The 72,089-nt window shown below is 38.5% G+C and overlaps 1 long non-coding RNA gene across 1 annotated transcript; it reads left to right on the forward strand.

Annotated features, from left to right (window-relative positions):
* Window positions 1–41,246: 41,246 nt before the first annotated feature.
* Window positions 41,247–47,825, forward strand: LOC120096200 (uncharacterized). Its single transcript, XR_015635471.1, has 5 exons — window positions 41,247–41,408; window positions 42,359–42,478; window positions 44,062–44,097; window positions 44,460–44,533; window positions 46,995–47,825. It is a non-coding gene; the product is annotated as an uncharacterized LOC120096200 (long non-coding RNA).
* The last annotated feature ends 24,264 nt before the right edge of the window (window positions 47,826–72,089 follow it).

Genomic DNA, 72,089 nt, shown 5'->3' on the forward strand with positions numbered 1-72,089 from the left:
ATCTCTCGGATAGCAGCAGGACAGCCAGCTGTAAGGAATCTTCAGTCTTTTACTCTCTCTTAGCCAAAATTTATGTAATTGTCTTTTTAAAGATAGGATAGTTCCTTTTGGTAATAGGCAAACATGGGGATGTGATCTGGCCACGTGTTCTATAAAATTTAAAGAATAATATAATACTCTCTTTCCATCAATATTAACCAACCTATCACCTTCATCATATGTCCCTGTGTAGGGCAATAGTTCTGCAGTAATCCTGTATCTACTTATGCTGTTTTTACCTAAAGGAAGGGCCCACCACCTTACTCTAATTAAATAATGTTTTCTTCCATGTAACTACTTGATAGGAATTCCTAAATGTTTGGATGTTTTATAATTGATGGGACTTTCCCCTCTAATAGCTAGCACCTTAATTCTTTCACTATCTAGGGGGTCTGGATTTTCCATAGACCTGTTGTAAGTTATTAATCACATCTCTTAGAGTTTCATTCTGATTCTACTTAATTTTTGTTAGTGCTTTCAAAAGAGGCATAGTCCATGAAGACCAAATCAGGTCTTGATGTTCCCATTAGTAGAAAAAGAAACAAAAGAGGCAGTATGTAACTCCCGACCTTACCTATTCGAATCAGCTAGGCAGAAAGTCTATTCAAGTCAGCTAGGCAGAAAGTCGAGAAGTAAGTGGCCAAGTGTCTCCAGGAGACCAAGTTTCGAGGAACACATATCTCTGGCCTGCTGACCATGTTTGTTTCATGTCAGACAGGCTCCACTGGAGCTGGAGCAGCAACCTACAAACTTTAGGCCCAAAATTGGTCCTACTTAACAGAAATGTAGAGTCAAAGAGGAGCAGAAATGGATGGATTTGCCAATCAGAGACTGGTCCAAATTGATACCCATCCTATGGGCAATCATCAACCATAGTTATGCTATATTTTACTTGCAGATAAGAGCCTAGCATAGATAGCCTCTGAAACACTCTAGCCAGAAGCTGACTGAGACAGATGCATATTTCTACAATTAAACATTGGGCTGAGGTCAGGGACCCCTATGGGAGAGTTAGGATAATGATTGAAGGCCATGAAGGTGATGGCAACCCCACAGGAAGACCAATAGTGTTAATTAAACTGGACTCCTGGGAGTTCCCAGAAACTGAGATAGCAATCAAATAGCATAACCTTTCTCTAAATCTGTGGTCTGCCATTGGATCCCCTTTCCTTTCCTGGACTACCTGGTTGGGCCTCAATGGGAGACAGGTGCTTAGTCCTGCTGGGACTAGATTTCCCAGTGTGAGGTATTACCTGGAGGATATATCTTTCTCTTCTCTTTCATTTCCCTCCTTCCTAGGGGGAGGGAGTAACAGGGAGGGATTTGTGGCAGTGAGGCTGAATGAATGTAGAGGAGGGAGGGAGCTGAGATTGGGGTATAATGTGAATAAAAAGTAAATTATGAAAAATAAGTATCAACACTGTAAATGTATTTATGTAATCACATGTATTCATACAAACACACCAGTTAGGAAAACTAAAAGCATTGGCTACTAAGATGGCTCAGTGGGTAAAGGAACTTGCTACTAAGAATGACCTGAGTTCAAGTCCCAGAAATCATGTAGCAGGAGGACAGACTAGCTACTATGTCATCCTGTGATCTCCACATATATGTCACAGAGCAAATACACACACACACACACACACACACACACACATACACACACACACACACACACAGAGGCACATATATACACACAGGTAAGTGTTTAAAGAGGAATATGAGAAGCAGCCTAAGAAAAGGTTGACAATTTATCTTAAGTGTGTTTAAGAAAAGAAATTTGAAATTCTGCTCCAAGGTCATCATCTCAAGATGGCTACACACAGTGAATTAACTTTGTTAGTCGGCACCTGGAATAATTATCACTTGATGTAAATAATTTCAACTTGCCCTAACTTTTTGAGTTCTTATGTTTATGAGCCAAGCCTGCCAGATTTAGAGAAAGGTATTGACTGTTTTGAATATGTATAATTTTGCTCTACAACCTCAATATTGTTAAAGCATAATTGACATATGATTGAGTGTGTACATATTAAATACAACTTTGATGAGCCTGTCAGATCAATGAACTCATATTACAACTGCTTCTCGGCAGCTTTCACAGATTCCCACAGGAGACAATCAATGACACAATTTCTATCACTGTAGATTTAATTTTCTTGTTCTCAGTTTATATACATGCAATTATAAGAGACAGGTTGTGTTATATCTGGCTACATCTGCGCATTGTAGGATGTTCTATGATAATACAGACACCATTTTTTGTCTATTTATATATTTATTTATTTATTTATTTATTTATTTATTAACTTATTATCAGTAATTTATTGTTTAGGCCATAGTTTGATAATATCTTTACCAGTGGGTAGCTCTGGGAGAGTATTATCCTTCTTTCAGTTTCTGTTCAGTTTTAGATACTGACAAGCAATATTGCCATGGATATTTGAGCACACATCTTTGTGAGGTCATAGAGTTTAATAGCTTATATAAAAAATACCTATAACTGTTTTGTTATTGTCAAATAATTTGCTAGATGTCCATCAGGCACACATGACCATCCTGTGTGTTGAGAAATTTTAACTGTCAACTTGAGACAATCTAGAATCATTCAAAAAGAGAGTCTCAATGAGGCATGGTCTATATTAGGTTGAAGTTTGGCATGGTTTTTTTCCTGTGTTTAAGGAGGTGATTCAATGAAGTTAACTGATGTGGAAAGATTTAGCCCACTCTGGGCAGCACCATTCCCTAAGTCAGGAAGTCCTTATCTGTATAAGATCAAAGAAACTGTACTGTGTACAAGCAAGCAAGCAAGAAGTTAAGCAAGCATGCAAGCAAGCATGTTTCCATTTCTTTCTGCTCTTGACTGTAAATGATGTGACTACCTGTTTGAAGTTCCTGACTTGATTCAACACATGATGGTCTGTTACCTGTGAGCTAAATTATATCCTTTCTTCCCAGAATTGCTTGGTGCCAGGGTTTTTTTTTTTTTAATAGTAACAGAATTAAAAATAAAATATCAGATTCTCTGCATATATGTTACATTGTTTGTTTCCCTTTGCTGTTGGTATTACATGTTTACATATTTTGAGACAGGACATCATATATTCTAGGCTGGCCTCCTATATGCTCAAGGATGGCCTTGGATTTTGGATCCTCCTGCTTTCGTATCCAGGGTTTGTGTTTATAGGAATGTATTACCATACTAGTTTATCTAATGGAAGGTAGTGGTTGAATGCTAGGCAAATGATTCACTAACACAGCCAAATCTCCAGCTCCTTAATTATTCATTTAAAGAAAACCACTCGTAACCACTTTAGTACAATGACACTCTTTAAATTTATAATAAGAGGTTTCCTTTCCAAATGCTTTATCACATGAAAATTCACCATTCCCAATCTTCCTAGCCTTTTTTTTTTTTTTTACAAAATGGTATTTTTGGGGCTACATTTCTACCCATCTGTCTCCTTTGTTTTATTCTCAGCTTATATGTCCACCTATTTTAACAAAAGATTAGTTAATGTATTAATAAAACTATAGTATTCACTTCTGTTATAGTTTCGTTCCATTTCGTTTGTGTGCTTACTTGTGCAAGTGTGCAATTTTGTGTATGCACAAGTACACATGTGGAAGTCAAAGTGTAACTTGTAGGAGTTGCTTTTCTTCTTCCTTAGTGTGGGTACTGGGATAGAATTTAAGTCATCATGATTGACAGCAAGTGCCTTTAGCCTTGAGCCATCTCGCTGGACCTTTCTCTCCCCATTCTGGAAAACTGAAATTAACTGTGTGATCGAATTCTTTCTTCCAAGGGTATATATTCTTTCCCTCAGATCTAGCTGATACCTGCAAAGAAAACAACTTTCGCCACTGAGATTTTTCCTCATATTTCCCTCTGTTTGGTAATTTAATAGGTGGCCCACTTCCTACCTAGATCAAAACCTTGTGATTCAATTATGCCTATTCAGATAATGCTGTACCAGAACTTCCACACCTAATGTGTGTACTCTCAGGAGAAACTTGGTTATGCTGCAGGACCCACTGGAATGAACATTCCCTTTTATCCTCCATGAGGAAGGCTATATGATAGTTCTCAGGCACTTGCATTGTTCCTTCTCTTAGAAGCAGGTACGTTGTATTGATTCTCATCTCATCATAGACAACATGTTTCCTGAGTATTCTTCTATTTTATGGTTTCCAAATCCTAAATGTATGATCACCAAATGGAACACTGTGCCTCTTAACAGTTGTTTTAGATACCAAGTAAGAAACTGGTTCCCTCAAAGCAACACAAGTGGAATTCTTTTAGCATTGCCAATATTGAAAGAATCAGCTTATAAAATAGTCAATACAAAACTATCAGGAGGCCCACACTTTATTATGTGGAACAACTACAGCCAGATAATATATAACATCTTAGCAACTTCCACATTATCTTTTAAAATAAGACAAACATGCTATGTATGACTTGGGTATATTTTAATGCCATATAATATCAACTCAGGACTGGAGAGATGGTTCATCCATTAAGACAAGTCAGTTTTCTTCCAGAGTGTCTGAGTTGTATTCCCAGTATCCACATCAAGTGTCTTACAACTGCCTGTAATGACAGTTCCAAGGGATCTAATGACACCTTTTGTCTTCTATTTGCACTTGTACACATATGGCACACACATAAACACAGCTTAATTGATTAATTTATTAGATTAGATTATTTATATACTGAGAGGGGGAGAACAAAAATCAAATTCTGTGATTTTCTGAGAAAATTCAAGTGAGGTTGTAAATAGGGCAGTTTTACATGAATAAAAATAATATAATTTGGAGCTCTTGTTTTTGCTTTTGCTTCTTTCTAAGTAGAGCATCACTGTGTAAAGGCAGTGTTAGGAGAAGTACAAGTTATTGAAGTGCAGTTGTGATGTCCTGGTTTTCTACTTGAGAGTCCTATATGTTTGAGCAAATCACACCCCAATGTGAGTTTCATGAGTCTTATTAGTGAAATCTGGATGTTCGATGAGCTCTTTCCCAGGGATATTGCTAGGACTGAAATAGACAATTTAGTTTGCCAGCTCCCTTTGCATATACACCTCAGACAGGCACTTGGCCAAGTCTTTTAGTGCCATGCTAGACTCTTCGGCTTGAATACTTGGATCCCAGCTGGTGACACTTTTTAAGAAGGTTGTGGAATCTTTACAAGTCGGAGCTATTTCTGGAGGAGGAGGATCATTGAAAGTGGAACTTGAAGTCTTGTAGACCAGCTCAAATCCCTGTTCACTCTGCCTCCTGACTCTCCATGAAAAGTGACTGGCCAGCCTCCTGCTCGTTCCATCATGCCTACAATAATGGCCTTGAACTTCTAGCCAGAATGAACCCTTTAGTCTTTCAATTTATTCTGTTTGGATATTTTGTCCTAATGATGAGAAAGGTCAGTAGAATATTCTCAAATTAAACACAGAGACTTTTTCAGTTTTCATATCTCCTTGTATACTTGTATCAGCTTTGATAAATGAAAGTCAGATCCTTTTAGTACATATATTCCTATCAACAGTCTTAATGCATATACTTCCTGCACTATAGTTAAGGAATTTAATTAGCATCACATTGGTGCCCTGACCACATTTTTTAAAATACCTTTTATGAAGCCACTTGAAGCTTTTCTTTTCCTAGTGTAATTTCATTGCTTCCGTATGTTTGAGAATCATTAAATACACGTTATCCAGAGACCATCTTTATGAAAGAGCTTTTTTCCTGAAGAGTGATAGGTAATGTCTTACAGAGAACTGGACTGTCACTATTACGGAAATTATTAGAGGTTATTACTTCTGATTAAAATTAAATTAAATAGCACTTGAGAAATAAGGAGAGCTTTAATTATACCATAAAAATGTCAGTCTTTCACCTTTTAACATCTGTTAGACATGCATGCCAGGAGCAAATGTACAGGAGTGTTTGCCAAACACCTATTCAACAAACGCCAATGAGTCATCTGAGAGCTGACATGATATGGTCTTGAACATGGGGTTTTCAAGATCTGACAGTTCAATGCATAGAAAGGCAAGGTTACTCTAATTATGCTTCATTTTGTGGGGACAAAAATGTATTTCCAGGGTCTTTTCCTCATTGTTGATAGATTTGGTCTGGTATAGCACCTCTATCTGTACTATAGGTGGGAGCCGGATATTCTAATAGAACCAGCTTGTTTCCCTGAAAGATTGAAAAAGGAAATTGTCCCCGTGTGGTATTAAGGTTTTTTTTAGACCTGACACTTAAAAGGCAAAAATGACTGGAACTCTCAGGCCTGGAAAATGCTTTTGGCCTAAACAGGCTTGGGTCGATGCTAGCTAATTAGCAGACAGGCAGGAGGGACACAGGCAGTGGCTGGTGCTGCTTTTTGGATCAATGAAATCAACTATGTATTTTTTTTTGGTTTTTGTTTTGTTTTGTTTTTTTCAGTCATCAATACATAGACTACTTGCCTGGAATGTAATTTTGTCAAGGTGATAGGTTGCCTTGATGGCTTACGTTATAACAGACCAGGGGACTAGGGAAATATTCAAGCACTAAAGGGCTTATATGAAGTTAAAACGTCAGGCATGGTGGGGCCTGCTTTTAGCCTTAGCACTGGGGAATCATAATAAGCAGATCACTTGGACTCACTGAGGCCTTATTCTTTTAGTCTAGCCTGCCTAGTCCACAACGGGGTCTCAGGTGCTAGTCTAGGTATGCAGCTCTTGAGCAGTGACAAGGGAGGCTGTTCTCAGACTTCACATACATTTCTGTATATGTGAAAGTGCTCTCTCTCTCTCTCTCTCTCTCTCTCTCTCTCTCACACACACACACACACACACACACATCTGTGTGTGTGACAGAATTTCATTCCAAAATGCATCTAGCACCTTCCCTGCAGGTACTGATGCTGAAGAAGTAATTTGGATTTGGGACTTGCTCAGATTCCAAGGAATCCTATAACCATCTTGACTGACCTAAGGGACAAACATTCAGACCCATACATCAGAATTTTTTTTGAATGTCTTCTCTCTTTTGTTCTCATGTGTTTTGGAATCCATTTTGGACAGACTCCAACCCAAGCAGATATTTTATTTACCATATATTTGGTGGGTGTCTTTGTGCTAGACATTGTTCTCAGTCCTCCCATGGACCAGTGACAAGTCCAGAATCCAGTCCCTCACAGAGCATTAAGTGATTTGGGGATTCCTCTATCCCATTCTTTCTGAACCCTGCTTTGAAAATAGCTCTGTGCAAATGTACAGAAAAATAACCAATGCTGACCACTTATGTGATACCATACACTATCTCCCAATGAGCTGCTTGAATGTCCAGGGTTAGAAGAGCAAGTGATCTAAGCCTCAAAATTATGAAGCATAGCTGTCCCTGAGCTTGAAGAGTTTAGCACTGTGTCACAGAAGAAGAGGTAAAAGCTAAGAACAATACACCAGATCCCAAACATTGTTCCTCTCATGCTCACCACTTGACTGGCTCAGGCTTTCCCTTCTTTCAGTGCCTTGCTCCTCTCGGGCTGAAATAAACAGCTGGTTGAATCCTGCAGTTGGTGAAAGCCAGCAAAGCCTGGTATAAAGTTGTTTCCATTCATCTGAATAATCTTGCAGCTGTCTGCTGGCTGTTCACAAAATGAATGGATTGAGCCATTTCTCCTCGAGAAGGAATATTGAATATAACCATTACTACTTACTAACACTCTGCTGAGGACTTGACTTGAAATGTATTGCTACATATACTAAAAGAGAATGTTGTCTTTGAGGTCAAACATCTGGCTCCTACTTCTCATTGGCATATGGGTGGATGATACAGAAACACATTTTTCTGAGAAAACAACTTCAATTTCCTGCTTGTTATATGTACATTTTAGAATGCCAAATTGTCAAGATTTTACAGGGTTGGAGACTATTTGCATATCTCTCTGTCTATCTCTGTCCCTCTCTCTGTTTCTCTCTGTCTCTGTCTCTCTGTCTCTGTCTCTGTCTCTCTCTGTCTCTGTCTCTCTCTGTCTCTGTCTCTGTCTCTCTCTGTCTCTCTGTCTCTCTCTGTCTCTCTGTCTCTCTGTGTGTGTGTGTGTGTGTGTGTGTGTGTGTGTGTGTGTGGTGTGTGTTAAAGATCAAAGGTTGACTTTTGACCACCTTTATTATATCCCACCTTAGTTTCTGAGACAAAATCTCTTACTCTATCTAGTTATTGTCCATTCAGCTAGTGTGACTGGCTAGGAAGTTCTCAAAGTTCATCTGTGTGTGTATCACCAGCCTTGGTAGACATGTGCAGATGTACATAGACTCTGAGAATTCAACCTCAGGCCCTCATGCTTGCATGGTAGGCATTTTTCAGGCTGAAGCATCTTCTCAGACCTCCCCCCTTACTTTTTCTTCTTGTAAGTGAATAAAATACACTTGGATTTACAATATTTCATAGACAGTGTTAAATACTGGCAGAAATACCCCAATTCTTATGTCAAAAAGGAATGACTTTATCACACAATGTCCGCCAAACAGCATTTATTTCAGAGTATTCGGCATGCTCTACTCGACTCCTTAGTTCCTTGTGGACACTGAAGGGAAGAGTAAAGAACTTCAGAACACACAATCAGTTGTCCTAGAAGAAACTTCGATTCAGGATGACAGTGGCCCCTAGGTTTCATGATTTTTTCATAAGGAAAAAAAAACCAGACAACAAAAAGATGGCTCAATGGTTAAGAGCATAGGCTGCTCTTGTAAAAGACCCAAGTTCTGTTTCCAGCACTCACATCACTCACAGATATCTCCAACTCCAAATCCAGGGGATTAGTCATCTTCTGGTCCTCTCTATTACTGCCTGCATGTGGTGCATAGATACACAGGCTGACAACCCCATAAAAACAACACTACCAACCAACCAGAGCCCCCAAGGACTAAACCACCACCCAAATAGTACACATGCAGACCTATGGCTTCAGCTGCATATATAGCAGAGGTTGTCCTTGTTGGGCACAATGGGAGGAGAAGCCCTTGGTCTTGCCAAGGCTCAACCCCTCAGTGTAGGGAAATGTCAGGTCAGGGATACAGGGAGGGGGATTGTTGGGGATGGGCAACACCCTTATAGAAGAGGGGTGGTGGGATTGGGGCCTTATGTCCAAGAAAGTTGAAAGGGAATAACATTTGAAATGTAAATAAAAATATCCAATAAAAATAAATTAAATTTAAAAAGAAATATAAAATATAAATGTAAATATAAAATATAAATAAATAAATCTTTACTAGTCAATAGTGGTGCACACCTTTATTCTTAGCTCTCAGGAGGCAGAGGCAGGTGGATCTCTAAATTTGAAGCCAGCCTGATCTATAAACTCCTAGGATAATGAGGCTTACAAAGATAAACTGTGTTTAAAAAACCAAAACCAAAACCAAAACAAAAAATACCCTCAAAAGAAGACAATGTCTATTCTTGGGAAACATGTGAAAATATGAGCAAACTATATGTGTGGGACAACCAAGAAATGACCCCTCTCAGACAGAGCTGGCTGGGGAAACTGCATACTCTGATGTGAACCTGCTTTCCTGGCACTAACACGTACCAGCATGTCTGACTTCCATTGTTTTTCCTTTCTGAGATTCCCTGTTAGTTTATTTGCTTTCTAAAACTTGCAACCATTTTTCTTGAGTGTTTGTAAAGATTTAAAACAGAAAAACCAATTAAGCATACTGATGAGATTTATATCTGTAATACTGGGAGACTGAGAAAGGCAGATTGCTTCAAACTTAAGGCCAGCCTGGATTACTGAGTGAATGTAAGGCTACTCAGAGCTATCCAGTAAAACCTTCATTAATTAAGCAAACATACAAGCAAATAAGCAAATATACTAAATGAAACAAAATATTCGTCTTAAATTATTGTCTTGTTATGCCCCACTCCAATATTTACTTTGTACGCAAAATAGAGAGACTGCAGAGATAACTTAGGGCACTTATGATTCTTGCAGAGGACTTATTTGTTTACTGTCACCATGTGCTCATAACCATGTGCAAATCCAGATTCGAAGGATTAAACACCCTGTTCAGGCATCTTAGAACACTGGGGTTCACATGCATTCTCCATAATGTACACACACACACACACACACACACACACACACACACACACACACACACATGTACGTGCAGTAAAATATAAAATCTTTAAAAATTAAATGAGTCTCCAACGCCTATGAGTAGGTTGGACTGATTAATTTTTCTTGCTCTTCTGTGTTAGTTATATATTATTGCTCAACCTTGGCCCACTTACACTCTCAACTTGTATAGCTACTACTGGCCTTCTTTCTCCATAATGTGACCTCTGACCCTCCAGTAAGCTTTGGATTGCTGCCTCTTTAAAAAGTGCTTTTGGGGCTGGGGATTTAGCTCAGTGGTAGAGCGCTTACCTAGGAAGCGCAAGGCCCTGGGTTCGGTCCCCAGCTCCGAAAAAAAGAACCAAAAAAAAAGTGCTTTTATTGTTTGTTGTTGTTTTGCACACTCAAAGTGACTTCTATCATTTTCTGTTGCTAGCATCAAGCCTGCAAGACAGACAAGCATCAGGGAGATGAAAAAGAACACAGTTCATCTTTGCATGGAAGGTGCTAGAAATAAATTATGGTCATAAATATTCCCTCTTGAGTGGAACTCTAATGAATAAACTTTTCTTTGCTATGACTCTGTAAATCACATTGTCTTCTTGAAATTTGGTTTCTCTGTCAATAAGATCCGGTATAAATTTAAAAGACAGACAAGGTCTCTGTCAGACCTTGGTGTCTGTGTTTCCAACAGACTTTCCAAAGTATCATTATGTTCTTGTTTTTTTTACAGTTGCCTGTCCAAAACAAAGCATGGGCTAGCATTCAAAGTCTTCTGCTGCTGTTGCTTAGGTAACACTCAGGCAGCAATGGTGTGACAGGCTTGTGACCATTTGACCTTTGTGATTTTCCCCTCTTACAATGGGATTTTATGTCCAGTCACACATTAAGCTATTGAAGAGATACTGTTAAAGAGAAACAGCAACTAATCTTAAATAAGCTTAAATTTTCATGAGACAATGAGAAATATAAGATCTTTTATAAACACTTCCAATACTTCTAAAGCAGAGCCTTGAATTATTGAGAGACCCCCAGACCCTTCACTAATTAATGTTAGTCACCCATCAAGCTTCTCAAGTCTCTCTGATTCTTCACATCAGGATCCAGTTCCTGACAGAAAGATGTTCTGGTAGCTTGTACATTATTATCCTGCAAATATTATCCTTTCAAATTAATTACGCAAGAGTATTCTGAGTATTCTCACTAGAAATAATTTACTACTGTTCGACATAGTAGCTATGATAATTGTTATTACACAAAGTATACATGTGTGGAAACACTCCTCAATAGTATATAGTGCATACTCTAAATAACCTGGATCCTATTTCTATAATCAGAGTCAAACCAACCATTGTCAACTGAGAAAGTCCCTTATCCCTTGTTCAGAAAAAGTTCCATTTTGTTTTTACTATTTTTGTTTTTGTTTTTTATTTAATTAAAATACAATGACATTATTTACCATTTCTCTCTAATCCGTACCATATCCCCTCTCTCAACTTTATGACACTCTTTTTTTTCAATTATTATTGCTATACATAGATGCAAATAAATACAAATATATAATATGCTAACTCTTTTTCTCATTACCTGTATGTCTTTGCATTAGTGTTAGATAACTATTTCTGCAGCTCTTTCCTGAGGAAAACTATCTTATTAGTCCTTAATTGACTATAGCTCTTCATTTAGGGTTGACACCCTGTGAGTTATCCTTCATCAACATTGGCATGTGAACTGGTATTGTCTTTGTTCTGGATTCATTTATAGATCTATGATACAAATCCTACATTGAAGGCTCAGAAAACATTGAAGAAGAGGGATAGAAATATTATAAGAGCCAGAGGACCAGGATGTGTGTTACGAGAGTGTATCTCCTACAAATGGCAACAAGATACAACAATGAAATGTCACTATTACAGCTGCTTCAACAAGACTTTTTTATATTTTAAATTCAGTATTTCAAAATATAGATCATATAAATTTATGAAATATACAAGTTATTACATAATTATGTATATTTATAAAATATGAACTCAATAAACGTATAATAAAATTATTATGTAAATATGTAAATTTGTATAAAATTACAGAATTTTACATAAAATTTCATGTGAAACTTTGCATAAAATTTTACATTATATTCATTATTTAATTAGATTATGTTACACAATATAATATATAAAATTATTTATATACTGTTTCCTAGAAATGAATATATGTAAATAAATATATAAATTTATATATAAATAATATATGTAAATTTATACATTACATATATATATATATATAAAATATATGTTCTTTTTAAATAAGATGTAAGAACTGTGAATGATTGTACCTGTTGTGTGTAGAGGTCAGATAGATTTTACAAGGCAGGATTGACGCCCTTACTGCCTATCCATTTTTGTTATGTTGCAAATGTGAACATGATGAAAAAATCTGGTTTTCTCTGGAGTGTCTTGATGACATCTCTGTAATAATATTCTCCTCTGATCACTTAATGGATAGGTGGCACATCCGGTAAACACACATCTTTCTGTCTCTCTATGCTGATCAACTTTGGATTGTTTAAAGAGCCAGTTTCAGGTTGGTTCTTTGTCAACCAAACACAACCCAGGGTCATTAGAAGAGGAGACCCAAACTGAGGAAACACCATCATAAGATCTGGCTGTAGGCAAATCTGTGGTACACTTTCTTGATTATTAATTGATATAGGTGTTCCCACCTCATTGTGAGTGATGTTACACCAAGGCAGGTATTCCTTTGTTCTATAAGAAAGCAGACTGAGTCAGCTGTCAGGAGCAAGCCAGTAAGTAGTGTCCCTTCATGGTTGCTGCTTCAGTTCCTGCTCCATGATTTTTCCCTGTCTTCCTTAGTGATGGGATATGACTTGAAAGTTGTAAGATAGATAGATGAATAAATAAATAAATAAATAAATAAATAAATAAATAAATAATAAAAAAGAATGGCATAAGATAGAATAAAACATTTTCTTCCCAAGTTTCTTTGTGTCTTTATCACAGCAAAATCTGTAGCTAAGACAGGACCTTTCTTGTGATGACAGACAGCAAGAAAATAACAAAGAGAGTAGAGATACATGTTGTCTTTTTTTTTTTTTTTTTTTTTTTTTTTCTTTTTTTTTTTTTTTATTAACTTGAGTATTTCTTATATACATTTCGAGTGTTATTCCCTTTCCCGGTTTCCGGGCAAACATCCCCCTCCCTCCTCCCCTTCCTTATGGGTGTTCCCCTCCCAACCCTCCCCCCATTGCCGCCCTCCCCCCATAGACTAGTTCACTGTGGGTTCAGTCTTAGCAGGACCCAGGGCTTCCCCTTCCACTGGTGCTCTTACTAGGATATTCATTGCTACCTATGGGGTCAGAGTCCAGGGTCAGTCCATGTATAGTCTTTAGGTAGTGGCTTAGTCCCTGGAAGCTCTGGTTGCTTGGCATTGTTGTACTTTTGGGGTCTCGAGCCCCTTCAAGCTCTTCCAGTTCTTTCTCAGATTCCTTCAATAGGGGACCTATTCTCAGTTCAGTGGTTTGCTGCTGGCATTCGCCTCTATATTTGCTGTATTCTGGCTGTGTCTCTCAGGAGCGATCTACATCCGGCTCCTGTCGGTCTGCACTTCTTTGCTTCATCCATCATCATGTTGTCTTTTAAAATGCTTCCTGTTCTTGCACAGGACAAGACTTCAATTCCTAGCAACTATGTTGGATGTCTCACAAGTGCCTGTCACAAGTGTCTAACAAGTGTCCTGCTCTGGGGGGCTTGATATCCTCTTTTGGCCTATGTGGACACTGCTTGCACACACACTTATGTGCGCATACGCGCGCACATACACACACAATCACACACACACACTCACACACACACACACCACACACAAACCTATGTGCAAATAATAATACATAACAATCTGCTTTCAAACGAAGAACATTGATCAGTTTAAGGAATACACATTTATTTCTTCATTCCCTGTGACTCCCATAGTGCAGCCAGTAAAAAGTTGCTCAGCTAGAGGCTTAGAATTCTGTATTATATTAAATGTGTGCTGATATTTTTTAATATATGTCTTTTTATTAGTCTTTTGAAAACTCTGTGGTTCTCTCTCTCTCTCTCTCTCTCTTTTTTAAATCTGCTCTATCCTGAAGTCTCATGACAGGCTGGGCCATGATCGTGATCTTTCAATTCTGAGTCTTGTGAGCTGGGGAGAGAGTTCAGTGCCACAAACAAATTTTCATCCCTAGTGCCTAAAAAGGCTGGGCCTGGTGACACATGTTTGCAATCATGATACCAGGTAGGTGGTTATAGAAGGATCCCTAGAGCTCTGACTAGACAGGTAAGGCTCCTTGACAAATTTCAGGTCAGTGAAAGACCCTGTCTCAGTGAACAAGGAGCAGAGATCCTAGGAACAAGAACTGAGGTTGACCTCTGGCCTCTACAGTCATACACAAAAATGTACATCAACAAATACAGGTGCCCTCTCATAGGTACCTACAAACATACGTGTGTATACACATAACTAGTGTACTTCTCAAAATTCAAACCTAACTTCTGAACAAAAACAGTCTTTTGACAGATGGTTTGGGTTTAGTTCAGTCCCCAAGATGCAAATCAGGGGACAGGATGTCTAGTGTTTGAGTAGAAAGGCTTGTGGCCCTGGTTCCCGCATTCGCTGATGTTCCTGCTTTAGCAGTTCTGTTTTGCACTGTCTACTTGACAATATTGCTGGTATCAGTCCCTTTCTTCATATTTAGGTTCTTCAAATGATCATCAAAACATGTGCTTGATCAGCAAACAGACTCAGGACATTAGAGCACTGTAATCACCATGGTAGTTTTTTCTTCTTCTCAAAAATGAAGTTTGCTCTTACTTAGATAAGAGCATGAGTATTTATTATTAAAAACTATAATCTAATTGTGATTGCTGCATGGTTTAAGGAGCCCAGAGATATTAGGTGCTTAGTTAAATGAATTTTCAAATTTTCTATATGCACAAAATCATCTCCATTCTTCACATGTATCCCATATTGCAAATGTTACTGTCATATGCTTTATTAGTCCATTCTGTGTCATCAGTAACTGTTTTTATTTCCACCATCATGAGAGAAATGTTTTTCCTGGTGAGACAGTACAAAAAAGTCTATTCATCCTAGATAGGAAACTGATGGCTGATCAAAACTAGAATACCAGCAAATTCTAGCCTGGTAGCACATAAACATACTGGAGTTCCTGACAGGAAAATAGGACAGAGATTACTTCTAGAAATAATCAATGGCCACTCAAAACAGATGCATCTGCAAAGCCCAGCCCAAAATGAATAATAATTTCTGAAAGCTAGTACTGGGGAGGGTTCTGCATGGTTTGCAGGTAGCACAGTAGGTCACAGATTCACCTACAGATATCTGGAATGGTTTTGTTCTCTCCGCAGCAGTTCTTACTGGTCACATAAACTTGGATACAGGAAGTCCTTGGTTGTCTGATCAGTTTCAAGAACTTCCTAAGACTTCTGATTTATTTACTTCGTGACACCTAAGGGGCCTTGTTTAGAATTTCCTGAGTCTTAATGAACTTTAAAAAAATTGCTATGCAACAGTTACTCATTAATCAAATCATATAATGTTCATGATTTACATGTAGCTTTTGTTTAATTGATAATTGACATTTACCCATATTGACACATGTATATGTGCATTTCTTAAATTTCTTTGTGGTATCTCATTATGCCAATCAGATATAATATCTGAGGTCTCTATATGGATACTTGTTTTTCTTTAACTGTGGGGTTGTTATTAATAAACATGTACTTATGTATATTTGAAGGGATATTCCTTTAAATATAGAGCTATTAGTTCATATGGTAATATATGTATATGTTCAACTGATAGATAATTGCCAGTTTTTGAGAATGGCTACATCAGTGTACAGCATCACCAAATGGAAAGAAAACTTCTGATGGCTTTTTATATTCATCAACTCTTGAAGTTGTCAATATGACAAACTGAAGCCAATCTGGTGAGAATAAATGCAATCTGGTTTTAGATTTAATTTGGGTTGAAATCTATAAACATTAGATGAATAATTACACATATGCCTTTTATCCAATAGAGATTTTACCTGCTTGCTTTTCCTTCCTTTCTCATATAAACTTTATGTGAGTAATTCCCAACTACCAAAAATGAGGGGTTACCATGGAATATGAAGGATTAAATGTGTGTGTGTGTGTGTGTGAGTGTGTGTGTGTGTCTGTGTGTGTGTGTGTGTGTGTGTGTGTGTGTGTACTTAATGTACACGGTACACTGTCACTGTCTTCAGATACACCAGAAGAGGGCATTGTATCCTCTTACAGATGGTTGTGAGCCACCATGTGTTTGCTGGGAACTGATCTCAGGATCTCTGGAAGAACAGCCAGTGTTCTTAACTGCTGACCCATCTCTCTAACTCGAGGACTTTATTTTTTTAATCTTTGTGCATATATTTTACATATTTCAGGATGAGTGCACATGTGTCATGGGATGTGTTATGTGACAACCTTGGGTGTTAAACCTTGCTTTGTACCTTGTTTGAAGCAGGAATCCTTATCCTTTATCTTTTCCTTTTCCAGACTAGCTGGCTCATGAGGTTTTGAACATTCTCCTTTTTCTTCCCATCGTATTATGAGATAACTTCATTACAGATACACACTACTTCACCAGGATCTATGTAGCTTCTGGGGATTCAAAGTCAGGGTCACAGGCTTTCAGGGCAAGCACTTTATTACTGAACTATTTCCTTAGTCCAGAGTATGGATACTTTAATGAATTTAAAAATATTTAGGAAGAAGATAATTATCTCTAAAATGAAGTATAGTTTTACCAGGAAGATAAAACTGGAGTAAGAAACACACAAATATGTGGGAGCAAATTATTGTGTTAATTAATGAATCAACCTGATAAGTAACCAGTGCCAAGTTTATGTAACATTCATGGTCCTCTTAATATATAAATTCATATATATACTGCTTAAATTTTAGATTATTAAGGCCTTCAAAAATATTCACTAGAAATTCCATTATATATATATATATATATATATATATATATATATATATATATGGATGAGATCTATAGCCTCATATGTTGGGATAATTTGTTCCCAGTTGATGAAAATGTTCGGGAATGACTAAGAGATGTGGCCCTACTAGAGGAAATGAGTCACTAGGAGCAGGCTTTAAGGTTCCTGGAATTTTTTATTTGGTCTCTATGCCTCTTACTTGGCGATCTAGATGTGAGCCCTCATCTATTCTACTTACCATGTCTTTGCTCCATCATCATGGAATTTAGTAGTCTGAAACCAGAATCTCAATTAAATTCTTTCCTTTATGGGTTAGTCATGGTGTTTTGTCACAGCAATAGAAAGACAAATAAGATAATATCTACAGTGGAAACAGAATACTGCAAATACCAGCTTTATAGATTATGAACTATGAACTCTTCTAAAGATTTGCATTGAATTGGCAATTGAACCCAGTATAAGATAGACAACTAGAGATAAGTTCATATCTACTTGCTTTTTATGCTGATACCCACTTTATTAGATACACATCATAGTTAATTTCAGATCTGTTTTCTATAGCCAGCTCAGATTATATACTTTATAACCATCAGTCTAGATACATATAGACTGGATCACTAGCTCCTAGATTTCTAAGAATCGGCAGCCTTATCAGGCACTTGTCATTGTATTTCTGAAGTATGTTTGCTAAAATAAAATTCTTATTTTAACAATGTAATAGAATCACATAGTTATGTTGAATAAAATAAGTCAAAACATCACAAATCATCTTGTCATATCTTGACATCATAGTAATATATCAGACTTGGAGATTTATGAAATGAACAACTCCTAAAGTTGGATAAAAAAGTAAAACTAAAAAAAACAACCCCAGAGAAGACAAGGACAGACCAAAGAAATGATGCTATGTAACTCCTAATGGGACAGTGAATTTATTGGGATTACTTACAGGAATATATATATATATATATATATATATATATATATATATATATATAACTCAATAGTAACATCATTACTAAAATGACCACCCAGAATGCATAGGAACTAATAGAAACTACATTCTTGGAGCTTTTTGTTAGACCCTCAGGCAAGACCAGCTGGCCTGGCAGGAATGTCTTCTCTTGCCAGCAATTGTTGCTGTTACCTAACCAGAGGAGGGACTTATAAATCCTGTAGTTTCAGGAGCTTCCTGAGACTTGTAAGTTTATTAATTTCCTTAGCTTTGTGAGCTCTATTTACTTCTTTAGTTTTCATGAGCCTTCCTTCTGAAGAAAATATTTCAATTCCTAGGAGATAGCTATACAAACTATAATATTCTGGTATTGGGTTAAAAGATTCCTAGTACTTTTGTGATCTTGTCTGTGTGTTGAATACTTATTTCTACTGATAAACATTGGGGAAGTCATGGTGTTTCAAGTATCTCCTTGTGCATCATGGCCTTCAAGATGCTGATTCAGCATATCTGAAAATATTGCTTTGGGAAGGCATTATTTCTGGAATTATAGTCAGCATAGCCCAGCTTGCTGAGTCAGCAAACTAGTGATGAACAGTGGAGGGGGATGTCAGGATTTATTGCTGCTTTTAAGATGAGGGCAAATCTTTGGGATGAGGTAAGGTTGAAAATTTGTTTTCTATTAGTGCATTTGTGTAGGGTCCTAGGGATGTTGAGCATGATGGCTAAGATAGATGTGAGTGCATGCCTTAAAAGAAACTACCTGGAAGATGAGATTCTAATTCATAAGTATCAAATATATTTCATGGATTTGCTTTTTGTTATTTTCATTTCAGTTTGCAAATAAATTGGGAGTCGTTTTCTGCTTCTTAGAAATGGTCACATTTCATAGTCAACAGTGTAGGGTGCTAAGTAGCTACCATGCATTTTATGATTATAAGATTTTAATTTTACCAATACCAGTTTTCCAGCTTATCTGTAGCTATAATTGTGAATTACTGTACACTAAAGAACATCCTAAAGAATACAGTTTGGTGTGGATCAACTGTGAGAGCTGAGGTAAGGGGCTGTGTAACGGTTTAGTCTGTTTCTATAGCTGTGAACAAATATTTTAACCAAGAAGCATATGGCAAAGAAAGGGTTTGCTCCACATTACACTTCCAGGCAAGGTTTATCCTTGAAAGAAGCTAAGTTGGAAACTCAAGGTAGAACCTGGAGTGGAAATCACAGGAGAGTGTTAATTACTTTGTTCAGTTACTTCTTATTCAGCCCGGGTCCAATTAACAAGAGAAGATATTGCCAACAGTGCAATGGATCCTCCTATATGAATTAAGAATCAAGAAAATGCTCCACAGACATGTCTGCAGGCCAATCTGTGGAGGCAATTTTTCATGAAACTTCCTCTTTTGGTGAGTCAATTTGACAGCCGTAATTAGCCAGCACAGTGTGACTGAGAGATCTGAAACATTTGATTTGGGCTTTGTGTGCTGTTTCTTCTATATATTATATGATGAATAAGAAATTTAAAGTTGAGTTTACAAACTAAAAACAAGGTTAACAAATACACTATACATTATTAATCATGAGTTAAAGACCAAGTATGGTAATGTTTGTCTGTGATCCCAGGACTGGGAATGCTGAGGCAGGAGACTTCCTGCAGGTTCGAGGTCAGCCTATCTCATTTGACTCCCAGTCATAGCTCAAAGAAAATTAAATTAAGCAGAAATGAACACAGTACTTAACTATGAACAATCTAAAGACAGGTAATATAGCCCAGAGCTTGGAACTTGGGTGTTGAACATTTATATTTAAGCATCAAATTTGAGCACTGGTTCTTTTTAATCCAAATTCAAAACAACAAAGGTTATTTTAAACGTCAGGTATAAGGACTGGAGAGATGGTTCAGTGGTTAAGAATAGTTATTGTACTCCTGGCAATGAACAAAGAGACACCTTTTTAGTAATGTTGTTCTTACATCAGTAAGGGGAAGCAAATGGTAGTCCTTTGTTCAGTCTAGCTTGATGCTAGGCTTGGTGGCCTAAGCTGTATTATACTTAGAACACAGAAAGACAGGGACAAGATGAAGCAAAGCCTGAATGAAGAACTTGTCTAGTAGCTGGCCCAATTTGGGATCTATCCCATGGGCAGGCAACAAATCCTGACACTACTACTGATGCTTTGTTGTGCTTGCAGACATGAGGCTAGCCTGGCTTTCCTCTTAGTGGCTGTACTAGCAGCTGATTGAGACAGATGCAGATACCCATAGCCAGCCATTGGACTGAGGTCTGGAACCCCTATGAAAAAGTTAGAGGATGATTTGAGGGAGCTAAATGGGATGACAACCCCATAGCATGACCAACAGGGTTAACCAACCAAGACCTGTGGGAGCTCCCAAATACTAAGCTACAAACCAAAGAGCATAAACAGGCTGGTTTGAGCCTCTCAGCTGAGGACTGCCTTGTAACAGAGGACTGTCTTATCTGGCCTCAGTAGGAGAGGATGCACCAAATTCTGTAGAGACTTGGTGTCCCAGGGCAGGGGGATGCTGGGGGTGGGAGTCAGCAGCAAGAAGAACATCCTTTCAGAGGCAAAGGGGAGAAAGGATGGGGTGAAGAACTCTTGGAGGGAAACAGGGAGGGGGCAACATTTGTGATATAAATAAATAAAATAATTAAATTTAAAAAATAATAAAAATATCAAAGAAAAATATAATACAATCTAATCCAAGCAACACAGACTAGCAAGAGGAACACAGACAACTGTGCATGCCATGCTACCCACTGACCTGCCACCCCTGACATTCCTCCAGAGCAACTCATAGACAGGCCATACGCACCTGTTGTCATTAGAATGTCATGCAGGAGCCACCAGCCTCCGGCATACCACCTGGGGCCATGGTGACATCCCAGCCCAAGCTGTCACTGAGGGTCATATCTGGTTTCAAGTTTCAGTGCTGATGGATCATAATACCACTAGAGAACATGGGGACATTCTTTGTTGGGGGAACTACTTGAGACTACATGAATTTTCAGGGACTGCACAGAACTGGCCCCAAACCTAATTGGTTATGGTACTCTGGAAAGCTGGCCCCACCTCTCACACCACTCGAGACAGTGGACACTATATCTCTCCAGGCAGCACAGCACAGTGTAACTAACCTTTGTGAGGCATATGAGTAACTCAACCCCAAGGGCATGAGTGAGAAAGAGTTGACCTTGCCATTAATTTGCTGTGATGTAGTGTGGGTTCAGGGGTGATGTCTTCTTTCCCTTGCCCCTCACCACCAGAGTCACTTGGGAGAACTATCTCTGCATCCCACCCAGATAGCACAGTAGAGATGGCCCTGGTAGCTGGGCATAGGTGAGGTGGCCCTAGGGCATGAGCAAAGGATAGCTGGCCCAGCCGATCCTTGCCATAAAGTAACCTAGGCTAGGAGGCATGGGTGGAGATGCCCTTTGTCCCCTCACCCCTGGCCATCTGAAGGAGGGTCATGAAAGTAGGAGAGTGGGCCTTGCACCTCACTTGGGCAGCACAGTAATGCTGACCCTTGTGGAAGGGAAACAGGGGTCAAACAGCCTTGAAGACAAGTGAACTGGAGAGCTGTCCCTACCTCTAGCTTCCCATGAGGTGATGGTGGCGATGTTCTTTTCTCCCTCATTCTTCAGCACCTTCAACAGTCAGGAGAACTAGTCCTGGGATCATGAGAGATGACTGGGCAGGTCCCTTGAAGACTGCATCACACAGAAGAAGAGGATCTGCCCAGACCCTGGGAAGCACAGTAGAGCTGGCCCTGGTGGAGGGGCACAAGAGTGCAGACCCTCAGGGAGAAAATGTAGGAGAGTTTGCCAAGCCACTTTTCTGCCATTAGGTGGCAAGGATTCAATGGTTGTGATGGGTTATACCTTTCCATTCTTCATTCTTGGTACCTGTGGTAGTTGGGAGAGATAGCGCTGTGGGCATGAGAGCAGAAAAGCTAGCCCTGCCCCTTCCCTGGCTGTGGCATTTGGGGGAGCAGGCACTGCACCTCACCTGGACAACACAGTGGCAACTGGTTCTCATGGTAAAGGCAAGGGTGATTCAGTGCCAAGGGTGTAAGAGTGGGATGCTTCAAAGGGTGAAGCAGTTGGGAGAGTGGTGCTGTGCTGCTTAACTGGGCAGCACACTGAAACTGGATCTAGAAGTGTAGTTGTAGGTGAGTTGACCCTGCCTTCTAATGGTGGCAGCATCAAGTGGCCTAGCTGGAAAAGACCAGGGAACTCACTCTGGTGGGGTTGTGTGTGTGTGTGGGGGGGGGCTGCAAGAGAACTGATGGCTGAGCATCTCAGGTACCAAACAGGCCCAGTGCCTTGGGTAGATCTACACCTTTCCCATCTATGAATGAGAGCATGTAAAGGAGGCAGTCCTGCAAGGCCAAGATACATGATCTCCATGACATAGAACAATAACCTGGAGGAGACCCAATGAGGGTGAAATCTTGATGATGCCACAAAAGCCAAAGATCTCAAAGCAGACCATTGAGTCAATGTGGTGAACATTTGCAAGTTAAGATCTATGGACAGAGGAGTATCCTGTGAGACACATTGTGACATACTACAGTTTCCATAATGGAAAGTACTCAATGCTCTATTTCTGTACATGTCATTTTATTTTGGGGGTAGGTAGCAAGGACAAAGGGTGCATATGAGGGGAAAAAGGGACAGGGAGGTGAACAGGACTGGGATACAATGGCAAACTCAGAAAGAATCAATAAAATGTGTTGTTTTGTTTGTTTGCTTGTTTGTTTTTAAGGGCTTATGGTTCTTCCAGAGAACACACATTCCATTCCTAGTACTCACATGGGAGGCTTTCAACCATTTAATTCAAGCTCAAAGGAACAGGACTCCCTATTTTAGCCGTCAAAGGTAATTACACACACATGCATGTATACATGTACACACACACACACACACACAATGAATAAAAATAAAATTAATCTTTTTTTTAAAAAAAAAAGAATGATCAGAAACTAGCAAAATACACCAGATTCTGCTTCTTAGAGATATAAAAAGCTGCTAGAAGTCTTAGCTAGCTGATGAGAAGGATGATTGAGAAGAAATGATGAGAAGTTTAATACAATATGTTTTCAGGGACTTTTTCATAATGCAAGGTCAATCATCCCAAATATAAAGAGCCTCTGGATTGATTTTAATTTTTTTACGCACAAAGACTAAATAGTGAGTGGATTGTCAGCTGGTTAGAAGATGTGCTATAAAAACGAATGCTTGAAAATGATTGGAGCTTTGAGTGTTAGACAGGATGATTACTTAAAAATCCAGTCTCGCAGATGACATTCAATAGTTGTGAGGAATGGACAAAGAAATAATATAGAAATACTGACAACATGACAAATTGACGTGTGTTTTAGAGAATGGCTATTACTAGAGAAGCTATTTTTATCCAAAGCATTTGATCAATACCTGTATATTATTCTTCTGTCATATATATAAGTAATTTTAAAACACTGACACCCATGTTTTCAGGAGGGAAGTAGATATAAAGACCATCGTTTCTTCCTGCTGTTCAACTGCTTAAGGAATCATCTATAAAAATGTTGTATACGTTTGCCGTGATTATTGTCTGGTTAGTGCAACCTTTAATTAGATGCGTGTGCACACATCTGTCTGCCTTTATGAAACCATTGTGGTTTTCACATTTGTTTATTTGTGTGTGGAGGGAGGTGCTTACACCTTTCCATGAATGAGGGTCAGAGCACAGTTTGTTTCTTGGGAATTGATTCTTTCCTTCTACTATGTGTGTCCTGGGAATCTATCTTTAATGCCTTTATCCACTGCGCAATCTCACCAGTCCACATCCGTCTTTTTGAAGGTGAGCTCAGAAGTGAGATGCTGAAGACCATCTCCACTTACAAGGTTCCCACACTCTTTCCTTTGCTTCTGTTGTGTCTGCGGTTTGGTTTTCTCTTATGCTAAGTTTATTACCGCACTAAACTGTCCATGTAAACCAGGAAAGGGAATAACATTTGAAATGTAAGTAAGAAATACCCAATTTAATAAATTGGAAAAAAGTAAACATCACAAAAAACAAACAAACAAACAAACAAACAAACAAACCCAACTGGCCATGACTTCAACTGCTCCTCGATTTCACAGCATGCGACTCAGTGGGAATGATCTCAAGGTCCTGCCATTCATTTGCTCTGTTGGGTTAGGATACAGCACCCAGATTCTCTGATATTCATATAGCAGATTGGATATGACTTATTAGCATGGACTAAGATCATGACTAAGGTGGCTGGGAAGGCAACCACATTCTGTTTGAAGTATACACTTATGTGTTGTAATTAATTATTAGTTTAAGTGCTTTGAGAATGTTGAATTTGCTAACAGTCCTTACTTTCCTCTGGTAGTTGTGGTTCTTTCAGGAATATTTCTCATTTCAGTTAAGCAAATGGAGAATGTCTGCCCACCAGCCCCCATCACGTAAGTGATGGTTATAGGATCAGGAAATGAAACTGTGTCATTACATAATTTTGATTCACATGGATGTTTGGGTCCCTCCTTTCTCTCCTTGCTTCCTTCCCTTGTATCTTTCCTTTCTTCTCCTTATTTTTTTCTTCTTCTTTTCCTACTATCAATTTATGTATCTGTCTATCTACAATGTACCTACTCTGAAGAGGAGAAAATATTTTCTCTACCTTCTGAGATGGCATTAGTTGATTGGGGCTATGAAAAGAAATAGAGTAGGTACAAAAATCAAGAAAAAGCTGATGCTTTATAATAGACATCACGCTGATCAAAAGGTCCACATGGAGTATAGAATCTCATGCATGATCTTTAAAGAGGAGTGTATGAGGTAACATTTTCATAATTCCTTCCTGTTTATCACCAGATTTCTCTCATCATTGCGTTTTCAATCTAGATTTATCTGTGATCTTTATTTCCTATACATCAAGGTCCAGAGACACAAAGGGTAAGTCACAGAAGAATGCCTGAAGTTTGAAACTTAGGGTAGGATTTTTTTTCCTTTGAGGCTGTCATTTATCACCAAGCCAAAAACCTGTTTCCTAAGGCTGTGTGTAGATTCTGTTTGACCCACCAGCCAGCTGAATAAGATATATAACATTCATTATTTTTGTGATGTGGGTGTCACATTATGTGCCTGTTAGTAGAAGTTACAATTTCATGGTTGTCAAGTGAGATGTGATTTCAATTGGACATAAATAATTGCTTTTATGTGTTACTAAGGAAGAAAACAAAATTGGAAAACATCTGCAGATTTAATGTGCTTGACTAACTTACAAAGATCCTATAATATTTTCTGATGTCCTCAAAAATATTTGGAATGTGGAATACGGTCAATATGGGGATGGGACAACAAAAGGCAATGGTGAATATGATCAAAATAAATTATATGCATCTGTGAAAGTGCCATCGTTCAATCTTTTATCTTTTGTATTAGTTACTATTCTGTGACAAAGCACTCAGATCAAAGGCAACTAGGGAGGAAGGTTTATTTGGTTATGTGGTACTTGATCATTAAGGAAAGTCAGGCCAGGAACTCTAAAAGGTGGAAACTATGGAAAAGTTGGTTACTGGGTCACTTTGGGTTCATTCTTGGCTAACTTTCTTATATAGTCCAAGACTACATTTCTAGAGAATAATGCACAATTAATGATCAGATCAAGACAGTGCCTCACAGATATGATTACAGACTAACCTGATTGAATCAATCTATCTCAGATAATCATATCAAGGTGTCAATTAAGGCTAATCATGGCATTAGGCATAATTAATCCACCTTACTAAAAACGTTTTAAAGACTGTGCTTTTAAAATACAGGATTTAATTAATTCTGCTTCTGGACTTCTCTCTCTCTTCAAATTGTGAAACCTTCTTGAGATCCCTCAGGACAATTACTGACATATTCTCAAAATGTTCTTCACTTTGAGGTAATAGCTAGGGAAAACAATGGCAGAAGATACCACATGCAGAGCTTCCTGAATTTGAAAACAGAAGCATGGGGTGAGTTTGACATCTCCAATTACCTTATGAAAATGATTACTGATGAAGGAAGCCTAATAGTTCACACCTGGGGTTCACTCATCACACATTTCCAGAGAAGTAATTTCTTAGCCATTTCCAACATCAGCAGCAAGACATTAGCTGAAAACTAGGGGACAATCTCACAACAAATGGGTCTTAATGGTCACATTATGAGAAAATTTCTAAATGGATTCATTTACACTTTGGCTACAGACTGCAGGATGTTCCCTTCACTGATGTGCAAATATCTAGCTATTGTCTCACATCCAAAGCAGTGGTAATTTGTTGGTGTTGGTCATTGTGTAGTTTGATTCCAGATTAAGCAAACAATAAAGCATTATCCCAATTCTCTGTAATTTTGGGGAAAACCAAACAGATGTATTTTAGCACAAGGAAAGAGGACCAAAAATGGAGCTATCAAAACTGAAAGATAATGTGAGGGGGCACATGAGTGGTGAATGGGAGTCTATAGGAATGGAAGAACCAGGCTGGAAATATTGCTCAACTGTTAAGAGCATGTGCTGCTATTTCAGAGGCTTAACCTGGGGTTCCAGCCCTCATGTCAGGTGACTTAAAGTAGATTCTCTACAGAGAATCCAATGTCCTTTTCTGGTCTCTGGAGGCACTTCAACATACATGAACACCTTACCAGTCCACACACCTACACACATAAATATTTGTTCCTTAGAGAAAAATGAAATTGTAGGTAAACCTAACTTTTCGTTGAAAGTATGTACCCATCCAATTATCTCAGTATATTTATTAACTTGGATTATTTAAAGACATACTATACATCTGATGAAATTATATAAGCAAGTCAATAAAGTATTAAGTATTCCTTGATCTATCATATGTAATGTAAAGTTTGTTATACATTTTACACTGATTGTTTTATTGTATTTTTGTATTGGATACACACACACACACACACACACACACACACACACACACACAGTAACTGATATATAATATGTTCGCAGTAAATGTTCCTTGAATCTACAGGGGAATCTTTTCACACTCTAGATTATTATTAGAAGTGGCCTTTGGAGTAGTTTCTATTACCATTCTCTTTGCCTTTCAGAAGCGATAAAAAACCTGAATGAGATGAAGGGTTTGGCTCAAGGTTGTTTCCTGAGTAAAAGGTGAGTAGACCATGAATGCCTCTTCTTTCCATCATGCTTCATCATCTCTCTGAGAGGTAATGGATGACTTGACCTGTACCGTACTGATGTGTGTGACTACACAGTAGCTTCAGTGGTCCTCTGAAGATTCAGAATGTGACACAACTTCCAGCTATCTTTAACGCTCTTGTTTCATAGTGGTTGTTTTAAAAAATTTTTAAATTGTCTGTGTGTGTGTGTGTGATTGTCTAGGTTCTAAACTCAAGTTCTCTGGAAGAGCTGCAAGTGTTTTTAGTAACTGGACCATCTCTTCAATCTCTGATCCATGCGTGAGACAGAGTCTCAGCTATCCCAGGCTAGTCTCAGTCTGAGTCCTGGAATGTACTGACACATCAAACTTATGTGGGGTTGGGGGCTGAACCAAAGTGATGGGGTTTCATGCTTGCTGAGCAAGCACTGCCAATACTGAACCACATCTCCAGCCCCCTACTCACCAGTTAATTTGCTTTATCTTTGCCGGTCATTTGCCTTACAAAACAGGTGTGTTGAGAACAGGACAAGTAGAATTATAGTCCATGTTAGCACACTTGTCTCTACAAGCTTAGTGGTACAACATTGAGGACATAATGTCTCCTCTGTTTTGAATCCATCCCCCAAAAAGAAAATGTGAATGTTGGTATGTGCTACGTTTCTAATATTTGCTTCATTTTCTATATATGTGTATATGGGGATAAATGTGCTCTGAGTACACGTGCCTGAAGAGGCTAAAGGAGAATGCTGAATCTTGTGGTGCTGGAGGTTGTGAAACAAAAGGCCGTGAATGGTCTGGTGTGAGTGCTGGGAACTAAATGTAGGCCCTCTGAAAAAAACAACATGAACTCTTAACTTCTGAGCCACCTCTCCAACTCCCATTTTCTCTTGAGGAGCACAAGACTAAAATATTTTTAAGCTTTGCATTGCAGTATAGGAATATAGCATCTACTTTCTTTTTTTAACTAACCAACAGACTGACTGGCCAAATATATAAATAACCAGAATGTTGTGGTTTGCCCTGAAGTTATCTGTATTTTGATGCTAATTCCACTGCCCCAAGGAGAGCTGCCTAGTCAAATACTCAGGAATCAACTGACTTTACCAGAACCTTTTCCCCATTGAATTTGTAAAGTACAGGTGAGGGTTAGGTACAGGATAGAAGGAGGCCTGTCATTGGAGGAGAAGGAAGGATGGGCGGGAGAGAAGTTTGAAGGAAGAGGAGGAGACTAGGACAGAGAGAAAGAGACAGGACAGAGGAGAGGGAGAGAAGCCATGGCAGGTGATTGATGTTAATATTCTGCTTTGTGTATTTACAGGTTGTTACAGGTTGTTATTAATGTTCCTAGGGATGGATGGTACCGGGCTTTGTATGTTTAAGTGGGCAATTAAATCTTATCAATTGGATCTCAGATTATTGTGTTGTGTGTTCTTTTATGTGAGGGTTTGACTGTAGGAAAGTGTGCAGCTGGGATGTGTTTCCACCCAGATATCTAGCAGATATCTTGGGACACCAAGGTGCGGACCTAGCGGGGTAAAAGGCAACAATACCTTTTTATTTTTAGTTTTTTACAACAACACCAGAATCCTTGCTTCTACAAATTACTACAATATCCAAAAATCGTAGAGAAATTTAAAAATAAATTATAGGACTTTTTCAAAAGTGTTGGTGAAAATAGCCAACTAGCTTTTGGAGATCACTATCATAGACTACCGGGGTTTCTTAGTCACCAAAGAAAATGCCTTAGTGGAACAGCATAGAGAAAAAACTCCCCAAAAGTATCTTTCTGTGGATGGCTCCATCAGTAAAACACATATAGCCTACACTGTGGATTTGAGTTTGATCTGTGGTATGTACATGGTAGGAAAGGACTGACTCCTGCAACTTGTTCTCTGATCTCTGTCTATAAGATTTAGAAAGTACACACACACACACACACACACACACACACACACACACACACACACACACACACACAGTACATGTGAACTTCAAATGCTCATGGATTTGCAGCATTAACACAGTAAAACTGGCCATCTACAGATTCAATGCAATCCCCATCAAAATTTCAACATAATGCTTCAAAGACAAGGAAATAGCAATTCTCAAATTGATCTGGAAAAGCAAAAAGTCTAGTATAGCGAAAATAATTCTTAACAATAAAAGAGTAGCTGGGGGAATCATCCTCCTTGACTTCCAGCTCTACTACAAAGAAATAGTGATAAAAATTCCATGGTATTGGTACAGAGACAGACAGGTTGATCAGTGGAATAGAATTGAAAACCCAGAAGTAATAAAACTACACACTTACATACACTTGATCTGTGGCAAAGAAACCAAAAATATAAAATGGAAAAAAGAAAGCATCTTTAATAAATGGTGCTGGTCTAATCGGCTGTCTGTATGTAGAAAACTGAAAACAGACCCATATTTGTCACTTTGTACAAAGCTCAAGTCCAAGTAGATCAATGACCTCAACATAAAACCAGATACACTCAATCTAATAGAAGAGAAAATGGGAAAAAGCTTTGAACTCCTTGGCACAGGGACAAATTTTCTAAACAGAACTTTAATCGCTCATGCTCTAAGATCAAGATTTGATAAATGGGACTTTATGAAACTGGAAAGCTTCTGTAAGGCAAAGGACATAGTCAATAAGACAAACCGGCAATCTACAGACTGAGAAAAAAAACCTTCATTAATTACACACCTGATAGAGGGTTAATATCCAAAATATATAAAGAACTCAAGAAGCTAACCACCAAAAGAACAACCAAACAAATTAAAAAAAGGGATATAGAACTAAACCAATACTTGACAACAGAGGAATTTCCAATGGCTGAGGAGCACCTAAGAAATGTTCAAATTCTTAGTGATAAGAGAAATGCACATCAAAATGACCCTGAGATTCTACCTTACAGGAATCAGAATGGCTAAGATCAAAACCTCAGGTGACAACACATGTTGTCAAGGACGTGGAGAAAGAAGAGCATTCCTCCATTGCTGATAAGATCGCAAACTGGTACATCCACTTTAGAAATTAATTTGGAGGTTCCTCAAAAAGTTGGAAATAGATCTACCTGAAGACTCATCAATACCACTCTTGGGGATATATCAAAAGGTGCCCTACCATGCCACAGAGGTATATGATCCACTGTGTTCATAGCAACCTTATTTGCGATAGACAGAAGCTGGAAATAGCCCAGATACCTCACCACAGAAGAATGGATACAGAAAATGTGGTTCGTTTGTACAGTGGAATACTACTCAGCTATTAAGAATGAGGACATCCTGAGTTTTGCAGGGAAATGGATGGAACTAGAAAATATTATCCTGAGTGAGGTAACTCAGAACCAAAAGGACATGCACAGTATTTACTTGCTAATATATGAGTATTAGCAACCCCCCTCCAAAAAAAAAAGTACAGAATGCCCAAGATACAGTCCACAAAACTCAAAAATGTCAACAAACCGAAGGGCCCAAGTGAGGATGCCTCTGTCCCACTTGGGAGGGAGAAGAAAGCAACCACAAGGAGGGAAGGAGAAAGAGACCTGAGAGGAAAAGTGTTGGGGTGTGGGGTTAGGAGGGATTCATGATCTGGTATGGAGTGGAAGAAAGTTCTAAAGCCCTGAGAGCTAGCAGAAAGAATGGAAACAGGCAGCCTCAAGAGTTAAGAGGTTGGGAGGACCTTCCAGAATGTACCAGAGACCTGGGAGGTAAGAGACTCTCTGAGAGGTAATCCCTCTCAGTATTCAAAGGGGGAACCCTTGTAAAAATGCAGTACAGTGGGGAGAGGAAACTTGTAGAGCCCACCTCCAGCAGAAAGACAGGGCATCAAGTGAAGGATGGGTTTACTATCCCACAGTCAAAAATCCTAACCCATAATTATTCCTGTTTGAAAGAATTGCAGGGGTGGAAATGGAGAAGAGCCTAGGAAAAAAACGGTTCAGTGACAGGCCCAAAGGGAAATCTAGCTCAAGGGGAGGCCCCAAGTCCTGACACCATTGCTGAGGCTACGACCTGCTTACAAAAAGGGATGTATCATGACTGACCTCTGAAAGACCCAACAAGCAGCTAAAAGTGTCAGATGCAGATTATTAACACTCAACCAATGAACAGAATCTGCTGACCCCTCTGGTTGAATTAGGAAAAAGATGGAGATGACTGAGGAGGAAGGCAACCCTATAGGAGGACCAGCAGTCTCAATAACCTGGACCCCAAGATCTCTCCGAAACTGGATCACCAACCAGGCTGCATACACCAGCTGAGGCCCTTAACACATAAGTAATAGAAGACTACTGGGTCAGACTTCAGTCAGAGAAGATGCACTTAACCCTCAAGAGACTGGAGGCCCCAAGGAGTTTGAAGGTCTGGTAGGGTGGGTGCTAAGAGAGGAACTTGACATGAACCACCACCCTTAAACCAGAAGCCATCCCCAATTGATAACTGCTCTTAATAGAAAGGTAGATTTCTTCAATGGAGTCTTACTGGATATGCAAACTACACTTAAGGCAGACCATGACCAGTTATAGATGGCCACATAAAATGAATTGAATGGTATTTGTGAAAGGATTTGTTTTCGTTTTTAGTTTTGTGGAATTGTTTGTTTGTTTGTTTGTTTTCAGTTTGGCTTACATTGCTTTGCTTGGGCTTTTTAAAAACTTTTGCCTTACAGGTATTTTGCATATATATTATGGTTTCTAATTTTGTATTTTTATGGGATCTGTGTGTGCAAATGTGTACCTACATGTTTCTTGCATATTTTTCTTTGGCTCTTTTATTACTGTAATTTCTTTGTTTTGTCTTATTCTGGTTTGTTTTTATTTTATTTTGTTCAATAACACTTTTTTCCTAAAAAAAAAAAAGAACAAAAGGTAGAATTTTGTGTAGAGGGGAATTGGGGAGGATATAGGAGGGGTTGGGAGAGGGAAACCATGATAAGAATATATTATAATATATATATATATATATTGTAATAAGAAAACTAGATAGACATGCATTGTCTGGGTGGGTCATGGAGGGATGCATAATATAAGGTTGCAGCTATGCATTAACTTAGGCTGTAAAAGTTAATTACAAAAGAAACCAGCACCACTAATGTTAGTTGTTATAATGCTCTCTTAAAGACAGGTTAAAGAAACAATTTGAGTACACAGTAGGTTAGCAGTCTTAAGTGACCTCCAGCTGTATTATTAACTTTGGCTATGAGGTTCAACAAAGTTCCAGGCTCCTAGTATGTAAGTGATCTTTTTTTAATAGTATGTCACCACATTTCTGACCCAGCACTGAGATTTGGCTTCTGCCAGATTTATTTCTTGCAGGAGTTTGGACAGTTTGATAGATTCTGTGTCTTGTTTGAGATTCTCAGTGGGGAGAAGGTCGTTTGATGATGTAGCTGGAACCTGTGTCTGGGAGAACATGGTAGCACGTAACCTAAGTCTGAATGTCTGTCAGAGTGTCTGCAGTGCGGGCCTACAAGTGGGAAAATGACATGGATGAATTCTGGCCAGAGCTCCAGAAAGGAAGCAGGATACTTGGCCTTCGGCATGCCTGAGTGGAATTGTGTAGTGGTCAAAAAAAGTAATAAATCCTCATGAAGGAAGGCTACTCAAGCAGTAATGTTTCTCCTGCTGCCTAACACTCATCAAAACAGATCCTTCTGGCTGATAGATATGCAGTTTTCAGAAAATTCTGTATGGTGAAGGATATAAAAGATTATTTTATTTGTTCTCATATGGGGACAGAAAGAAGAAAGAGAAGGTTGTGGAGATAGCTCAGCTGGTAAGGTGGTTGCCTTACAAGTGTGAGAACCTGGCTTTATCTTCAGAATCCACATTACAAATGCTGGGAGGGATGCTAAGTGCTTGTAATCATGGGTTGGGGGCACAGAGATGCATGGACTGGAGAGCTGGACAGCTTAGCAGAAGCAGTGAGCTCCAGGCCAAGTCAGAGAACCCATCTTACAAAATGGAAAATGAAAACAGTGCTGTCACCTAAGGATGTCCTCTGGCTTCCACACATGTGCACAGACATGCATATAAATGCACATACACACAGAAAAATGCATATGCACACAGAAAAAAATTAAAAGGGAGGAACTCTCAGAGATGCAGTCTTTCTCAGTTCTTAACATACAGGGTTGACGTAATGTATTTGCCTCTTTCAAAGCTGGACTGTTCATTTTTCTTTTGGGTGGAAGTTTAGTTTAATCACAACGCATAGAAATTCTGATACATAGTAGAGACGTATAACACAGTTAATTTTCTGCTTAAGAAACATGAAGTAATAATTGAAATGATTAAGCATGGGCGAGAAAAATAAGTTAATAAATGGTGTGGAGATTAATAGCTTGCTACAGAATAAATATTACATCAGATAGCTCACACCTATGAAAATGGCTTTTTAGCAAAATTAAACATTTAAACGGAATACCAGGCCATTAAAATACAACCAGAAAGAAAGATCAAATTTCATTTATCTGTGAAGAAAGATTTCAAAGAGTTTCTGTGCACACGAATGTAATAAAAAACCAGAAGGGAAAATATAATAGACTCACGTAAAAGGAGAAACCTTAAGATTCTGAAGTAAGTAAGGGATTATGAAGCAGAAGTTATATTCAAGACAGAAACAGAATATTAGAGATTAATAGGATCTTTAATCAAAAATTAATAACAACAATTTACAGAGAACCTCTACAAATTGATAAGTAAACCAAAAATTCTAATAGTAACCAAAAACATCCATTAGTAAATTAACACATAAACCCTAAGAGGACTGTAGTTTTCAAAATACAAATGTTAAAGAGCTATGTTTTAAAAGCATAAATCATGTTTTAAAATTTTAATTATTTCAGTAATCAGAAACAAACTTTTAAATAAACTTGTATTATTGACCATTAAGTTAGAGGAAAAAAAAAGAAATGTCACCTGATCCCCAATTGTGCTAATGCTCAGTTGCATGGTTAAGCTAGCCTTCTACTGTGGGAGTGCACAGTGTGCAAGGCACAGATGTACCAGTTAGAAACTAAATTGGCCATAGCAAAAACTAATGTAATAATGACTTAATTTAGGTGATGGTTTTTCCTACATAATGAGAAATCTGAAGATACAAGAGTCCACAGGTAGCAGACAGCTCACATTAGTCATCAAACCCACCCACACAGCACACATACAAACAACACATGAATGAAACATGTACAACACTCATACAGCACCCATATCATATACATACATTCAAACCATATATATATATATATATGTGTGTATATATATACACACATATGACACATTCACACTACACATTCATAACACATCAAATATTACACATTATATATGTAACCACACCATACACTGACAATAAACACACTACACACAGAGATACACACAAACATACCTCACAGTTTTCTTAGTTAGGGTTACTCTTGCTATGATAAAACACCATAACTAAAAAAAACTCTGCTTTGGGGATGAAAGGATATATTTTCCTCACAGTTACTTGTAAAAGCTTATCATTAACAACAGTGAGGTCGGGGTTTAAATAGAATAGAAGCTAACCATGGAGGGGTGCTTCTTACTGGCTTGTTCCTCACAGCTTGCATAGCTTGTTTCCTTATGGAACCTGGGACCAGCAATCTGAGTGGCTCCACCTACAGCGGGCTAGGCCCTCCCCCATTAATCACTAATCTGATTCCCTGAAGGCCTGACTATGGCCAAATCTTATGAAGATTTTCTCATGTGAGGCTCCCTCCTTCCTGATGACTGCAGTCAGGGTCAAACTGACACAAAGCTAGCCAGTATGATTCTTCCCCCCACACAGACATACATATACACCAAGCAATCACCCTTTATCACACCACATACAACTCTCTCACACACAGAGACATAAGCACACCATACACATCTTACCACACACTCACCCATACACACACACACACACACACACACACACACACACACACATACCACACATGTCTATTGCTGGATATCTTACAGGAAGGTAAGTTGATTAGAATAGACAATTATCTGTTTACTCAAAATTTCCATGTTGTTTACTTTTAGGACTTCTGTTTTCATTTATAAGAAGTAATCCTAAAAGATGTTCAATCAAGGGACTGGATGTAGATCTCTCCTGAGAGATACATCCAGAGCATGTCCAATACAGAGGACAATGCTAGCTAGCAGCAATCCACCGAACTGAGAATAGGACCCCCTTGGGGGGAATTAGAGGAAGTATTGAAAGAGTTGAAGGAGCTTGCAACCCCATATGTACAACAATGCCAACCAACCAGAGTGTCCAGGGACTAAACCACTAGCGAAAGACTATGCATGGACTGACCCTGGGCTCCAACTGCATATGTAGCAGAGAATAGCCTTGTTGGGGCACCAGTGGAAGGGGAAGCCCTTGGTCCTGCCAAGGTTGGAGCCCCAGTGCAGGGGAATAAGCGGGGCAGTAACGGGGATGTATGGGGGGAATACCCATATGGGAGTGGGGGAGGGGAGCGAATTGGGGCTTACAGACAGGAAACCGAAACCGGGAAGGGGAATAACATTTGAAATGCAAGTAAAGCAATATATCTAATAAAAAATTTAAAAAGAAATGTTCAGTTAAGTGTGGCGATCTGACTTTAGTCTCAGCTCCTACAAAGGCCGACACAGGAAGAACTATTTATTTATTTATTTATTTATTTATTTATTTATTTATTTATTTATTTATTCATTTAACATTCCAGAATTTATTTCCCTCCTGGTCCACCCTCCAACTGTCCCACATCCCCTACCTCCTTCCCACCCTCCCTGTCTCCACGAGAATGTCTCCACCCTACCCAGTCTATCAGACCTCTAAACTCCCTGGAGCTTCTAGTCTCTTGAGGGTTAGGTGCATCTTTTCTAACTGAACCCAGACCCTCCACTGTATATGTACTGGGGGCCTCATACCACCTGATGTGTGCTGCCCGGTTGCTGATCCAGTGTCTGAGAGATCTCAGGGAGCTCTTAAGGCCAGGAGTTCAAAGCTAGCCTTGGAAATACCATTAGAAAAGGTCTCAGATTTTAAATAGAGAAGCAAAACACCTATTTACCATTACACAATCCCAGAGATAAGTGAGAGAAGTAGTTTTATAAATATATTTGTTAAAATGGTACTTATAACCATGGAAAACTAGAAAAAAGTAACCAATCAAATAATAAGATTAAAGGTTAGAGAAATGGCTTAGCAGTTAAATCACAGTGCTTTTGCACAGGACTCAAGTTCAGTTCTCCGAACCCACATCAGGCAGATCAAGCTACCTCTTATTCTAGGTCTAGGAGATCCAATGACCTCTTGTGGCCTCTGTAGGTACTGCCCTGTCTCTGTATCTCTTTCTCTTTCTTCCCACCTCTCTCTCTCTCTCTCTCTCTCTCTCTCTCTCTCTCTCTCTCTCTCTGTCTCTCCCTCTGTGTGTGTGTGCATGTGTGTTTGTGCATGTGTGTGTGTGTGTGTGTGTGTGTGTGTGTGAGAGAGAGAGAGAGAGAGAGAGAGAGAGAGAGAGAGAGAGAGAGAGAGTCAGACAATCAGAGACAGGCAGAAAAAGATCACACATATATGTGTGCACATGCACCAACATACTATTAAAGATAAATCTTTTCTAAATCTTGGCTTTCCTTTGTCAAAACCCACACTTTTAAACTTTATTATTGGTCACATAAGTGTCTGAACTTTAGACATTCAAAGTATCAGAAAATGACCCTCCATTCTCTTTTTGGTTTGGTGGTGCTATAGGACCTATTTATTTAGTAATGTTCCATAATTTGCTCCATAGAAACTCGTCTTTGTCACGTATGATGTCTGATTCTCTATTGGGTAAGAAGTGATCACCTGAATATTAGACTGACTTCCATGAAGATCTCCTGTCTGTGAGCTTTCACTGAAGACCTTGGACAGGGCAAGTTTAAATCCTTTTCAGACTGATAAACATATTATAAGACAGATTGCTTATTAATAGCCAATATTTCTATTCATTTTACTCTTTTCCCTCCAATTCACCCCTGACTTATTATGAAATATTGTTGGACCAATAAGATGGGTCAAAGGGCAATACCCTTTCTATGAAAGCCTAACAATGTGAGCTCAAAGCCCCAAAGCCACATAAGGATGAATGAGAGATCATATTCCAAAAAGCTGTCCTCTGACATCCACACATGCACTGTGCCATCAAGGCCAACACACCCGCACACACACACACACACACACACACACACACACACACACACACACACACACACACACAATCACCATCACCACCACCACTAAAATCTTTTGGAAAATAATAGCAAGCTAATCAAATTATACCCACATAGTCTATATATAAAAATAAAACTTTCAAATAATTCACCAGATTAACAGCAGTAAAATTATACATAATTTTATGAGAAAAACACTCAGACAGTTTTTTCACTTATATATACTGGTTGCTTCACATAAAATAGAAACACTAATTTGTGAGCTTGTCATAACATTTATTATAAAGTTTTCTTACTTACTATTTTTCTAATACTAAAAAATGGTTGTCTTGATGACAAAAAATATATATCTAATAATAATTAGTTTATGCCAAGTACTTGGAGTTGCATTTATTGACTTTGTATGGATAGCTGTATTTTGTCCTTTCTGCCTTAGTCACAATTTGTTATTATTTCCTTTGTCACATGATGCCTTTGCCCACCGAAAAGTGTAACAGACAATATTCTATTTAATGTCATATGGCTTACCTGTATCTTGTTTATTTGCAATAGAATAGATACAATTTTTCAAAGACCCATAAATGTAAGCACTTTCTAAAGCAAAATTGGGCTTTATTGTTTATAAAACTAAATGCTTACTAATTGGAAAGTTGTTGAAAGGAATTTTCAGAAAAAATACAGGGAAAAGTGCAATGAAATATGAAATGAGTTATTTCAAAATAACTGTTGTGGAATCCATAGTGTTAGCAGTCAGAAGAAGTTTCTCTTTATTGAAATTTTTAAAAAAGATCATATTCATGGATTAACCCTTGAATTTCATGGGTTCATCATATTTAGACCAACCAACAGTATCCTAATTTTTTTAAAAATAAATATATCTGTGTGTTGCATGGAGATGTCTTCTTGCTGGGATTCCCTCATGTTGTAGAGCAGTGTCTCAACATCAGGTTTGTTAGGTGGTATTAGTTACTAGGATGAGCTCCAGTACATGGGAGGGTGAGCACATACTGCATGTGCTTACTGTATCATTAAAGATTTTATCATATCTGTTTATCCTATTTATTTATTACACATGTACACAGAGAGCAATGAACACAAGAGGAGGTCAGGCAAGGCCTTGTAGGCCACAAGTCACTTCTCTGCTTCTCCCCTATGTGTTTTGAGTATGGAACTCAGATGGTCGACTAAGGGTCTTTCGCCAGGAAACTTCTCACCTGCCCTAGAGGTGCCATATCATTTTGTACAAGGGCTATCTATACATTTTGACATCTGATAGGTTCTGAGGTCCATAGACCCTGAAGGATAGTAGCATACATGTAGAATACTTCTACTAAATGTTCCCAGGTAACATGGAAACCTCTTTGGGTATTAATTTTTATATCAGAAAAATAACATCTCAAAGGCATATTCATTCTTAAATACAGTAAGCAAGAACCATGTAGTCTATATCGGGTAAGCTTAATATACATGTATAATTTCTTCAACTGGCTAAATGTTCCTGAAAATTTTGAGGCACTTGCTATATTACACATACATGGATATAGGACAGGTTTTTCTTTGGATCACCATAAGCATTAGAACAGAAAGCAGAAAACCTATATGATCATGAAACACTTTACCTGGGGTTCTTCTAAAGGAAGCTTTTGGTGAAACCTTTGGCTGCTTGCCCTAGTGCTATGCAGGTTCTGTGGTCTGCAGGCCAACTGCTCACTAGCACTTCTGAGCCCTCCACAAATATATTTCTTGATTGGTGGCCTGGAATTTGATCTCCACACATGCAGGAGGCTCAACAGATGTCCATGAGAAAGCCCTGCAGCCATGACCCTGTCTTATTTTGACCAAGAGTTAGGCCTAAACCAAGCAGTCAGGATTGAATCCTGACAACACTACAGGTTTCTATTTGCTGCTTGTTGACACCTCAGCTAAAGGGATCCTGGTCCCAAAAATAACCATAGAGCTATCAGCCAACATTGTTCTGATTACTAGCCCCTTGCTACTGCTGATAGCCATTCTACCTTTGCAAAAACCTTTAAATATCTAAACAAAGAGGACAATATCAACCCATCCTTGGAACTCCTGTTAGGCAGCTCTCATGACTATTGATGTCATCTAAATCATGAAGTCTTTGTCCTGTTCTCCAGTCTTTCTTTCCTCTTTCTCCTGCTGTTCAATAAACTTCACTGGACACTGATGTTCTGAATAAACATTACTTGCTCTGTGATTCAGATTTATGGTTCCTAATAAATATCTGTTAGCAAATTCTTGAAGCTGGGTGTGGCTGTGCAGACCTGTAATCCCAATTTTTATGCACTGACGTAGTAAAGTCCCAAGTCTGAATCCAGTGTGAGCTACATAGTGAGATTATTTCCCAAGAAACACAAAAGGTGAGAGAAAAGGGGTGAGGGAGAATATGTAAAAGTCACTGGCTAGGTAAAAGCATTCAAAGGAAACTAATAATTACAGCATATAGCCATGTTCTGGACTCTATTTATATGAGACTGGATGCAAAGTTTTGGAAATATGAGAAACTATCTTCAGAACCCCTCTCCAAGCTGAGGTGGGTCCTTGGCAGTTGTCCAGGGATATGCAGTAAGGTGTGAAAACATACATACAAGTAACAATATATGGATTCAGTAGGTTGGCTAAAGTTGATATTTGGAGACAAATAGATCATATATATATATATATATATATATATATATATATATATATATATATATATGGAAAGATGATAGATACATTATAGTTAGAAGAGAGTTATAGATAGATAAATAGATGGTTGACAGATATATAGATACATAGATATATAGATAGGTGAAATAACAGTTAATAAAGCACAGGTCAGGAGAGTAAGGAGGGCTATATGGGAAGGTTTGGAAGGAGAAAGAAGAAAGGAGGAAGGAAATAAAATTTCAAAAATACTTTTGATATAATTTTTCTCAGAAAAAAGTAGAAATTCACCAAACATCTCTCTTTTCACCAGCAGTGCTATCTAAGGGGGTGTTGGTGTCTATATCTTATTCGCAGGTGGTCCCCATGAGTTAGGAAATATGCAAGGTTTGAGAAGTGTACTTACTGTCTTTCAGCGGGTAAACAGATGTTCTTGTTTTCCTCATATAGTTAAGGTTTGGAGAGGTTTTAATTAAAGGAACAAATAAAACGTGTTGATTTCAATATACTCTTCCACACATGTTATTAATAGTGTTTTAAAAAAGCAGAAATATGGGTTGATGACCCGACTCAGTGAGTTAAGCACTTGCCTCCAAACCTCATTGTTTGGGCTTTATCCTCGGAACACACATGAAAAGAGAGAACCAATTCATGACTTCTGAATGTTGTCCATCACATGTGCTCTATGGCATACATATGATCACACACATATACACACACAAACACACACACACACACACACACACAGAGAGAGACATACACAGTGCAGAAATACATATAAAATAATCTTATTAAATAAAGAAGTATAATGATACAAACCGATGGACATAAAGAGAAAGATCAAAGGTCACTGGAAGTATTTTTTTAATTGATTTGGCAATCTCAAGATTCATGTATATATTTTTCTTAAAGAAAAAACTGTCTAGATGTGAGTCATAAAAGTCAATAAATCATTATAGGGGTGAGGAGGCCTCTGGAACAGTGCCTCTGAGTATCTCAAGACCTGTCACCATTCAGATGGTGTCAGGATTTACACACCAGCTGTAACTCAGTATTCAAGGTCACAACAGAAGCAGACACAGCTTAGACAGCTTGTGTCCTCAGCACAACCATCATACTGAATGTGCCCTGGAGAAAACAGACCTGGAGTCAGCTGAGAGGACATTGAGCTGTTCAGGTTTGTTTGCAACACAAGTTGTTGAGAATATAGAATATAGAATATATTATATATTATATATAGAGTTGTCTCTTCCTCAACCTGAAACTTGCTCTTTTGGCTATGCTAGTTGGACAGCGAGCTCTTAGAATATACCTGTCTTCAATGCCAAATACCAGTGGTATAGGCACAGGCTGTCATGGCTGATCTTTAAGGTGGGATATAGTGATTCGAACTCAGATCTTCATGCTTGCAGAACAAGGGTTCTTACCCACTGAATCATCTCTCCAGCCACCTAATTTTAATTTCAAAATTAGTTCTCATTATTTCGAGATTTTGTTTATCTATGTGTTTGTGTCGGGGGCAAGTGGGACTGTGTCACTAGACAAAACTGGAAAGGTTGAACAGATTGAGAAACCCAGGTAATTCTCATATTCAAGGTCGATAGGTGTTTCATCTACCAGACCCGGATTCTGTCTCAGATCATGTAACCATGACACATGACATAAGGCTCATATCTACTGGTCACATAGAATAGAGCAAAAGTTCTCCATGGTAATGTGGTATCTAGATGGGCCAGCCTAGGGTTTAGCCAATAAGCTTCCCTTCCCCGACATTCCTCCCTGCAAAAGATATTTAATCTCTGGTCTACCCTGAATAACTTGCATGTATCCGTTTTCCATGATGACTAAACAGTTTGGACAAGCAAGGACTGTTTCTCTCTTACAGAACTGTCATGGGGGCGGAGGAGGCGGGGCATTTGTCATACAGAGCCGTGCAGGCCTGCAGTCTCCTGCAGGCCTGGAAGGCTCCTCTGTGCTCCAAACAATCACCCAGGAGCTAAGCCAGATTCTTTACCTCCTTCCCCACAGGCCCCTATTATAGACTCTTTGTGATTCACAGCAGTGTCTGTTTGTTTGGGAGTTTGGGAAACCTAGCTTTGACCCTAGCCTATGTCATTTCTCGTCCAGGCTGGGCCCCCCATCTTAGACTACGTTCTGCCACTCCTAAGCAGCTGTGAGCATTCCTCAAGCCTTTCACCCTGAGGATGGAATGTAGTCTAGGACCTCTCCATTTCGTCTGCCCAAGTGGTAAGGAGGAACAAGGACCCACATATATGTGTTCATAAGAGTGTATGTGCATGTGTGTCACTCCTGGTACCAGGAGAGGGTATAGGATACCTTGGAGGTGGGTTGCACACTTGGCTTGTGAGGTAGGTGCTGAGATCCACAGTTCCGTCCTCTTGATTACTCAGCAAGTATGTCTTATCAGATGAGCTCTCTCTCCAGACTAGCCTACCTCTCATTTTCTGGTGAAATTGTACCTCGTCTATTACCAATCACTCTTCAATTATTCATGTGGTTCCAAGGACTCTCTAATAACTGGATACTTAAGAATTATACCAGGACCACGTTCAGGAGTTTAATCTGGCAATGTGTATTCATCAAAGAGTTGGTGTCTCTGCAAAGCAATCTTTTCTAGACACTCCTTGTACTTTCTTTAGGTGAGTTTATCCCAGCATCCTGAAGGATAGGGGAATAATTCAGATTCCCTATTAATCCTGCCATAGGAATATAGCAAGGAAACTAAGACATATTCCCTGTGACTGTTCCCCCAGCTTTCCCAAATCTTGTAAATAATCTATTTGCTTTCTTTCCTCTATAATCTTAGTGTATCCTGAACTTGGCATCTTTTTTTCTATCCTTTTGATATGAGTCATGTGTGTTTTTACCCTGCTATATTTAAATAGAAAACTATACCAGGAGTTTGGATACATACGTATTATAGAGATTTTATTTTATTTTTAAAATTATGTGTGTATGTATGTGTGTGTTTGTGTGTATGTGTGTGTGTCCATGTGATAGTGTCTATCCTTGTGAGTGTAGGTATCTGCAGAAGCTATAAGGATGTTGGATTCTATGGAACAGGACTGGCATTTGTGACTTTGACATGTATGCTGGAAACTAAAGAGCAAGAGTGTCAAGTGAACTGTCAATCCCTAACCCAAACCACAGGCACTTTAAGTCATTGGGGAAAAAGTCTGAAATAAATAATATTTTGTAAGCACAAGAATTGATTTTAAAAGGAAAGACTCTGAAAGCATTTATACTGTTTTCAGCTGTCTACCAAAGTGATTCTGAAGTGACTTTATGGGAATAGCTTGCTTGATGTGAAAGCTATTTCTCTAAATTGAAATCACATAGGAAATAAACACTTCATAACTAGTGCATGTGAAAATGTGGCTTTCTACAAAAGTTCTCTGATTGGTGAATAAAGTATACATGCATAAGTCAAAAAATCAGACTGCTGATATTCAAATACATATCTTGGAAAAATTGTACATAACAGAATATACAATAGGCACTTGCAAATGCTATTAGAAGATATGGAAGAGTGTCTATTTAATGAATGTTTATGGAACAACACTAATTTCTATGTTTTACAGAGCTTATACCGCTATGCAGGAAACTTTTTGTTAAATCTCATATTCTCAATTACTGTTTCTTAATTTTATGTAGGTATGTGTTTTTCCTACACGTCTGTCTGTGCATCTACAGTACCCACAGAGATTAGAAGAGGGCATTGAATACCCTAAAGCTGGAGTTACAGATGGCTGCTAGCTGGTATGTTGGTGCTGGGATTTAAACCCAGGTTCTTTTTTTTTTTTTTTCAGAGCTGGGGACCGAACCCAGGGCCTTGCGCTTCCTAGGTAAGCGCTCTACCACTGAGCTAAATCCCCAGCCCCCAAACCCAGGTTCTTTGAAAGGGCAAACTATGTCCTTAACCAATGACTCATCTTTCCAGGTCCTTAATTAATAATATGCTTTAAAGATAGTAAAGAACGTTGAAGAGAATTTCAGTACTTATTTGAATAGGATGATGAAAAGTATTCTAAGAAAAATAACATTAAAGCCTCCTGTATAGAAGGCCAATCCTCAAATGTCTGCTCACATACTCCATGGATACTCTCAATATGAAAGTGTCCCTGCCTCATATTCATTTGTCTGGGCTCCCAGTCTGACTTCCGAAGACCTTTTGGGTGTGAGACCATTGCTTGTTCTTTTTTCCTAGGTCATATGGGATGCCGTCTTGGACTTTTAACTGCAATGAATAAAGCAGATTCAGTCAGGTCTATGGTAATGAAGGTATGGACACTCCATAAGGGATAGTGGAATGGAGTGAGGAGACCTCACTTTGAAATATAGCCATTTCTCCTTCTCCCTAGGCTGCATTTGATTTAGGGAGATGTCTAAGTATATAGGAGGTGAGAGCCCCCAAGGGTCCAGGTTAGTTGACTTTGTTGTCTTTTTGTGGCGTTCATATCCCTCTCAGGGCCCTCAATTCTTCCTCCACTCTTCCCTGTGAGTCCTGACCTCTTTCCAATGTCTAATGTTTGGCTGTGGGTCTCTGCATCTGTTTCAGTCAGTTGCCGAGTGGAGTGTCTTAGACAACAGGTATGCTAGGCTCCTGTCTGCAAGCATAGCAGAGAATCCTTAATAGTGTCAGTGATTGGCCATTGGCATTATCTTTTTCCTAATTCAAAGGTATGTTTTGATATTCAACGAGCAAACAATTTCTTATGGTTAAATCATCTTAAAGAGAATGGCTGGGGGGATGCCTCAAGGGTTAAGAGTGAGTGCTGCTCTTTCAGAGCATCTGAGTTTGGTTCTTAACACCAATATCAGTGGCTCACAATCTCCTGTCACTCCACCTAGGCTACACACACACACACACACACACACACACACACACACACACACACACGCACGCACACACACACAGACACACGTGTGTGTGAATGCACAGAGAAAGAGAGTGTGTGTGAGAAAGAGAATCTTAAATAAAATAAATAAATAGATCTTTTTTAAAGAGAACATTTTAGGTCTCAAGAGACAATGTTACCTCATTAGTGGAGGTTTCCACATAAACTAGCTAGCCAAATCTGAAATGTCTATGAAGGTTATTAACTGCAAAAGAATTAGTCCAGTGCCTACCCGCTGACAGTCCACATTTTTGTAACCCTATGAATTAAATGAATTAGCAAAAAATGACCTTTAGCATTTATTTGTAGTCGGAGCACCCTGTTGATTCGCTTTCTTTTATGATTTCTACTGGTTGTTTTGTGGCCTCAAAGCCCTGCAGCTAGACTTCAATACTTTCTCTTTTGGTCTGTGAACTCCCTTGGAAAGGGATGAAAGAAAAATGCTCTGACAATTTACACCCTGTGCTTAAATACTGGTGTTGAAGAATTGCTGGCTTTACCCTTAACATGCTTGTTTCCTGATCAAACACTTAGCCTTCAAGGATGGTTTCTTAATTGCCATGAGGCAGAGCGCCTTTCCTTTGAGGGAGATGGTTAAAGTCATGCTATTATTATATAAAACAAGGAACTGGCTAAAAGTGTGGAGCCTTTCTTTGTAATCTGACTAGGTGTCATGAACTAGAGAGCTCCAAAGTTTGTTTCAAAATAGGCTTCCTTATCTAAAGTGGCATTACTTTACAGACTTAAATCATCTGGGTAATAATTTGTGAGGTCAGAATTCAGACATAGGCTGCCAAATGAGGGTGTCCTGTCATGGTCATTCAGCACTCATGGTGGAGTAGGAAAGAGATAATGGAAGGAAAGAAGTGAACAGCTTTGCAGTCCACGGCCAGCCTAAAGCTTAGAACCACCTAGAGTGGGAAGTCTGATGGCTATGAGTCCAGACCAGATTGCTGATCAGGCCAAGCCCCTCACAGCAACCTCCTGCATCTGCTGCAGAGGAAATGGCAAAACCCATTCTAGGAGCCTTTTTGAGAATCTCTAACTGGCAAATAGATTCCCAAGATATCCTGGAAATGTCAAATACTAGTCTCACTTATCAAAGGAAGCTCAGAGATCTCAGGCTTGCCAGATTGAATCTTACAGGACTTCACATGTTGGTAGCAGCTCATCTTCCTATCATTGATGCTAATGCGTCATCAGTGAAGCTGATGATTAACTAAATGTGTCCTTTTCTCACTTCCCTGAATCCTTAGCTTTCATCCTTTCCTAGAAGAGTTAGCACCAGCCACTCCTGCAACCCACCCTAAAATTAAACTACATGAAGCCTTTCCCTTTTTCTGAGACCTATAACCCTGTCAGAAAGGACTGAATATTTGTCAGAGCTCCAGGCTCGCTATGTCTGTCTGTCTGTCTGTCTGTCTGTCTGTCATCAATAATTCTTTTAAAAAAATCTCTTACCTAGAAGTATCTTCCTTGAATGCATAAACTTTTCAATGACTATAAGATTGTGGATGATTCTAAAACTCTTGCTATCAGGTAAGAAAATCTCACCCTGATGTCTTAGAGAAATGAGATCCAATGGATTATTGATTTACTCTTTGAAAAGTAGCCTTCTGGGTTAGTTGCTCAAGGGCATACTGTGTTTAGTCAGGTAACTTTGTAAGGGATTGTTTGTCTGTAGAGCCACTGTAACCTGATTAGAGAGAGACATATTTCAGTAACTCGGATTGTTAATTGACATGTCAGAAATTGTGCTAAGAACAGTCTGGCATATTTAATTAAGATGTGTCTTCTGTTTCTTAATCATTGTCTTGGTTGTGTCTTTTTATTTTTACTAATAGGCTAACAATGGGCCTTTACATCTGCTGACTCTTCAAATGAAAAACGTTCTACCTCCTGCCCAGAACAGTAGAAGGAAGGCACCATTCTTCATTTTGATTGGGTGGACCTGATCTAATTTCCTTGAACAGCAGAGACCTTATTTCAAGTGACCTAAGTCCTTATGTATCTCTTTTAGAAAATCCAGTAGTTTTATTTGTATTCCTAAGGTCAAAGCAGTTTGGAGAATATTTACAGTTGATGGATGATTTATACTTTTTTCTATGACAAAAATATTAGCCTTTAAAAATCTGAGTGAAACAGATATGTAGATGGAAATGACTCATTACTATCAATAGAAGCAAAGAGTATTAGGCCACCATGCATAACTGTAGTCATCCAAATAAGGCAAACGAACAATGCCAGAAGAAAGACCTACAAGCCTAATGAGGAACTGTCTGAAAAGGAGATGCACACAGCAAATCCAACGGTGTCTACTGCCTCCAGGCTGCAGGGGGAGCTCTTCCATCCCTAAAGTTTCCCCATTTGCAAAAACTGTGGCCCTTCATCTGTCCTGATTAAATAACAAACCTTTTTGAGAGACATCTCTCCTTTATTTCTACATTTTCTGCATAAATCCCAATCAAACAGTTCAGCTCTAATGAATACCCTCTATTGTGTTCAGACACTCCTCTTTTTCTGACAATCTTTGGCTGCTTTTGAGTCTTATGTAAAATAGAGGTCAACAGAGCACTCTTTGTTGCATGCAGATTTTGCTGGTCATTGTTTATGTTGATATTCAAAGACCAAAGTGTAAATGTTTTTTTAAGAAATTAAACTGTAAGAGTAAATAATTTTCTTGATTTTCTTGTTTGTTTTTTGCTTGCTTTCTTATGACTTCATTATTTTGGTTTTAAAATACAGGATTTATTTGTGTGGAGAGGTGTGTATGTGGTGTGTGTGTGTATGTGTGTGTGTGCGTTTTATATATGATAAGTATTTCTTACTACTTTGTGTGTAGCATGTGTTCATGTGTGTCGATGTGTGGAAGCCAGAACTTGTTGTTAGGTATCTGCCTCAGGCACTTTTCATTTTACAAATATTTTCATCTTACAAAAATCTCTCATTGAACTTGAACTCACTGATTTGACAAGGATGGCTGAGCCATCTCTGACCTTCTGCCACTGGGACTACAAGTGTACACATCCACACCCAGCTTTTGTCATGAGGATTTGAACTCAGGTACTCTGGCATGCTTGACAAGCACTTTATTTGCTAGGCCATATCCTTAAGTCACCGAACACTGTTCTTTTAAAAGACCCTTTCAAATAAAGGAATGTGAAAGATTAAGTAAAAACCAATTTAGAGCAGTCTATAATCAACCTCATAAAAGATACTTTTGTATTTCTATGGCTTAAAGCTATTTTCAACATTTCTGATTTTTATTTTTTTTATTTTTTTATTTATTTATTTTAGCTAACTGGCCTTTTATCCTTTTTATCTCAGTTAACAAAGGGATGATATTGAAGTTAGTTGACTTTGTCATAATGACTTAGTTATTCTGAAAAGGGAAGACAGTGAAGAGATCCATCCATCTTCTATTCTTACAGAGGCCATATAGCTTAACTAGAATTAGGTCTCCTGGATAGGAAGCAGCCTCATAGGAAATTATCTATCTTTATTCTAGTAACTCAAAATCAAGATGCCCCTTAGCTTCTGTTAAACTGCTTGCTTGTGCAAAACCTCCCCCTGCAGCTGTGAAGTGAGATATCTGGATATGAATTTTGCCTTAAATGACCCTTCCTCTAAATTCTCAGCACTACATTTGAGTCCCTTGATACTTGGTGTAATCTCAGCCAGTCTGAAACAAAACTTTGAATGTGTTTATAGACTGGGTCTGAGTTGTCTTTTATGGTGGAATCCCTGTAACAGCATATACATTTTGTTTACTTACATTTCAGCAGTGTGTGACATTTGACTTTTAAAACACATCCTCTGAATCAATGGTGCTCAACCTGTGGGTTGTGATCCTCTTGGGGATCTCCTATCAGATGTTGTACAAATCAAATATTTACCTTATGATTCATAACAGTACCAGAATTACAGTTATAAATAGTGCAGAAATAATTTTATGCTTTTGAGATCACCATAACATGAGAAACTGTATTAAAGGGTCACAGCACTAGGAAGATTGAGAACCAGTGCTCTAAATGCTAATATCTGGTTACTAACTATGATAAGTGTTAAGATATGATTAACTTATATTCTATTTATAATATGGAGACCTTTATGAAATACATAAGTGTATATAATATTATATCTAATACAAATTTAAATATATATAAAGGTATATCCATTTTTCATTGGATTAGTATAGGTAACTGTGAGCATTCATTATTTTGAAACTCTTCACAGGACACGCTTAACATCCAGAGTTTTGAATGCCAATATTTCTCCTTCATATATTCCATTCTGTCCTATATGTTGACCCTCAGGTCAGCTTATATATATATCCCCCTTGTTCTTCATCTAACTTTTGTGTATTCTCCAGAAATCCACTTGTTGATGTTTCTTAAAATATTAATCTGACTTCTGCATTATGAATTTCTTCTTTGTCTTTGAAATCTTCCCTTTTTTGTATCTATTTAAAGTAATTCTCTGAATGGTGTTTCCTTTTGATTTTCCTTCAGGGTACAAATCAGGCATTTTCTGAAGCCCTTGACTGAATCCTTGTTGAAACACAATTTTAAAAAGGGAATTATTCTGAATCTTCATTGGTGTTCTGGAATTGCTGTTCTGCCTGTGCTGACAAACTTTACACGGCCAATTCTAACTTACTAGAGTAGCACTCTTTGTTTATTGACTTTGAGGGCTTAGGTAGCCTTGACTTTAGCATAAGTATTTTCTGGATTTTTTCCAAAGAATCTCACAGTGGGCAACAAATCTGAATATTTATTGTTTTTGTTCTGTGGAGGAATATGGAAAAATAAATCAGAGGTGCCTAGCCATAGAACTCCTGCTACCATGTTCTTCTGTTAGTCTGATTCAATGGAATGGCAATGAGCTGAAATGCCTGCAGATTCTACTATTTGATTGATTTTTTTGTGTATACATCCATGCATGCACATATGGAGACCAGAGCAGGATGAGTTGGCTGGATCTCTTCCTCTAGCATCATTTATCCTATTGCCTTTAGACAGGGGCTCTCAGTGGATCAGATGATTGTCATTTTCCTAGGCAGTCTGACTGATCAGCCAGCTCTTAGGATCTACCTGTCTCTACTCCACAAGGCTGGGCACAGGCACAGTCAACCATGCTAGGCTTTTTACATGAGTTCTGGGGATTTGAATGCAGGCCCCCATGCTGTCAGGGGATGTGCTTGTAGCTACTGAGCAATCTCCCTCACATATTTGCTTGTGTTTTTTTTCATGTAGCTTTTGAATCCAACTCAAAATCCAAAATATCCATATATATGTATATATACATATATTTAATTAAAATTTAAAAATATAAATATAAGTCTGTGGCTAGAACAATCACTCAGTAGTTAGGAATACATACTGCGGTTATAAAGGATCTGAATTTTGATCCTGGCACAAACATTAGGTAGCTTACAACTGTTTCTATTGCCAATCCAGAGAATTGTGTGTGTGTATGTGTGTGTGTGTGTGTGTGTGTGTGTGTGTGTGTGTGTATGGTGGTACTTTAGAATATACACTGGAGTAAATATAGAACAACATTCCACCAGAAAATTCAACTTTTAACAGTATAATTAAAAGCATTATATCATTACAGTGTGATCACCAATAATTTTTAATACACCAAAGTGATAAGATACCTGTCTAAAGAAATAATGTCACCGAAAAGAGAAATCAGGAGAAAAACTGATTATATCGGCCGAATAGATGATACACATTTTGTTGAGGTATGCAGGGGATGAAATCCAGAACCCTGTAATTGCTGGGTGAGCACTCTGCTACTGAGGTACACCCCAGCTTCTGTGTAGACTGAGTAAATGAGACATTATACTCATCTCTGAAACTGTTAGACTTAACCTGATGGATAGGTGAAAACTATTAAGCTTTTTCAAAACACAACCTTGTAACTGTCTTTACAAACTAGTGTATAAATTACATACATATGTAATTTTTTAAATTTATATTGGATATGTTGAATATTGTCAAAGTAATTTAGTTGTGAGAAACATAATAAAAATAGGATCAGAACAAGTCACAGGTTAGTATAGAGTTCAGTGCTCTCACTTCCTGAGCGTTGGAGGACAAGAATAACAGGTACTTGGAAAAAGTTTCATGCTGTGAAAGGGAGAAGGGGCATTGGGAATTGGCAATACGGGTTGAATAATGGTCTAGAAGATACAGGCACAAATTCCTGAGTTCTGTCCAGCACTTCCTGAATTGAGCACAGTGGTGCACAATGCAACCCCAGCAGCCAGGAGAGAGAAACAGAAGGCTCAGAAGTTCAAGGTCACTCTTGAAAAGTTTGCTGTCAGCCTGAGAGACCTAACATTTTGTGTCAAAAACAAGAAGTGCAGTTAAATTAAAAGCAAGAAGATTTTGGAAAAGGTAGAGTCAGTTAAGGCCTGCTTCCTTGATTGTGGCGTTTAGACAGAGTATAGTGGGATGCCACAGAAAGGCCATTAAAGTCACCAAATGTCTTTTAGCTGCCCACTTCTTAAAAGCACAGAGGAAAATAGAACTAATTCTCAATAAAAATTGAAGCTTAACGTCAGTATGCTTTGGATTTAGAACTTGTCAAAGTTGCGGAAAAGGCATTCCACACAAACCATATTGAAAGACATAATGGGAAAAAAGGCAAATTGGCAATATCGTCGAGTGATTTGTCCTGGACTTTAAAAGGTTCATGTTAGCCTCGGCTGTCACTTGGACGAGGGACCCACTTGAGAGCCTGTCATTTTGTCAGTGTTCCTGAACAAATTTATACTCTCAAAACATGCTTCTCATTTCTGTTTTGTTGAAGTTAGAAATTATATCTTCCAACCCAGTGAACATGGGCGTCTACTTGGTCACATGCATTATGCAATGTATGCCTTGTATGTGACATTTCTGTGACAAGGAATATTACTACTACTAAACAGTATTTTCTAGCAATCATATTGCCATGTGTGGTGATGTCATTTTTTAACAGTTTGTTCCTAGATCATAAATATAACAATTTAGGGAAAATGTTGAAAGGACAGGAAGGACAATAACTGTATGGTTAGAGAAAGAGAGCACATCTGTATTGTTTGGTAGGTAGGAAACATTTTTAAAGCTACTGAATTCTTCCATATTTCTAAAGTGGGAGACAGAAAATCGAAGGCTAATTATTAACATTTATCAGTCCTTCAATGCATGCCGTTTTGAACACACACACACACACACACACTCGTGTGTATATACACACACCCATGTGTATAGTATCTGTGAAATATAATTAGAGCCTGCTATGTAAATGAAAGAGTAAACTTTAGTTTTCTATTTTTTACTGGATATTTTATGTATTTACATTTCAAATGTTATCCACTTTCCCACCTCTCCCTGCTTCTATGAGGGTGTTCCCCTTTCCACGCACCGCCTCCCACTTCAAAACCCTGGCATTCCCCTATACTGGGGAAATGAGTCTTCACAGGATCAAGTACTTCTATTGATGCCAGACAATGCCATTCTCTGCTACATATACATCTGGAGCCATGGGTCCTTCCATAGTACTCATTGGATAGTGTTTTAGTCCCTGGGAACTCTGGGGTAGGTGTTGCTTTGTTGATATTGTTGTTCTTCCTATGGGGTTGCAAACCCCTTCAGCTTCTTCAATCCTTTCTCTAACTCCTCTATTGGTGTTCCCGTGCTCAGTCCAATGGTTAACTGCAAGCATCCTCATCTATATCAGTAAGGCTCTAGCAGAGCCTCTCAGGAGACACCCTATCTGGCTCCTGTCAGCAAATACTTCTTGGTGTCAGCAATAGTGTCTGGGCTTAGTGGCTGCATATGGGATGGATCCCCAGGTGGGGCAGTCTCTGGATGACCTTTTCTTCAGTCCCTGCTCCACTCTTTGTCCCTGTATTACCTCCCATGAGTATTTTGTTCTCTTTCTAAGAAGAACTTGGTAGAACTGAGTCAGAGAGAAATACAGAGGAAGTAAGGTAAATGTTCATGGACAACAGATGACCATATGGTTGGGTTTTCTTGCTCAACTGCTCAACTTCTTACTGAGGATTTGAATGCGATTCTTCCCAGGGGTGCCAATGAGCATTGTTAAAGAAATGAGGACTCAGGGATGGGGTCTGGGATCTCCTACCCTTCCCTCCACTCCCCTTTTTTCCTTCCCTGAAAGATTCTCCTCTTATAACCTGAGGTAATCTGGAACTCACCATAGTCCTGTCTGAGTCCCTTGAATGCTAAAGTATGGACACTGATCACCATGCCTCGTTTTTGACTCTCACTGTTTTAAAGACATGGATCTTTTGGACCTATAGCCTTTTGGTAGTCTTCTGCTTCCTAGAGCAAATATAGTGAGTCAGCTTTTGACCATCATTTCTTGACCTCTTATAACCTATATTATCATGCATGGTTCCTTCCTTTAGCTCAAGAACAGTGCTGACACTAAGATTCCTAAGCCCGTTTCCAGCTACCAACCTTGCCTGTGATCTACTTGCTGTTAATTGCATGATACATTCATAAAAGCTGTGCGTTTTTAAATTTAATATAGAAATAAGAGAGCAATAAAAAAATTTTAAAAAAGACCTCCTTAAAAACTTTGATTGTTATTATAATTGACTCTGTTTTGTACCCATATTTGTAAATTCTTTTGTATAGCTAAATGGATTTCTTGATAATTCTGACAAAAAAATGTATGAATGCTTATTTCTTTGCCTTTACTTCACAAAGTCAGTCCAAAAAGGGATGAAATCATAAATATAACTACTTCTAGTCTGGATTGGACACTTTTTGGATTTTTTTAGAATATGCATGTTTCATATAATTCATCTATTTTCAATTCGATTAAGAAATGTAACATCTAAAGATTTTTATTTGTGTGTGGGCGTGTGTGTGTGTGTGTGTGTGTGTGTGTGTGTGTGTGTGTGTGTATGCAGGTAGTCACAGAGGCCAGAAGAGTGCATTATATACCCTGGAGCTGGCTCTAGGCAGTCCTCAACTACCTGATGCGGGTTCTACCCACAATGGCACCAAAATGGTACAATAGTAACACCCTCATTCATATCTATTATTATACCCACTGAATATTGAAAAACGTATTTAATTTGTAGATTTTGCAGATGCTGTGTGTATGTGTGTTTCTCTCTCACAGACACATCAACAGAAGGATGACCTCAAACCTCTTCTCTCTATGACCTCTATTGCCCCCTTTCTCGCTCACTACTTCCCCTTATCTGATTCTCCAGCAAAGGCGGGATGGAGAGTGTTGGACAGAACCAGCAAAGGGATTGTACCAATCTGTCCTTCCAGTCGTATGTCCACAGCAGGCTAAAGAAGCAGTAGTATATTCACAATTAGCATTCTTCTTGTGTTACTCAATTTGAGTTATTTTTATAGATCTTCTAGGTTTCATCTCAACTGCTCCTTTGCTGTCGCCCAAAATTTTATTTCCAAACAGAGGGGAATGTACACAGTGCACATAGCATGCACTTTCATTTTTTTTTTTTTACAAAAGAATCAAATTATGTCCCATTGACCTGTTGTGGCAATACACTAATTTCTATGAGAAAATATTGAGCCTTAATATTAAATTTAGTGCAGACAGCCTGTACTTAAACAGAAAGATGCAATTTACCTTTAGCTACAGCTCTTTCTGCAGTCTACCCTTTTATTCTGGCCACTCCTCACAGGGTCAAACACAGAAAATACGGAGTTAACAAATATACAAATGATTTAAAAGGAAAGAAAATGAAAATTACAGAAAACTGTGGGATTTTCCAGCAATTCCTCTCCAATATAGTTGGCTTCAAGGCAGAAAACGTTAGCAGAGGGTGGTACTGGCCAGCAAATTAAAAATTACCTGTGCCTTATGTTACTTCTCAATTAAAGTTCTTTTTTTGGGGGGTGAAAAGAAAATATTTTCCTTTACCTGTAGACAATATATATAATATATTATATTATATATAATACCTGTATTATATTACCTGTATACTATATATATATATATATATATATATATATATAGTCATATGAAGAAAGTGTACAGCTTGTAAGTTACAGTAAGATTTTAAATACGTTGGAAGATAGGCACATGGGACACTCAAGAAAAATGAATGAAACTGGTTTCATATACTTCAGTGTCATCTGTTCTGCCCCCTAAACATATATGCTTATGTCATATATATATATGCAGATATGTGCATGTATGCGCCGAGGTTAATGATGTGTGTCTTGATTAAATGCTCTCCACTTAATTTTTTGATAAAGAATCTCTACCTAAACTTAGATCTCATGATTCATCCAACCAATGAGTACCAGGAACCGACATGGTTCTGCCTTCACAGCCTTCATACTAAAGATACTCACCACAGCACACAGTTCTATTTGGGTGCAGGGGATGGGAAATCAAGTCCTCATGCTTCTGTAACTAGCACTTCAGACATTGATCCTAGGCAGGCGAAGGATGATTTTTACCTCTCTAGAGACTGAATATGTGCAATACAATTTTCTCCAGGGCCCCCAACATACAAGTTTTGGTTCTCTAGCATGCTATTTGAGTAATTAAATAATCTAACTAGATGCCTGGGAATTTTAGTTATCCTTCCACCCAAGCCCTTCAAGTTTCTCAAGTATTTTCTTCTTTATAAAAATAGATCTATGTGGTCTATAATGAATCAGTCAAGGCAATGACTTTACAAATGGAAAATATGTATTTAGATCACCAGCTATGGAGGTTCAAGTCCAAGACAGAGTGGTTCAACTGGGGAACAACATATAACAAGAAAACTTTAAGCAGAGGAGATATTCGTGTTTGAGTGTAGGAAACAGTGATATAGGATAGGCAATGTTCCCGTAATCTCTTTAAGGGCCTCTGTCCAAAGCTGTTTAGTTTTAACTGTATATTTCACACAATATACAATCTCCTCAGAAGACTTAATAACGTATTACCTCAGATGGGTTATTTTAGTACCTTTGTAATTTCTGCTGTCTGGCCTAGCAGAGTACAGTTTTTTTTTTTTTTTTTTTTTTGGTTCTTTTTTTCCGGAGCTGGGGACCGAACCCAGGGCCTTGCGCTTCCTAGGTAAGCGCTCTACCACTGAGCTAAATCCCCAGCCCAGAGTACAGTTTTTATCTTATTCTTTTTTTTTCTGTCTTGAGTGTTTGTTGATATAATGATGTTCATACCAGAGCACTTTTAACCACAAATAACCACCAGAGGTAATAATGTTGAAGCTTAGAGACCAGGTCATAGAGAAAATGCTTGAGTCTAAAAGTGTCCAGATTTCCAAAGTCACTAAGCACTTATCAAGATACAGGGGCTATGAAATAACACAGTGTAAAGGGCAGAGAGGTGACAGTTGTCATTAATATCAGCCTGATTGATTCATATCCTTGAAATGTCCCGAGCTTTAACTCAAGTTCAGCAACTCCATAATTTATATAAGTACAGTGTGTGTCAGTTCATTAGCAGGTCATTAGTGAGCTCAGGGATAAAGTTCTAAAATATTCTTGAGAAAATCAGAAGGGCTTGTACCAGGAAATATGATTACTCGGCAAGCTTACTTTTACAGTAGAGGGTGTGTCTGCTTTTGTACAGGTATGTATTTGGCTAATTATCTTCCCTATTTATGCATTTATATGTATGTGTGAATGCTTGCATGTGTTGAGTAGAGGTGCATGTATGACACAGCCCATATTGATGTCAGAGGACGGCCTCAGGGGTTGATCTTCACCTTCTGACTTGTTTGAGGCAGGGTATATCATTTTTTTGATACTGAGAACACCAGACTAGCTTGTCTGTGCACTTCTGGGATTCTCCCGACTAACTTTCATCTCAGAGTAGGAGTGTTGGAAACCACAGTTTTTGAGAAAACAGATTCTAGGTGTCTGAACTTAGGCCCTCAGGTTGGTGCAGCTCTAACCCCATGCTTACTTTCCACATTTAACTTCCCATCATTGTTTCACTCTGAGGCCAGCGTTGTATATCTCTTTGGTTAGTCATGTACTTTCTCCATTCTAATGAATGCATTTACACCCAGCATTCTCTGACGTGCCATCAATAACGTGCAGAGTAATTCTTTGTAAATAGTAGTTTTCAATAAATACTCATGGACTGACTAGAAATTTGTGCTTCATACTCAAATTTACAAAAAATGTAATGCAATATAAATAATATAACATCTTTTAAATACAATCAGTGTCAGGATGAAAGAGAACTCGAGTTTAAATAATGAATGAAAACTTTCATAACACATCAAAAAGAAAGAAAGTTCATTATATTTTCTGACAGGAAGGGACTTGGCAGAAATGAAACACTGATGGGTGAGCCCATTTCATCATACAATTTTGTAAACATAAACCTTTGAAATGGAAGGCAAAGGTGGATTCTCCTGTCACTTATATCATTATAGTTTTGTTTCCTATGCTTTCTAAGCATAAGCATGAGAATGACAGCATGAAAATCAATGGTTGTGAAACCAGGACTAACTTGCCAAAAGTGCTTGAAAGAAACTCCATTGGACACAGATCTTACACAAACATTGTCAGGTTCTCAGTTACATAAGACCAGACACAACAAGTAACAGCAGAACATAGTGACTTTTAATTTGATTTTTTCTTTAAAAAAGGGGGGGGGATGTATTTAAGTGTCTTGATGTGATTGAGTATGTCCATGTGCATGCCCTGAAGGCAGAAGAGGACATAAGATCCCATGAAGCTGGAGCTACAGGAAGTTATAAGCCACTTAATATGAGTGTTGGGGATTGTGTTTAGGTCGTCCTCTGGAAGAGTAACATTCACTCTTAACCACTGAGCTATCTCCCTAACCCTGAGTGGTGGATTTTAAAAGGCATACAATATTCTCAGATGTATAATGAGTGTTATGGATCCACTGTGTTCACATTAATCAAACTTGTCTGATCTTCTTCTGAGGCAAAGAGCTAAGATTAAATGCGAAAGGGTCTGGGGAGATTTCTTTGTGGCTTAACTGCTTGTCCTGCATAAAAGCAGCTGACTGTAGTGTCACACATCTGTGACCCTAGTTCAGGGACAGGTAAAGGCAGGAGGATACCTGGGGATTCCTGGCCAGTTTAGTCAAACAGTAAGTTCCAGGTTCAGTGAGACATCTTGCTACAAAAGTACAAGCACTGCGTAGTCACTATGTACTATAAATGGAATTTAAAAATACCTCTGTATCATAACTGGATTCATTTCTCATCCTTTGCCCTTTATCTGAAGGAGCATAAACATTATATTTCTTTGCAGTTTCAAATATATCTATTTCCTACTCTTCCAAATTGCTTTTGATATCTGTGTGTGTTTCCACTCTCCCCTCCATTTTCACATACACATTCAGAATATGCTTTATGTTTAAACATCATATAAACATCCACCAGCATGTATTTTGTACTTAAAATTCTACATCCATGTATTAACTAAACTATGTAGTTTCTATCATATTATACAATTTTATATATTTTAGAAATTCATATGAATGTTGTCATGCTCTATAAACTTTTGAAATTGCTTTGTGTTTTATCCAATAATGTATTTCTGAGTCATCTATATTGATATATGAGCTTGGCTTTGCTCATTTTACCTATGGTTAGTGTTCTAGTAAATGAAATTATTGCGATTCCATCTTTCTCCTAGTCATTGAAAATCTTATTGCTTCCAATCTGGGCTGTGATAATGGATTCTGAACATGATGTTATGTGACTTCTCCTGTCTGTGTGTAAGAATTTCTTCAGGCTGTTTTATGAAGACTGAAATGCCTGAAACATGCACAAGATATATGTCACAACCTTCAGATTCAAAACTGAAGTCATTAGTACATGAGATCAACATCTAATGCTTATTAAAATTTCACTCATTTCATCATATCTTTTTGTAGCTAATTGAGTAAAACTGCTTGTTGTATTAGAAATGGATTATTTAAGGTGCATAGAGAAAATAGAGAATGAAGAGGGTGGATAACACAGAGAAGACTGGAGTCCACCAGCTATTGTTGATCCCTCATATTGTCAATTCACCTTCCCCTGAACATACCATTACCATTACTTTCTTGTTTTGCTGAAAATATATCTGTATATCTATACATTTATCAGCCACCGTCGAGAGCTCATTTTCAAAAGCTTTTCCTTGGTAAATTCTGGCAACCAAACTCCATTATTTGACTTTGTCTAAAAATGGTGTCCAGGTTACCCTTAACTGGGCACAGCTGAGAGTCATCTGACAGGACACTCAATTGAAAGATTGACTAGATTGGGTTGTTCCTGGGCATGTCTTTAGGGGACTGTCTAAGTTACTCATGGATTTTGGTTGGTCTACTAAGGGAATATAATCCCTCGCTGGTCATGGGTGGTATAATAAACTAAGTATAAGCCATTGAGTAAATCAAAAAACAGGACTTCAAGACATTTTCCTCCATGGTCCCTGCCTTTGGATTTGGAAGCCAGTGGAATGCTTTAAGTGGGGCTTACTGGGCTATTCTAGTAAAAATATGAAAGACTTTGTTGTTGAGAGTTCTACATCTTCATCTGAAGTTCACTTGGAGAAGACTGGTTCTCATGTGTTTAGAGAGGGTCTCATTGTCTACCGTCAAAATGACACAATTCTTCCAACAAGGCCACAACTCTTAATAGTGCCACTCTCTGTGCCAAGCATATTCAAAACACCACAGATGTCTACATTGTCCTTTGATAAGAGATCTTTTACTGAGACTTGATCACTCCTTAGGCTCTTTGACTGGCCAGTAACAGAGAGATCCACCTGTCCCTACCTCCCTAGGGTTGGAATTAAAAGCATGAGCCATGATTTCCAATATTTTTACATGACCACTCTGTTCCTTATGCTTGCATGGTAAAGATTTTACAGGCTAGTCTACCTTCCAAGTGGTAGCCTTTAAAAATAAAGAAAAGTGGTGCTACAGGTTTCTCAAACTTATGCTTTATTTTCTCATTTTATTAATGGTATTTATGAATGGTTAAGAGTTCTTTTTTATGTTTTTGTGCTGTCATCTGATCTATTAATCTTCTCTTTGTGGTTGGTGTAATTATCTTGTTTAATAAATCTTTTCCTAATTTAATGGAGTGAAGACAGTTTCCTAAACTTTGAGATATTCTCTTCTTCTTTCTTCTTCTTCTTCTTCTTCTTCTTCTTCTTCTTCTTCTTCTTCTTCTTCTTCTTCTTCTTCTTCTTTTTCTTCTCTTCTTCTTCAAATTATTATTATTATTACTATTATTATTATCCATTATGGTCAATACATTTGTCTTGAGCTAATTTTTGTATAGGGTCTGGTTAATTAGTGATCTATATTTGTGTGGAAGCATTTATTTTACTTTAATTTTTAATGTGCATGTATGTGTGTCTGTATAGGGGTTTCTGCTTGTGAGTGTAGTGCCATAGTGGCCAGAGGATGTCATTGAATGTGCCATAACTAGAACTACAAGCAGTTCTGAGGTATCCATTATGAGTGCTGGAAACATACCATGGGAACCTATACTAAAGTAGTACCTGTTTTTAATCACTAAGCCAACTCTGTGGCCACTACATTTATTATTCTCTGGCTTATACTGAATGATTCCACTCTCACTTATTTAAATCAGGCATCATTGTTAACTGGCATTCCAGTAAACCTGTCTGATATATGGCCATTTTGATATATATGAGGGGTCTGTACCCAAGTTCTGCATCCTACTCTATAATTATATCATTACGGGTAGGAACTGAAGTGTTTGCAAGATGAGTCTCAGATTCATTGTTGGTTTATTAGTTTTGATTTCATCCTGTTCTTAGGAATGTGTTGTTTGAAGATGTCATTGAAACCCTAGCTGGTTCTTCTTCTTCAGCATCCATGGCAGTTCATCTGAAAGCTTTACCAAACTTCCTATCCTTGAGCACCCTCTTTGTCGCAAGAAATATGTTCAGGGATGAGTGTCTGCAAAGGCCTAGCCAGCTCATTCTCTGCAGTCCTGTGCCTGAGAATCACAAGTCACGACTTGGGACTTTGCCATGTTTCAAAAAGTTTTCCTGTTATGGGATCTGACGTTTCTGGTTTTAAAGATGGAAGGAGAACCTTCAGCAACCTAGCTCATCATTGCTGGAAGCCGAAGGAGTTTCTGATTTTTGGATCATTTAGATAGTAAAACTCTGTATGTTGGCTCCACAAGGAATTGATATCTGCATCTATTTCAATACTTATGGTAAAAAACTAATGCTGTACCAACTACATTTAGCTCCATGACAGGGAAGAAAACTACTATTAACAAGAATTATGTGAATTGTTATTTTAATTCGATTTTACTCTCTTGAGAAATGGCAGCCATCTCTCTCTTCAGTCTCCAATTGTCATGGTTAATCTTGATCATCTATTTAACTGTATCTAAATTCATTATGACAACGCACATTTTTTTATTAACTTGAGTATTTCTTATATACATTTCGAGTGTTATTCCCTTTCCCGGTTTCCAGGCAAAAATCCCCCTCCCCCTCCCCTTCCTTATAGGTATTCCCCTCCCAACCCACCCCCCACTGCCGCCCTCCCCCCAACAGTCTAGTTCACTGGGGGTTCAGTCTTAGCAGGACCCAGGGCTTCCCCTTCCACTGGTGCTCTTACTAAGATATTCATTGCTACCTATGAGGTCAGAGTCCAGGGTCAGTCCATGTATAGTCTTTAGGTAGTGGCTTAGTCCCTGGAAGCTCTGGTTGCTTGGCATTGTTGTACATATGGGGTCTCGAGCCCCTTCAAGCTCTTCCAGTTCTTTCTCTGATTCCTTCAACGGGGGTCTTATTCTCAGTTCAGTGGTTTGCTGCTGGCATTCGCCACTGTATTTGCTGTATTCTGGCTGTGTCTCTCAGGAGCGATCTACATCCGGCTCCTGTCGGTCAACACTTCTTTGCTTCATCCATCTTGTCTAATTGGGTGGCTGTATATGTATGGGCCACATGTGGGGCAGGCTCTGAATGGGTGTTACTTCAGTCTCTGTTTTAATCTTTGCCTCTCTCTTCCCTGCCAAGGGTATTCTTGTTCCCCTTTTAAAGAAGGTGTGAAACATTCACATTTTGATCATCCGTCTTGAGTTTCATTTGTTCTAGGCAATTAGGGTAATTCAAGCATTTGGGCTAACAGCCACTTATCAATGAGTGCATACCATGTATGACTTTCTGTGATTGGGTTAGCTCACTCAGAATGATATTTTCCAGTTCCAACCATTTGCCTACGAATTTCATAAAGCCGTTGTTTTTGATAGCTGAGTAATATTCCATTGTGTAGATGTACCACATTTTCTGTATCCATTCCTCTGTTGAAGGGCATCTGGGTTCTTTCCATTTTCTGGCTATTATAAATAAGGCTGCAATGAATATAGTGGAGCACGTGTCTTTTTTGTATGTTGGGGCATCTTTTGGGTATATGCCCAAAAGAGGTATAGCTGGATCCTCAGGCAGTTCAATGTCCAATTTTCTGAGGAACCTCCAGACTGATTTCCAGAATGGTTGTAGCAGTCTGCAATCCCACCAACAATGGAGGAGTGTTCCTCTTTCTCCGCATCCTCGCCAGCATCTGCTGTCACCTGAGTTTTTGATCTTAGCCATTCTCACTGGTGTGAGGTGAAATCTCAGGGTTGTTTTGATTTCCATTTCCCTCATGACTAAAGATGTTGAACCTTTCTTTAGGTGTTTCTCAGCCATTCGGAATTCCTCAGCTGTGAATTCTTTGTTTAGCTCTGAACCCCATTTTTTAATAGGGTTATTTGTCTCCCTGAGGTCTAACTTCTTGAGTTCTTTGTATATTTTGGATATAAGGCCTCTATCTGTTGTAGGATTGGTAAAGATCTTTTCCCAATCTGTTGGTTGCCGTTTTGTCCTAACCACAGTGTCCTTTGCCTTACAGAAGCTTTGCAGTTTTATGAGATCCCATTTGTTGATTCTTGATCTTAGAGCATAAGCCATTGGTGTTTTGTTCAGGAAATTTTTTCCAGTGCCCATGTGTTCCAGATGCTTCCCTAGTTTTTCTTCTATTAGTTTGAGTGTGTCTGGTTTGATGTGGAGGTCCTTGATCCACTTGGACTTAAGCTTTGTACAGGGTGATAAGCATGGATCGATCTGCATTCTTCTACATATTGACCTCCAGTTGAACCAGCACCATTTGCTGAAAATGCTATCTTTTTTCCATTGGATGGTTTTGGCTCCTTTGTCAAAAATCAAGTGACCATAGGTGTGTGGGTTCATTTCTGGGTCTTCAATTCTATTCCATTGGTCTATCTGTCTGTCTCTGTACCAATACCATGCAGTTTTTATCACTATTGCTCTGTAATACTGCTTGAGTTCAGGGATAGTGATTCCCCCTGAAGTCCTTTTATTGTTGAGGATAGTTTTAGCTATCCTGGGTTTTTTGTTATTCCAGATGAATTTGCAAATTGTTCTAACTCTTTGAAGAATTGGATTGGTATTTTGATGGGGATTGCATTGAATCTGTAGATTGCTTTTGGTAAAATGGCCATTTTTACTATATTGATCCTGCCAATCCATGAGCATGGGAGATCTTTCCATCTTCTAAGGTCTTCTTCAATTTCTTTCCTCAGTGTCTTGAAGTTCTTATTGTACAGATCTTTTACTTGCTTGGTTAAAGTCACACCGAGGTACTTTATATTATTTGGGTCTATTATGAAGGGTGTCGTTTCCCTAATTTCTTTCTCGGCTTGTTTCTCTTTTGTGTAGAGGAAGGCTACTGATTTATTTGAGTTAATTTTATACCCAGCCACTTTGCTGAAGTTGTTTATCAGCTTTAGTAGTTCTCTGGTGGAACTTTTGGGATCGCTTAAATATACTATCATATCATCTGCAAATTGTGATATTTTGACTTCTTCTTTTCGATCTGTATCCCCTTGACCTCCTTTTGTTGTCTGATTGCTCTGGCTAGAACTTCAGGAACTATATTGAATAAGTAGGGAGAGAGTGGGCAGCCTTGTCTAGTCCCTGATTTTAGTGGGATTGCTTCAAGTTTCTCTCCATTTAGTTTAATGTTAGCAACTGGTTTGCTGTATATGGCTTTTACTATGTTTAGGTATGGGCCTTGAATTCCTATTCTTTCCAGGACTTTTATCATGAAGGGGTGTTGAATTTTGTCAAATGCTTTCTCAGCATCTAATGAAATGGTCATGTGGTTTTGTTCTTTCAGTTTGTTCATATAATGGATCACGTTAATGGTTTTCCGTATATCAAACCATCCCTGCATGCCTGGGATGAAGCCTACTTGATCATGGTGCCTGATTGTTTTGATGTGCTCTTGGATTTGCTTTGCCAGAATTTTATTGAGTATTTTTGCGTCGATATTCATAAGGGAAATTGGTCTGAATTTCTCTTTCTTTGTTGGGTCTTTGTGTGGTTTAGGTATAAGAGTAATTGTGGCTTCATAGAAGGAATTCGGTAGTGCTCCATCTGTTTAAATTTTGTGGAATAGTTTGGATAATATTGGTATGAGGTCTTCTATGAAGGTCTGATAGAATTCTGCACTAAACCCATCTAGACCTGGGCTCTTTTTGGTTGGGAGACCTTTAATGACTGCTTCTATTTCCTTAGGAGTTATGGGGTTGTTTAACTGGTTTATCTGTTCCTGATTTAACTTCGGTACCTGGTATCTTTCTAGGAAATTGTCCATTTCCTGAAGATTTTCAAGTTTTGTTGAATATAGGCTTTTATAGTAAGATCTGATGATTTTTTGAATTTCCTCTGAATCTGTAGTTATGTCTCCCTTTTCATTTCTGATTTTGTTAATTTGGACACACTCTCTGTGTCCTCTCGTTAGTCTGGCTAAGGGTTTATCTATCTTGTTGACTTTCTCAAAGAACCAACTTTTGGTTCTGTTGATTCTTTCTATGTCCTTTGTGTTTCTACTTGGTTAATTTCAGCTCTGAGTTTGATTATTTCCTTCTACTCCTCCTGGGTGTATTTGCTTCTTTTTGTTCTAGAGCTTTTAGGTGTGCTGTCAAGCTGCTGACATATGCTCTTTCCTGTTTCTGCAGGCACTCTGCGCTATGAGTTTTCCTCTTAGCACAGCTTTCATTGTGTCCCATAAGTATGGGTATGTTGTATCTTCATTTTCATTAAATTCTAAAAAGTTTTTAATTTCTTTCTTTCTTTCTTCCTTGACCAGGTTATCATTGAGTAGAGCATTGTTCAATTTCCACGTATATGTGGGCATTCTTCCCTTATTGTTATTGAAGACCAGTTTTAGGCCGTGGTGGTCTGATAGCACGCATGGGATTATTTCTATCTTTCTGTACCTGTTGAGGCCCGTTTTTTGACCAATTATATGGTCAATTTTGGAGAAAGTACCATGAGGAGCTGAGAAGAAGGTATATCCTTTTGCTTTAGGATAGAATGTTCTATAAATATCCGTTACGTCCATTTGGCTCATGATTTCTCTTAGTCTGTCTACGTCTCTGTTTAATTTCTGTTTCCATGATCTGTTCATTGATGAGAGTGGGGTGTTGAAATCTCCTACTATTATTGTATGAGGTGCAATGTGTGTTTTGAGCTTTAGTAAGGTTTGTTTTACGTATGTAGGTGCCCTTGTATTTAGGGCATAGATATTTAGGATTGAGAGTTCATCTTGCTGGATTTTTCCTTTGATGAATATGAAGTGTCCTTCCTTATCTTTTTTGATGACTTTTAGTTGAAAATTGATTTTATCTGATATTAGAATGGCAACTCCAGCTTGCTTCTTCCGACCATTTGCTTGGAAAGTTGTTTTCCAGCCTTTCACTCTGAGGTAGTGTCTGTCTTTGTCCCTGAGGTGTATTTCCTGTAGGCAGCAGAATGCAGGGTCCTCGTTGCGTATCCAGTTTGTTAATCTATGTCTCTTTATTGGGGAGTTGAGGCCATTGATGTTGAGAGATATTAAGGAATAGTGATTATTGCTTTCTGTCGTATTCATATTTGGAGACAACGCACATTTTTTATATACTTATAAGGATATTAAAGGAAAGGCTTGACTAAGAAGGGAAGGCTCAACCTAAATGGTGGTAGCATCATCTTCTGGACTTCTACCATGCTGAACAAACACAGAAGCAAGCTGAGCACTAGCATCCATATCTGCCTGATTTCTTACTGTAGAGAGAATGTGACCAGATGCTTCATGTTTTATCATGTTTTACCTACCATTATAGACAGGGGCCTCAAACTGTGACCCTGCACAAAGCCATCTTTTTTTTAACTTGCTTTTGTCAGACAAGTAATTTTAACATGCCAACATTCATACTTCAGGGCTCTAACAATCATCACTTACTGTTAGCACTTTATTATTCCTGACCACACTTTATAACTCCAATTCCAGGCCTCATCCCTCTGCCATTTCTGTTCCTGCCACAAACCTCTACCTTTTAAAAAATTCTATTTATTTTTAACAGAAGGGGCTCCATTTGTTTCCTATAACAAATGATTTAATCATAAGATTTAACTGCAAAGATTGCCAAGACCCTGTTTGTTGTCACCAAGATGCTATTAAGGGAGCAGATGAAGCTGTTGGAAGCCAGAAACATTAACTCAAAAAAAAGCAGCAGAATTCCCAGCCCATTAGTCTTGTCATTAGTCTAAGTCCCAACAGTGTCTACTATGCAGCATAATTCTATTTGTCAGTCTTAACAGGAAACAGAGGACAGAATCAAATTAATATATATTTAGGGTTTATTTAAGAGGGATTAATTATAAATGTGTGGAAGTGGACCACATGGGAAAGTACAGCAGAGATCTAGGAATCATATGGCTCAGTAGACCAGTGGAGCTCATGCATAGTCTGAGAACTAAGTATAAAATATCAGTAGAAATGGGAAGAAGAGAGAACCATACAATATGGGTCTTTAAAAAGAGCAATGTAATGTCAATAGATATAATGGGGAAAGGAAGAATCTTGAACTTCTCTCTCTGATATCCAGCCAGTTTTCTACTCTCTAAAGACTGTTGGAAATTAGACTGCACAGGATGCCATTGATGTAATCTTTACAGCATAGTGCTGCACTTCACTGAGGATGTTAGGGTTTAAATGAATACCAGAGAAGATAAATGAAGAGGCTAACAGATTGAGTGTGAGATAGGCAAGTTAACTAGATAGACTAATAACTGAGCTCTGGAAAAAACACCAAAGAGAGCCCACGGCAAATTCTAGCTGGTCTCCACTAAGCCCCTTCTGAGTAGATAAGTGAGTTACAGACACCACCGACCTTTCCCCTAGTTAATTTCTCTACTTTATGGGCAGTTATAGTTTTATGCACACCCCTTTAGTTGTAGTTGTAACAAACTAAATTGTGAGTAAAGATGGCTACTTGGAAACCACCACCTATACCAGAAAGGACAGGACTCAATATCATACTAAGCAAGAAGAAGGAGGAGAGGAACATGATAATCAAGACATGTAAGTCAAGATGTTAGAAGCAGACTTGTCATCAGTCTTCCTTCCATATTGGGGGAAGTAATTTACGCTTCCTTATTTGCCTACCAAAAATTAACCCTGACCACCTAGGTACTTTGTGTGTGGCTTGATATGAATTATTCTCCTTTAAAAGCACAAGAATGAAGTGTGTTGCTGTGCTTGAGGAAATATGGGAATAGACATCTCTCACCACAGAACAAAGAAACTAGGGAGCACAGAACAGATGCAGAGGCAGGAAAGGCAGGATGTAGATCTTCTTTGTGTGTTATTTATCTTCCAATGTTCTTTTTAAAGGGATTGACACTTTTTAACATGGACACAATCTTATAATGTCTCATCACTATAGTAATGCCAACTGAATCACATATACCCATGACTTCTAAGCTGTTCATCATAACCAGTGTTTTCCATATAATGAAAAGGAGGAAAGAATGAAACTCAACCACATGACACATGATTGCTCTCATTCCCTCTTCTGTATTTTATTAACTAGTTTGCAAAGCAGAACTGTCCTTTCCTATCTCTGAAATTGAAATCAACATTTCAATGGGGCCTTGCTCCCTGAGTACTCTTTTCTCTCTATCCTATTGGATGTGCTATCAGATATAGGAATGACAGGTACCCTAAATACTCCTCCTAGAATACACAGAAACAACAAGTGGTACACAACAAATTGTTATTAATCATAAAAGTGATGATTCTGTTTACTGGTTCAGAGTCCAGAGACTGAAGAAACAGTACAGACATGAGTTTCATTTCATTGAACCATTTCTCTGGCCCCATGTAATATCATTCTTCTTTTAGTCATTATGTCTTCAGCCACATTTAATCCAAGATCATGGAAATAAGTAAGACTTTATCTAGTTGGGATTGAAAGATAGCTCCATGGGCAAGGGTCCATGGTCATGAAGACCTGAGTTTGGATCACCAGCACTGACTTATAAAAGCCAGGTATAGCAGTACACATCTCTAAGCCCAATGTTTGGTGAAGTGAAGAGTGTGTGTGTGTGTGTGTGTCTGTGTGTGTGTGTGTGTGTGTGTTTGTGTGAGCACATGACAGCAGGACTCCTGCGGCTTGCTGGTCAGCCAATCTAGACAATTAGCAAACTACAGTTTTATTGAGAAACTTTGTACTATAAGTTAATGGAGATAAATGTAAGAAGTTACCTGAGAATAATCTATGTACTCCACAAGCACCTGGACACAGACACATTTGTGTGTGAGTGAGTGAGTGCGTGCGTGCATGCGTGTGTGTGTGTGTGTCTGTGTGTGTGTGTGTGTCTGTGCACACGTGTATGCACAGAAACCTACATATACACAGACCCTTTCACTAAATATACAGAAGGGGAGCTCATGCATTGGTTCATTGGGTGTAGTATTAGTAGGGGTCTTACTTACTAGATCCATTCCTCTTGGATGTGTGAAATTAAAAAAAACAGTTTGTGGTAAACTCAACAGTCCTGTGATTCTCTCAGTGACAATTTTTCTAAATAATGATGTATATGATACCTGAAAAATCTAAAGAACGGAGACACTTGGGGGTCTTTATTTGTCATCGAAATATATTCTGGTTGAGTATGGGACACTATACTGTTCACAGATAGTTGGAGCATCTGAATATGCCTTCAGTTTTCAATGAGTCCTGGTCAGTATCATGAGCAAAAGATTAAGAGGCATCACCCTGAATTATAGCAGGCTTTCAGTCTTATAAGAATGTCCTTAAGGGACAGAAATGTGTCTTTCTTCAGCAGAGACAGAGAACGGTGAGATGATTGAGGCCGAGTGCAGAATGGCACATCTGCTAGCCAAGGAAGGAAAGAAATTGTTGTAGAACTCTTGGAGCTGGGAGGGAAAATGGCACATGTGGAAGACATTTTAGTTTTGTGAGAAAACACCTGAAATACACTAAGAGAAGAAGCACTTATTGTCACACTTTTGCATCTCTCAACCCATGACCCTTGGTTTCATTGCTTTTGAGCAAAGTATGGTGAGTTTGTGCAGCATGAATGTAATAGAGCAAATATATTTACTTCATGGTGAATAGGAGGAAAAGAAAGAAGAGAGGTTACAGGGTGATAGAAAAGAGACAAAGAAATTATGGAAGGAGGGGAAAGAAGGGATAAAGGGAGATAGAGGAGGGGAAAGAGAAAATAAGGGAAAGAAAGAGAGATGACGGAAGGAGGGAAAGGTAAGGGGGGAGCAGGAAAAAAGGGAAGGAGAAAGAAACATGGGATTCTATACAACCCCTAATAACACCCTCAGCTATCTTTCTGTTATCCCTCTTTGTGTTATATCGCCTCTTAAAGTTTTTAGCGTTTCCACAAATACAACCTACTGGCTGAAAATCTCTACAGAAGCCTTTAGAAACTGTTAATACATTGTAGAAACCTGAATGGATGACATCTTCTTCAGAGTTCCAGAATAGGCCCATTCTTCTAACCAACCCCAACTGGGAATGGTGGAGCACACCCTTAATCCCAGTACTCTGGAGGCAGAGCCAGGTGGATCTACAGGAGTTTGAGATCAGCCTGGTGTACAAAATGAGTTGCAGGACAGCCATGGCTACAAAGAGAAAAGTTGTTTCTGAAAAAGTAAACAAAACAAACAAACCAAGAAAACCAAACCAAAACAAAACAAAAGCCATTCTTACACCCTCCAACCTCTGTCTATGTATGTATGTATGAATATATGCGTTCATTCTATTTTGCAATGAAATGTTATTGTGTACAATTAATTCTAAGATCATATAAACTCTGATATTAATGGCTATAGCAACTTGCTGGATTACTATCTGCATGCCAGTTTCTAAGACTATCACTTGAGTCCAGGGTACATTTATAGGAATCCTCTAATCTGACATAAAACTAGAAAGATTGCTTAGATTTTTTCCAGTTGTTGCCTCATATGCATTCTATCATAGCTTTCCACAATGCTATAGACCTTTTGGGGTCAATATGGCTGCCAAGTCATGGGCTCCTCTCTCTTTGACTTAGTCTCTCAAACTAAAATGAACTGTGAATGGTCATTTCTTTCTGAAACAGTTCCAGGTGCAAAGCATAGGTCTCTTCATGAAAGGGGCATTTTACATCTCTGTTCTCATTCCCGAGACCATCATCAAAATGCTGTATCAGAGTTTCTGTCCACTTTATAATGTATAATGATTAATAAAGAGTCAAAGGTGAGTGTTACTGCTTTTAACCATTTTCAGTTGGAAATTTCATGATAGGATTTTGGATCCCCATGATGGTTCTTGGGAGATATAGATGAGCAGTATCACTCTGTGAGGTGTATGACAAGGTAATATAATTCTGGGGCCTAGCAGTGATGTTTTGGGAAACCCAAGTTTTGCTTTTGACATTCTTAGAAGAAATTTCCATGATCTGAGAGACTTGACTTAGTCCTGTGACCTGATGAAGGGCTGAAGTCTACAGCCAAGTTAGTGTCACTATTGCTGTAACAAGACACCATGACCAAAGCAGCTTGGGGAGAAAAAAAATTATTTGTATTATACTTCCATATCATTGTTCATGATTAAAAGAAGTCAGGACAGGAATCCAAACAGGACAGGAACCTGGATTCAGAAGATGATGCAGGAGCCATGGATAGGTGTGACTTACTGACTTGTTCCTCATAGCTTGCTTAGCCTGCTTTCTTATAAAACCTAGGACCCTCAGCCCAGGGATGGCACCATCTATAATGAGCTAGGCCATCCTGCATGAATAACTAATTAAACATATGGTCTTGCAAACAAACAAACAAACAAACAAACAAACAAAAAACAACCAATCTTATGCAGGCATTTTTTTTCAATGGCAGCTCCCTTCACTGATGTTTCTACCTTGGGTCAAGTTGAAACTACCCATTATATCAGGCAACTCAAGATAGGATTTATCTGAAGTGATCTTAACTCTTTCCTTCCTGCGTCCTACTTGCAGGAAGAAAATTTATAAGATTATTCTTTATTCACGTACAGAGACTTCCTGGGAAATGTTGCTATGAAAGATTCCTGAGTTAAAATATTCCTCCTGTGAACCCCTCCCCAGTCTCTGATAATTAAGGACCACGTATATCTGGGCCTTACATTTTATTTTAATCAAGAAATCTGATTACATGTCTATCTTCTATTATAAGTATCTTCAAGGATACCTGTGGTGCCCTTATTAATCACCATATTTAGTCCTTAATTTATTGATGTAATAATTTGTGTTGATTTTTTTCAAAACATTCAGGTTATTAATTCAATCCATCATTCCCATATTTTCAACTCCTCAGGTCTCCTCTATATTGTATCCTAAGTTCCACAATAATGACAATATTAGCTATGAGATATATATTGAATCTAGAACACTGTCACAGTTACTTATGTCTGAGAATTTGGCACGACCTATAGTAACCTGGGAAGGGAGTGTCAAGTGAAGGATTGCTCAAATAAGGTAGACCTGTAGGCATGTCTGTGAGGATTTGTTATTGGGGTAATTGTTAATTGAGGGAGGAGAGTCAAGCCCATTGTGAGCATC

Source organism: Rattus norvegicus, chromosome 13 (assembly GCF_021556685.1).
Source record: "Rattus norvegicus strain SHRSP/BbbUtx chromosome 13, alternate assembly SHRSP_T2T, whole genome shotgun sequence".
Taxonomy (NCBI): Eukaryota; Metazoa; Chordata; class Mammalia; order Rodentia; family Muridae; genus Rattus; species Rattus norvegicus.